The following is a 62,772-nucleotide window of genomic DNA, read 5'->3' as shown; positions in this document are numbered from 1 at the left end:
GGGTTGGAAGGGACCTTAAAGCTCATCCAATTCCACCCCAAGCCATGGGCAGGGACACCTTCCACTAGAGCAGTTTGCTCAGAGCTGGTTTCACTCACACCAACCTTTAATGCAGCCAGAAGAAAGGGCATCAAATCTCCTTAATGGCCATAGGCACCAGGGAAACTGCTCACTGGCCACTGATTTACAAAACCCTGAAGAAGCCTTTAAAGAAAATAAATGGGAGCTGTTCTGTGTCCAGACCTGAGGGGACTCTCATATAATGAAGCAAAATGAACTTTTGCAAATGGGAGTCCCAGCCTAAAACTTGCTGTTACAGAGAGGCTATAAACCAACAGCAGTGCAGTTTGAGATGGAAAGGGACATCATTTCTCTCACAGAATGGCTCTTGGTGCCTTAAAAGCTGCTGTTTCCCCAGCATGTTTGTGTCATTCATCACCGAGCTCTGGCAGAGCTGATGTTTGAGGGGCAATCTGACTCATGGGGTTGAAGAATTCCTGCTTGTGCTCCTGACTCCTCCTTGCAGCAGCAGACCTGGAATTTGCCCCTTATTAAAATCCTTTCCCAAGTTGTATAGGAAACGTGGTTCAAACTCAGGCAACCCAGTTGTAGGGAGCTGAGCTGCCAGAACCAAACAGCCTATCAAACACACCTTGGAATGTTTTTATGGAAAAATAAACATTTTGATAATTACTACAGCTGTAATGTGCACAAGCTTTACCAGCATGGAGGGAATGGTTGTTTTCCAGGAACAGCAAAATCTTCCTTCCATGGGGCATTCACATCACTTTGCAAGGTCTAGTCTTCAGAATAACACTGGTCTCCCTCTTTTGGAAGTCAGGTTTGTGGGTACCTTCTGCTTGGTTTGTGCATGCACTTTCCCAGTCACCACATCATATTCTTGACTGAATAAAATGAGGTTTAGTAACTTCTGAAACAAAAGAATCATAGAATCATTGAATGGTTAGAGTTGGAAGGGACCTTAAAGATCATCTAGTTCCAAAGCCTCTGCCATGAGCAGGGACACCTTCCACTATACCAGGTTACTTAAAGCCCCGTCCAGCCTGGCCTTGAACTCTTCCAGGGATGGGGCAGCCACAGCTTCTCTGAGTAACCTGTCCATTACACATGGACAAATTAAGCAACTCTGGAAAACACCAGTACTGGTATGCAAAGACCCATCTCCAGGTTAGCCAATGGGGAACAATATAAACGACTTGGATAACCAAGCACAGCAAAGAAGAGCTCAAAGCTTGGGTAATTCTGTCTGCATGACCCCAACATGCAGTAGGAAAGCCATCAAAGCAAGAAGCTTAGACAACAGTACAACCTTCATGCAAATAAACATCTCTCTTGTAGCATTTTTATCTGAATGTTCCACACCACCACACATACTCAGCAGTGATGGAGAAACAACACTGAAGAAACAGCTCCTGCCAAACAGACCGCTGCCAAGTGGCTATCATAGGTAAGACAGATCATTTAATAACCAAACTTACTTTCTACCTTCACACACCGAGTGCTCACATTGTGCACAGGGGTTGAGGAACAGACAATCCCGACATTCAGGGGGTTTCACCCAGAACTCCTATTGCTCAAGTATTTATTCGGCAACCATATGGATTAAAAGTGAGGCACTTTGCTGTGTAGGGATTTTAGTTCATTTAAATCTTAAGCTAAACATAATGTGGCAGTCTCTCCATTGAATAAGATAATATTTCTATCAATTTTTACTTCATAAACCCCAAAATCACTCCAAAGATATGCTGGGTCTATAAATATGCTCAGACATATTTTTCTCATTTCACTGGTATGGTAAAACTTCATTTCAGCCAGTGGAAGCCCTTCAAAACAGCCTTGATTAACTTCCTAGAAATTAGTTTGCAACAAATGTCTCTATAAAAACCTTTTCTCAGGCAGATCTTCTGTTTCTGATCACAGAAACCAGACTGGAGGCTCTGGAGGAGAGGGATCAGTGGGCTGGGGAAATCCTTGGGTTGTTCCAGCCCACTGCAGGCAGGGATTTGGTAGCAGAAACTACCACTGATGAGGAAGAATGTGAATCCTGCTGCTCCACTCACCTCTCCTTCAGAATCTAATCTCCTGTTCTCCCCTGTGGGAGCAGTGATGGGCAGCATGGCCATGGGGGCACACTGTGACCCACCAGCACCAGACTGGTTCAGTGGAGCCTCAAGCACATCTGGCTGACGAGGATCTGTTGGAAACCCAACATCTTGATTTCCTTCAGCTGCAGGGCTGGAGTCAGGCCTTGAAAGCTCTGGTTTCCTACAGAAAAAGAAATCGCAAGAAGAAAGCTGGCTCCTTGTTTCAGGAGTGCCTCTGCCATGCCTGGGACCTAGCCCCGGGGACCAGGCAGCTCCAGTGTGGGGATGGCCACCTCAGGAGGCAGGGATGCTGCAGGCAGCACCAGGATGCTGTCAAACCACTCGGGGATGGTTTTATGAGCTCTTGGTGGCTCATATCCACCACCAAGGACTAGTGAATCACTGCCACATGGCTGCTCCCTGGCTGGAGACTTGCCTGGCTTATGAACATGGCTTCTTTATGAGAATGTTTGATAATAAATCATTTCCTTTATGGCATATATCCCCCAAAATACCCAGGACCCAGCTGCTTGTGCCAACGACAGCTTGGCTTTGGGCTCCCACCAAAGTCAAAATGGGACCAAGCCTGCAAGGGAGCACTGCAACAATGGAGCTGTGGAGATGTCCTCAGATCTCCCTCAACCTCTGTAATGCTGCCTGCACTCCAGGGTTCATCTCCAGGAGAGCACTCCATGGGCACCATCTGTGTCTTCTGACTGATGAGGTATTTTAAGGAATCTTTCTGAGGAGCAAGATGACATTTCCATGAGTATAACTGTCATATATCAGCAGTGAATGAAGCTAAAAAACATCTTCAGCTTTACAGCTATTTATAATTACTTGCGAGTCATTTGCTTTCCAGTCCGTAAGAGCGTCACTGAAATAAATATCCTCCATTCAGCCGCTGTGATGAATGGCACCACATAAAACAGTCAAGAGTTTTCTGGCAGCACTAAAAGCAATACAAGTCACCAAAAAGAAGCCCAAGTCCACAGTGGATATGGTGATGCTATTGCTGAAACATAAACCTCTATTAATTACCATCAGTACAAAGCATGTGTCAGAAAAGCCCATCAGTTTCCCAGCACAGCACCCTGGTGACATTTCTGCTGGCATACTTGGGTTTCGCAACCAGCTGCTTTTAAGTCCTTCATTGTGGCCTTGGGTGCTTATGGAGTGTGGCATGGGTTAGCGTTCAGCTTCTGGCCTGTCCCTCCAGCTGCCAGCCCCTCTTCAGCTGAAGATCCTGTTTCCCTCATGGAGACAGAGCTGTCCCTGCAGAGCTGCTCAGTAACAGCTTATCTGCTGGGACAGTGTCCCAGTGTGTGCTCTCAAAACCAGCGACTCGAGTGGGTCACTGCTTCTTTATGGAAGTTCACTTCACCCAAGGAAAACAGGACAGCGTTTGAACCATAACCTAATAGTGGTATTCTTGTGTTCGCCATCTTGCTGACCTGCTTTGAATAGCTGTTATCATTCAGAGGATGATGGCCAGGAGAAGCCAAGCCAAGGACTGCACGAAGACTTGCAGGATCACCTCATGATGGAGTCTTTCACCCATCGAAGTTAGTATCCCAGAATATATTTATGATAGTGTATTTTATCTGATCATTAAATAATTGATTTAAAGCTGCCTGTACTGGAAAGTTAAGAAGTTTTCTTAGCAAATGGACTATTGTGTTACAGTGGGGTTCCCAAACAGTCTGGACAAGTAAAATGGTTAAAGAAAGTGGAAGCTGAATTAAATTCTACTTACTGCAAGGAAGACATTGGATGGATTAGTTTCATTTACACCATGCAGCTCTTGAAGGCAGGACAGAGACCCCAGCCAGGCACCCCTCACAGAGCAGGGGGGTCGGGATCTGCTTCCAACTCACCTCTTTTCCAGGACCACCAGATTCTGCTGTTTCTTCAGAAGGCAGAGCACTGTGTACTCCAAATGCTGCTGCTGCCATGCTGCTCCCAAAGAGCAGCAAAGCCAGTGCTAAACCCCTGCCAAAATCCCACCTGTGCCTGTGGAGCCCTCGCTCCCTCAGAAACTTGGCTTTTCACATGAGGGTCTGGCATGTTCGCGGGGATGGGAGGGCTGTGATTTGCACTTGGTGTTACTGGTCCCCTCAAGACTTTGCTCCTCCAGTAAAGAGAGGCTGTGTCTTCTGAATTCCTCCCTTCTACTCGTCCTCCCCAGTGCACAGCACCAGGAGTTCCTGCACCTTGCAGGAGGAAGGAGCAGAAGTGTTACACTTGACTCATCACTTAATTATGTGAAAACAGATTATGAGAACAGTAGAGCCAACACAGCCTTGAGAAGGAGCTCCTGAGCCTCCTCCTATCTCAACCTCCATGCACCATTCACAGCACAGAACACATCCCAACCCTGCTCAGCCACTGCCATGGCCCACAGTGAAGCCAATGTGACCCACAGCAGCTGAACCAAAGAGGCAGGGATTTGCTCCATCCCACATCCGTAGGTCCTCAGGGGCAATGGGCAATGCGGATGCAGTTACAGAGTTGGCACACAGCATTGTACAGCACCACAGGCACCAGCTAAACAGCCACAATGACAATGCAAGCTAGGGCAGCTGTAGATACCAAAATCAGTATTAAAACAAGAAACACTGGAGGCTTGTATTTGCAGCAAACAAAGAAGATGCACATAAGAATTCACAGAATCATACACATTTTGGTTTTTATTTTAGCTGAAAACTGCTCTTTTGGGAAAGTCACCACAGATCCAAGATAGCAGGTCACTGCAAATGGCCACAGAAAGGGTTATACTGAAAATATATGCAAAAGATTAAAGCACTGTTAGGAAGGTTCATGTCTCTGCACATTCTGCCCAGGCTGACAGGAACTTTTCATAATGCACACCAAAGAGGCACCAAGCTCTGTCTTTCTGCTTGGAGGAAGATTTGACTGAATGAATGGAAGGGAGAAAGTCATTTCCACAGCTTATGACTTTTTATACATTAAAGGCTATAGCTTCCAAGGGCAATGTTTTTTTTCTTGCGTTCCTCAAGTGTCAGGGGACACATTCTGAAGACGTGATGACAGTCAGGACTGCACTGCTGCTCGCTGCTCTGCTCCTGCAGCCCTTGCGAGCATCCTCCTGGGTGGCAGCAGCCTCTGCAGCACTAAGGCACACAGTGTGTACTTCATGTTTCATGGGTTTATTCACCCTCTATATTGATTTTTCTAAGTACTTTCTAGCTCATATTTACTTAATAAATTTGACTATTTCTCCTTATTGGGTATTGAAACACATTTCCACCTCACAGCAGTAGTTACTGTCATTAACTACAAATTTAACTCTGTGAGTGGCACCTGGTTCCAAGGCTACACAAGAAATATCTGCTCTTGATAAAACATGTTTATAGCCCATTCACAATGCCCAAAAGGAAAGCTCCCACGTGGATAAGTATCACAGGATCCTAATTTTCCCTGCCAACCCAGCATCATTAGGGACCTCATGCAGTAAATGGCACCAGACTGACCTCTAACACATTGGCCATTGAGCAATGAATCAGCTGTCAAGGGCTCCCACCCTTACAGTCCCCTGCCTAAATCTGTAACTGTACTCTAAAACCAAGCCAGCAATGCTGCTGTTTCAGATCCCACTGCTGTGGGAAGGATGATGGGCTGTGACAGGTCCCCCTGCAGCAGCCAGCGTTGCTCAGCACCACAAACTGAGCAGAACAGAATGGGCTCCTTCTCCAGCCTCCTCAGAGGTACCCTCACACTCCTCCTCAGTGTAGAGCTCACAGTATGGGCATTGATAGAGTCTGAGGCTATTTTTTGGGTATGACAGTGGATATTATTACCACATTAAAGAAAATTAGGTGCTGCTAACTCAATTATAATTAAAACACAGAATAAAGACCTCCAAGGGATGCTCAGCAGCTGATGTAAACTGGTCTACATGAATTTCATTGACCATTACGCATACAAACATTTGTATTCTTCTCTGGTGAGCTGCACAGAATTTAGATTGGTCTTGTATTAACTGCTGTGATTAAAAGGCAGACCTAAAAGGAGAGGTCAAAAAGGTTCACTTTTAGTACAAAATAACCCCACACAAACAAAACAAACGCACTCCCCCTTTTTTCCTCTGCATCCACTTACCTCAGTGGCATTATTACAGTTCACATTGGCCTCAGATTTAGCCTGCTCTGAACAAAAATACTGCTGGGAACCACGGTTTGAGGAAGAGTACTTTTGAAAGTGCAGTGTCCGGTCCCAGCTACAGCCCAAAGTGAAAAGACACACAACTCTCAGTCTTATACAGACTTTGTGCTGTCTTTGCTATGTTTCTGATGGAAGGCTATGAGCAAAACTCCAAGGCTCAGTGAGAACATCTTTGAGCATTTTGCATGGTATGTATTTTGCTTGCACGCTGTACACTCTTGTTCAGGTGTACTTTAATTCTCTTGCATTGCTGTATTCCACTACAAAGCTCTGTCATCTTCTAGGAAAGATGAGACTTTTGAATGCTAATATTTATTTTAAAGCTAGAATACTGAATGTGCAATGACCTTCCAATTCCTTTCAAATGTCATGACTTCGAACTGAAGTAGTGACACATACTAATGAGTACATATACATGGATGTATTAAAAACAATTGTATTCTTGTGGACTCGAAGTCTGCCCCATCCCTCAGCTGCCCCATGCTCCCCCCAAGCTGAGCCAAGGAACCAGAGCAAAACACTATCCGGTGACTGCTTCCAAGAGGAGAGAGCAAGCTCCTGCAGGATGGAGTGTGAGCAGGAGTGGCTGCAGTATTCAAAGCCATATCCTTCAGCAGCAAAGCTGTGTGTGGCACAAGAGCTCACTGAGGATCCAGCTGGACTCCAGCACTTCATTCCCAACAAGTTAAATGGCCCACAGTGCTGTAAAGAAAACCCATCAGCACACCAGTATGGTTATTTTAAAGCAGTCTAAATGACAACTATGTGAAAATACAGCATTTGCTAGTTACCCAGATACACTGAAAACTGGGAAAAAAGTAAGAAGTATCTCTCAGTGTTAAGTCTTCTGCGTAGTTTTAAGCTTCACGGCTCTGCAGCACTAGCTCTTCTTCCTCTTGCTCTTGGAAAGCAGTTGAACATTTTCTAGCACGGGGGGCCAACATGACTTCCTTTTGTTAACTCTTGGACCTATGAAAGTGCTTCTGGAAAAAGCAAAGAAAAAGGAAAATAGGGGTTGAAGAAGCAAATACCAACGGCTGTATTAAAGTGCTGTAAGAAGCATTTGACACTGACATGTGTATGCGTTACTGGTGATGGTGAAGAGAAATACTGCTCTGCTGTCTTGTTCGAAGAAGGTGACAGCACACACAAGCTGCGCCATCCATCCTGAGCCTGAAGGGACAGTGTGCCTCCTCCTGTCACAGAACCACTGTGGAAGAGGAAGGCGGAGCAGCAACCTCTCAAATTCCTTGTCCATAAATGAGAAGAGCCCCTGGCACTGACTAAATGATTACATTAGATCAGAAAAGGTCGACTTGAAAGGGAGTCATCTCCAGCAGCACAGCCACCAAGGAAAAGGACAAGTGATTTTGGTCATGGTTACCCAAGAAGGAAAGCGTGTGGGTCTCCCATCTTTAAACAGGCTTTTTGCCAGATGCTCTTCTCATTTATGGACAAAGAATTTTCAATTGGAAACTCAAAGAAGTGTTTTCTTTTTAGTCATAGTTAATTTTAAAGAAAATAAAAAGTTAAACTAGCCATATTTAAATTAAGCAGCTAATTTCCATCATTCAGCCTCAGAGCTTAAAATTCTGTGTAGTGTTGACATGAAGGATACTGCTCATCTGTCAATAGTTATCACTAATTAAACATGCCTTATAAATGCACTCTTTTTTTGACCATTTGCTAAGATGAATCCATCCTGCAAGGACTATTCATTTGGCTTATACTGGGAATTCACAACTGAAAACAACAATAGAAAACTCCCAAATATATACCAGAAGAGATTAACAGGAACAACCCATGTTTCAGAGTTCAGTTCAGCACCATGATGGAAACAGAGTTCACCATGTCCAGGAAGATCCCAGCACCGGTTTATCCTGTAGCTCTGGAGAGGGCAATGTCACCAAACACACATACCTGCAGACAATGCACAGGCATACCCCTTGCTAACCACTGTTTTGCATTATTTAAATTCAAAGCAAATGCTGTGCTTTGCTACATCTCCGAGCACAGTGCTGCATTGCCACTGGCAGTCCCACACCAAACTAAACCACACAGGCTAACAGATGAGAGGATTCATAAATGGATACACAGATGTTTTAAGAGTGTCATGATACAAATTATATATTTTCCTTTAAATTAAGCTTAAAGCAGCTACTTTCAAACAAACCCATGGGAGCTGCTGCTCTGTGTAACCACAACACCCAACTCTTGTACATGGACTGTTATCTTATGTTCTAGGTCAAGAATTTGCCTGCCTCCATCCAGCTCTGCAGTTTTATGGCTGAGCAGAGGATAATTAACCTCAGAGGTTAGGTCATTATCGGCCTCTGGAATGATGCTGGAGAATCATGCTTTTAGGGACAGAATAAGGTATGGAAGTGATACAGCAACCATCCTCTACAGCACATGGCTTTGGCCACTGATGGATGAAGGACCCTGAGCTGGATGAACAACTTGTCCGATGCAGCTTTATAGCCTATTAATTGTCTTTGCTTTTCCACCCAAGGGCTTTGCCAGCTCACAACACACAGCAGCCTTTCAGGTGTGTCCATTTGGTACCAAAGAGAACTACCTCCTCAGCCACACACACCAATGAATGGGGGAATGAATTAACTCCCAGTGGTCTGCAGAGCACTCCTGATGGCAAAACCAGTCAGACAAAGCAAGCTAAGGACTTCTTCCAAAAGCTAACTCCATAATATAAAGCTAAAAACACATTAAACACTGTTTCTTTCCCTACCATTAATTGCTGCACTTTCCCAGAGACATCACTTGGCTAGAAAGGCTGTGGAAAAAGGGGCGTTTCTACAAATTTTATTGGTTTATTTTAGACCTTCTTGTCAGATACAATTCCCGCAGGTTGGGAAGAACTGCACTGCTTGCTTACTAATGAATTGTTGAGGTCTAGCTTGCAGCAACCTATCTAGAGGTAAACAGTAAACTGATACAAAGCAATGCTTCAGATTCAGTAAGTTACTTCAAATATGATCACTATACAGAATGTGCTGTGAGGCAGGAAGCAGAGCACAGTGAGCACAGCAGGCAGGCCAGGCAGCAACTGTGCTGGTGCGTGCCATGACGGTGGATGGGAGCCCATCCACTAAAAACCTAAAACCCTGATGGTTTTGCACGGCACCTTCTGAAGCTGAGAAGGAAAATCAAAGTTGCATTTGTCCGCACTGCAGATATGTTTGCTTTGGCACAATACATTCTCTTAGATGAGTATTGTCCCCCTCTAGTAAAGAAAAAACTAAACTTAATTACTTATTTAAATCCAGAGGATGTTATCTCAAAGCATTTCCAAATGTCCTTGCAGCTTATGACGGCAAAATAAACTCTTGTAGCAGCCTTCATCTCATAGCAAATATCCCACTGACAAAATAATTACATTTATTGGAGTTCAAAGTGTTTGAGGACAACTGATTGTTATTTTTACTTCCATAAGTACTTTTGCAACCCTGCCTCTATTCATTGGTATTTAATTCACGTTATACATGATCCTGCAGATAAATCTCTACTGTCTTTTTATTACATGGCAATTTTGTTCTATCATGTTCTATCACACTCTGCCTCTGTTTTGATGAATTTAGGACAGGATGCAAACATTGGGGGAAAAAATAACACTGAATTAAAGTAGGAATTAGTAAGTTATTTTCCATGCAAATTAAAAAAAAAAAAGAAAAAACAAGGAAACTGAAAAAATGGGGAAGTTAATTTCAACTTTTTGTAATCTAAAGCTTTGTAACTACCGCTAAACCAGAGAAGATATTGGTCATAGAAATCTATTCCAAGAAATATCTGATTAAAATCAATCTAAAGACCCACCCTCCAAATACTATGCCCTTTGTCTTAACTGCAACTGCTCACATGATTTATAGCTGCTTATGTAAGTTTGGAAAATGCCTAAATAAGATGTTTGTGTAATACTGGAGCCTGAGAAGCAGCAACACAGCTGCACCACCTCACTTGAATACCCAAACGTCATCACTCTCACAAGAGACCATTAGGATGCCTCAATGCCACTGCCTCTACAGATTTCATTACAGTGACCATTCCTATCAAGCCTTTCAGAAATAAGTAACTATGAAATGTCACATTTCACTAGGGAGAAAGGCAATAATGTCCAAATATATGCTGGTTAACAGGGTTCCACTGTATTATGGGAAACTTGTGGAGGATGCAAGATATTCAAAAGGCTAAAAAGGATAAATATAGTTGCTAGGTGAGGGTGATGGGATACTAAGGGGCATAAACCAGACCAAACCATGTGTTTTTCATAGAATGCCCCCAGGAGGGTCAGTTCTAGCAAGGTCTCAGCTGGAACCCCAGAACAATGTGTATATGGCACACTGGTTTTCCCCTCATCATTCCCTTCTCCTCTAAAGGAGGCTAAAAAGGGAAAATAACTAGAGGGGTTAGAGGCATAGGGAACATGACAAGGGAAAAATCAGTTTATGTAGCCTTGCTTCCTCTGGAAAAAATAAGGCCAAGAAGAAATGGAAACAGTCTTCCAAAGAGTAAAATGTCCACTTCTCTCCCTACCAGGCTTATACACGTCACTCACTTTGCTGCAAAGACATAATCACCCTTTTAATGTTGACAGTAGTTAAGCAAATTAACACTAGGAGACTGCAGAATCCTCACCACTGGATGTCTGCATCGAGCCATTAAAGATCCAGAAGCCCCTTTCCCACCATCACATGTACAGGATTTGTGAAGACACCAGACAAATTATTGGAAGCCCAGTAATTTACCAAAACCCATTTGAGTTCCCAAACCCCATCTGATATTTACTATGGTTATGAGGAATACAAATGACTGCACCTACAAAATTTTAGAGAGAAAAGTATTTTCTTACTCATCTGACACTTTTGTGGGTCTGTCTTGACCTTAACTGAAGACTACCAGGTATCAGCCAACACCTTCAGACAAGATCACACATACCCTGAAAGTCTGGGGCAAAAAAAGTAGCATTGCCAATCCCAGCTACTCTAGAAATCATAATATAGACCCCCAAATGAGCTAGAAAATTATTGTCTTCTAAAATGAGTGTCCAGCTAGCTTTCTCTGGAAGTGGAGGACGATGGCTGCACACTGCAACCTGCTCACCTGTACTCATCTCACTGCCACAACTGCCTGCTCCAGCAGGCAGCCTCCTCACTGCCCATCTGGAGCAGAGAGCCCTTCCTAGGGATCAGCAATGTTCTGAACCCTGTGACATGGCTCATTCCTCCCATGAAGCATCAAGGGTACAAGAGAAAAAACAAAATTCACGATGACAAAATACATAATTGCATTCACAAAAACAAGACTTGGAGATCTGCAGACACAAAAATGTGTTCAAGAAGCAATTGTCACCAGGAGGTTTTGCTTAATAAGGCAACTTCTGAACGCAGAGTCCATGTCAGTGTAATATTAAATGTTCATCAAGCCATGAACCTGCAAAGTCTTAGGCATTTACATAATCCTATATGCCAGCAACATGCTGAAGTCAACAGAGCTATTCAGATATGTAACTGTTTCCAGGAGCATGTAATTCAAATTTTTATGCCTCACCTATTAACACTTACCTACACAAGGATGCTTGCTCAGGATCAGGAGCTTAATTTATATCTGACGGATTAAGACCTTACGCTCTGAACTTGAATGGAAAACCACTTGTCTGCCAATAAAAGTTAAGTTGCCAATAGCATAGACTAACAAATATGTGTGGTTCATGGGGAAAAATAGGCAATGATTCAGGTATACCTATTCAACTCTGGGACTGGGTGGCACAGACCATAGGAAAAAGGACTAGGTTGAGATGGCTAAAGGACTCGGCTTGTGAAACCAGACAGGGAAGAAGTAAAAGCATTCTTCTGAAAGCAGTGAAGGTGATTTTGATCGAACTAGGCATGTTCTTCACACAAAGAAAAAGGCAGTCAACTATTTTCATAATTAGCTACGGAACAGGAAAGAAGCATTTAACTCCAGACTGTCTTACAGTAGAATATTAAAAGCATGAGGAAAAAGGTTCTCTCCACTGCATGGCTGAAAAGACACACTGAACGTGTGTCTGATCTTTGGTATGCTTTCAGAAGGCCTGAAACCAGGATGCTTGTGTGCAGGGGATGGCACCAGCCTCAGAGCTGGACAGCAGTAAGTCACCACAACAAGAAGCCCTATGAGTCTGGAAACTTCTGGGAGTCCCATGGTCTCCCAGGCGCATCTCCCTGTGTAGTAAGGACATAAGACTGATTACTTCAGGGGTTTTAAAACAGATTCAACTTTGGTTCATGTTCATTTTAATTAGGGTAAGAACATTTTTGTACCCCAAGACTTTAATCCACTGGTCGCATGGCACAGTGCCACCACCATTAAGAATGCAAAGCAAATGTACTTGACCTTCTACAGAAACATGCATATGTTAGTACTTTGGTAAATCAGATCCTTTCCTGTATCTTGTGGTGCATTTTGTAATAAGGAAGGATAAAAGGATCCTGACTACATACTACATAGTCATTTATGCCCATCTGTGGTGAAGTCATACATCATAATGGTATTTCTAGCACTCTGCCTTACTTGTTCCTCAGACACCAAGGTACACTTTGAGGTGTGCAGGGAACTTGTATTGCAACAGTGCACAGTTAATGACTGAAGCTACATCTGTATTTAGGAGTGAAGCTGCGCTATGACTTAATGACAAAGTCACAATAAAAGCCTTTCATCAAATCCATATTAATTTTTAAGCATTCGGATCCAATACTGCCCAAGGAACTGACCCAAACCTGCAGCTGACTTGGCATCCTCTATGGCTACTTGACATCCATACCAGAGAATTGTGAGACTTTCAGTAAGTGTTCACCTAGAGGTTACTGAGAGCCTGAAACCTCAGATCCATCAGATACAGACCAACATGAACTTATGTCATCCCAATTATATTACTCCACAGCCATTGGATTTGTTACTTAACAGAGGAGAAAAGCAAGAAAAGAAAATGCTGTTGAAAGCTCAGAACACACTGAAATTGTGCTTAAGTAAGTTTCAGGAAAGGAACGAAGTTTCACTAAAAATATACTCCAGACTGCCACTAAAATATCCCTACACTGCTCCTTTTGTGCAACTTCTTCAAATTAATAGTGAGGATGTTGTATACAAATACTTGGGTTTATTATTTAGCACTATCTTCTAATCTCTGTCTCAAAAAGAGACAAATATAAATTGTCATTAAAAGCTCTAAAAAAAAAGCTTAAAAAAAAACCCCAAAAAACCGACCCAAAACCCAAAGACTATTTATTCTAAATACAGAATATGAATGTTTAGTGCTTCCTTAGTAGCTCTGTCATGTAAATAAAAAGGCTCAACCACCATTCCCACTGAAAAAGGCACGATATCCTCGTGCAGGACTTCACCTACTTACACTGGTCTCTCATGCCTGCTAAGAAATAACTGCAGCTGAAGAAGATGTTATGGTCGGACAAGCTTCAGCTTAAGCCCGAACAGACGAGAAGGCTGCTTCCAGAAACAAAAGCTATAGATTTCAATTGAGACCCAGCTGTTCCATCTCACTTTCATAACTTTTTCATCTGTCCAGGGAAAATAAAGGGTGAGCTTTACATGGTCTAATTAAGGCTGGTTTACATGGTCTAATTCTCTTTCAGAGACCTGCAACCTGACATTGTTTGAAACCTGTAAATCTGTTAAGAACATTGGCAAACACTAAAAACAGTCACAAAATAGGCAGTGAAAAGATTCAGCCCTGCTCATCTCACCCCAACAAACCACCACAGGGACTATCATGGGTTAAAGACAGGGATACCAAACTGAATTTTCACAGTGCAAGTCTACTGCCACATGCCTGGCATCCTGCTCTTGCTGGGGAGTGAGGAGGGGAGATAAAAAGCAGGGATCTGTCCCACTCTTCCAGGAATGCACTCCCTGAATGAAGTTAAAATTATGAAGGTATGCTTTCACTGCTGAGCCTTTGCTCAGCCTGTTCGGATTTCTTTCACTGAAGCTTTAGCTTGAATTTAACCCTTGTAGAGACACAAGACATTCCTAATCTAAACTGCGGAAAAGCATAAAATGGACAGCATATTTCAGAAGGACTGAAAATCACATTTGACAAAAATGAATCATTCACACAAAGAAAAATATTTCAGCTAACAAAATGATCCTGCTTTTAAGAATCGGACTCTGGAACAATACTGGCTTGTCCTTTGGAATGTAAAGCTAAGAGCGATAACAAGGATTTGCATCTAACATACTAAGGAAGCATAAAGAATTATATTCTCGATGCTCACACCTGTAACTAAATGAAGACCCTTCCCCTTGGTCTCGCTCTGCAGAGAGCCTCAGTGAGTTCCAGAATGAGACTTGTCACTAGCAGAGCTGGTACTTCAAAAGTGAGATTCTGTAGGGCATACAGTAATACTTTGGAATGTTAAGGTGTCGTGCCTTCCTGTCAAATAATGCCATTTAGGATTTCTAGGTATTAGAAGACATAAAAGTCTGAATACAACCTATTTAGAAGTATTCCTACCAGTACAAAATGTGCACTTGAGCCCAGACCACCACTACATCTTTCAAACTTCAGCAAGAAACACCTAATGAAAATATGATATCTAATAGAGGAATTCAAGTTGCCCATTAGCTAAGAGGTTTTGTTCTACATGCAAAAACCTTGCTCCTCATAATACTCACCCCCTGGCAAACGTTTAATGTACTCCAGAGGCAAGACAGCAATCTAACTCAAAGCCAATAGTTCAAATATCTGGAAGGCTTAACTATAACACAACATACAGCAAAGATAAACAACATTCAAACTACCAATTCTGCTACTGTGCCACTTCACAAAGAGCATCCATCAGCTGTTGCACCTTCCCTCTTCCCCCATTTCTGCTTGATTTTGAGAATTTGCAAAATACAGCTACTCTTGCAAGAAAAAATTACTTCAGACACAGAATGAAGCAGAAATCTCATTTAGTTTAAGGCTAGCTTTACTGGTTTATAATCTGCCCATTTCTAGCTCTGATGTCTGCATTTTTCCACATCAGAACAGTAATTACCTCATGTTCAAAAGTGTATTAAAACACAAAGCCAAAAACTGAAGCATTTCAGTCACTTGGTTCTCTTGCTTTGCAATATATGATTATTAGCTCTTATAAAAATAAAGTAAGAGAGATGACATCTTTCTGGCATAAATCAACTCCTATAAAATCTGGGCTGGTGATGAAATATACCATCTGCCTGTCTGTTCTTTGGTATGCTGGCCTGTGCCTTGCTGTGGTAAGTTTGCCAAAGCAGAGCCCTCATTTGACCTACCATGCCACTCAGCATCCTGCAGGATACAGTTCTGCACTGAACAGAAAGGATAACTTTGATGAAAGTTGTAGGTCTGCTTTACTTAACATTCTTCTGCACTTACCAACTTGAGCAAACTTTATTACCACTCAACTTAAAACCACCACATAACCAAGAAGTTTCCTGGATGAAAGAAATTATCAGTGGAACAACTGATTTTGTTACGGATATATAATCATAACTAACATTAACATCCATCAAGGGACAAACACTCCATTAAAGAATTCTAGTACTGTTTTCAGTATTGGCATTCCCATTTCTTCTTCCACTAAGGAACATGCTTTTCCAACTCACGCAACAAGTCACAGATGCCAAACCTGTAAGCCGTAGCGCATTCTCTCCTGTACTGCAGAAAACAATTGTGCCAACTGGCACTTCCAGTATGGAGTTCAGGGAGCACAGAAAAAAGAGCAGACAATAATTTGATTGTACCACCACCAAAATTAATTGCAAGTCACTGTCTGTCTGTGGATAAAGTCACTGTCTGTCCACCACCTGCAAGCTTGGAGCTGGCAGTCTCCAAAGATATGGAAAATATGACTGGGAAGGTGAAGACTGTTTGCTGCCTATTTGCTTTTACAACATTTCTCCAAAATGTTTTTAAATTGGATGTTTTTAACATGTTCGGTAGACTAATTACTACCTAGAAAATTAACACTAGATCATAGAATCACAGAACAGTTAGGGTTGGAAAGGACCTTCAGATCATCTAGTTCCAACCTCCCTGCCATATATTCCAAGCATTACATGAACAATTAAAATCTCATTAGAAGTATGTTAGATATCCTCCTACAGGAAGCACAGAATCATCAAAAGCTAAGATTTCCCTCAATAAAATAGGCTGCAATGGATCCTTATAGAAAACACTGAGAGAGTACACAGATCCCTATGGTAATTAATTACAGCTCTCCCATTAAGTGCGGGTTTGTCTTAAAAATATAGACCTCATTACCATCCCCTGTGCTAGTGCTGAGCAATTCACTCTGCTGCTGTTACCTGCTCCTGAGCCCTCACAAACCAGCAGAGCCCCATAACATCCACTAGGTACAGTTTCCAGCCCCCACACTCTTCCCCACACTCATTTGCAAGTCCTCCAGTTCTGGTAGCCACAGTTCCCCCATTCCTGCTTAAACATAATTCAGAGCCACAAATCCTCATAGTTTTTATTCAACTCACTGAGAAACAGCCAGCTGAGGTATAACACTTCCCAGGTAACAGAATTATGCAATGAGGTGGTTACCAAGGACTTCAGTTGATCCCTCATCTCATGATCCCTGACCCCTGCTCAGTCATGTATAATTCTCGCAGCAGATGTAAAGGTACCTGTGAGAGAGCTGTGGGTGCTTACTCTTTGATACATGGTGGCAGCAGCAGCAGATCATCACCAACAGAAGACACTAGCATCTGCAATATGTACAACCAAGTATTTTTAACTTTACTTCCCCTCTCAAGGGGTCACTTACAGGTACTACAAAATAAAAGGCACTTGTGAGTGTTCTTCCAGCAAACACCTTCTCAAAGCAATACCTTCCTGTACAAGAAAGGCTCTTTGATTACTTTCTCCAGTGAAGCACTCTACCTCTGACACCAATGTAATCAAAGCCTTACCAATGCTACTGTTAAGCTCCTTTAAAATCCATTACGTTTTCTAACCACACATTTTAAGAGAATTTCAAATGTTATCCTATCGTTCATTAGGAATTTTAGGAGCTGTCACAACATATTGACCACATATGTATGCAACAGATAACAAATTGTGTCATAAATACTTTTTAAAAAGCAGACTACAAGAATTAAACTCAATATGGTTTACATCATGCTGCTGAGATCAGCTACCAAAGTGGATGCAATATTCAAAAAGAGATCCCAGATCAAACCAGTGTCAGCTGCAAGGGTAAACTGTACTACTTTTGCAGACTCTACCAATCTTTGTTCCTGTTTCTTTGTATAACTACACAGCCTTTCAGCTGATATCACACTACACTATTCCAAATTTCACTATAACTGCACACCTTCAGCACCCACAGAGATCCCTGCATTTCCTCTCCATGTATTTCATTTGGTTACTTCAGGAATCCTTGGATGGTTTCTTAGTATTTCTTTGTACAAAACCTTGCATAGCTAGACCCAAATTTTAAATATTACCACTATATAGTAGAAATAAGATGTTAAGATTTTAAAAACAAGAAGGTGCTCTTCTCTCTTCAAAAAGAAGTAAATCAAACAGATGCTGCAATTCCAGCATGTTCAGTTTGACAGAGATGTGACAACAATGCAACTTTAAATACAGTAAGATCAGATTCTCTTTTTTTCCCCACAAAAATCAGTTCCCTCATTATTATTTTTTAAACATACATTCATATTCAAGTATACTTTAGAACAATGATTTTCAACTGGTCAACTGACCCAGATTTTCAACTTGGAGCACCCAGGTATTATATTCAGGGATCCAAAAATACTGACTAAATTGTGATGATTCTCTGGAGATTCTCCAAGAACCTGACTCTTCAGAAGCATTTGCTTCCCCTGCAGAAATGTGTGGTATTCCACAGACTGGAAACTACTACCTAAATCAGTCACTAGGACTTTACCACTCCTATTCTACTTACTCATCAGAGAATGCTGAACGTGTCTCACGTTCTTCCAGATCTCTCAAAATGTCTGAACTGGAGCTGAAAGGGAAAATAAAACAGATGTAGATTATTTCAGTCACAGAGGCTACTTAAGTCAGGGTGTTATTAAATTCAGCTATCACTACTGCAGCGACATTGGAAGAATCTGTGTGTGTAGATACATGCAGACATGTACACACACATACATATTTAACTACAAGTATGAGTTTAGCAATGTCAGTCAGACCTCTCCTCAAAGAAACCAATTCCACAGATGATTTCAGCCTGTAATTTAAATAAGAGTTTTTCACAGAATCCCAGAATCCCAAGGGTTGGAAGGGACCTCGAAAGATCATCCAGTCCAACCCCCCTGCAAGAGCAGGGAAACCTAGAGTACATCACACAGGAACTTGTCCAGGCGGGCCTTGAATATCTCCAACGTAGGAGACTCCACAACCCCTCTGGGCAACCTGTTCCAGTCCTTTCATTTAAAGTTACTGACTGAATGTTCCCAAGTGACATCCATTCAGTGTCTGTAACAATTATCTAATAAAAGAAATGTCATAAAGTACAGCAAGATAAAGCATTTTCAGAATCACATTCAGACTTTAAGATCACGACATTTGATTCATCAGATTGCAGACTTCTTAAAAATAATGGTTTTGGTTTAACTTTCTGAATACCTGATTCATAGCTAGTAAGCTTAAACAGCTTAATATTTTGACATAAGCTTTGAAACAAGATACTATTTCTCTTAAAACAAGAAAAAAATAAGTTTTGGGAAGGATAAACTGTAGGTTTGGTCACTGCAATATACATCCTCAGGTATTACACACAATTATGACAACAGAGGGTTGGAACTGGATGGCTTTAAGGGACACCTTCCACTGGAGCAGCTGCTCCAAGCCCCTGTGTCCAATCTGGCCTTGAACACTGCCAGGGGTGGGTCAGCCACAGATTCTCTGGGCACCCTGTGCCAGCGCCTCAGCACACTCACAGGGAAGAATTGTATGTGAACGATAGTGAATATAATAGAATATATGTGCAATCACAGCTGAGAGCAACCCACAAATAACAGCTACAGGCTCACACCTCAGCTGCAGATTTGGAGTGGCCTGGGAAATCTGAATTAAGTTAACATAATTCTTAGGTCAAATGTTGATAAATAACTTTTATTCCATGTTCAGGTTCCATAGCATAAACCATTGCAAAGCTCTTAAGTATATGCCAAATTGCAGGGTTGCAGAAATCAACTAACAAGTGGGAAAATGGTGTTTTCTGGAAGCTACCCTTCAAAAAGATGCCTGTCAGCTCAGTCTGTACCTCATTACAGAAATTACATCACAAAGCATTTTACACCAACAGTTGAGAGAGATTCTACTGTAAACCATGGGACAAGCAGTTAGATACCAGTTCTCTTGGATTGACTTTAAAAGGTTTTACAATCGAATGCTGTTTGTTAGAAGACAGCAGACATAAACTGTAAAAATACATTCCCCAAGTCATAATGTTATACACAGATTATATGTTTGTTCAAAACACATATTAAGGAAAACAGCCCAAAATACTCATTCTCACAGAACAGATTCCAGAGCGGCAAAGTGGAATCTTCATAATATGGATGATTGCTGAGGTTTATAAATGGCATTTCTGCCAAAAAAATAAGTATAAACAAACAACATGTCTCATACTAGAGAGGCTGTCTTTGTGTAGAAGACCCATGCAGTGATTTAGTGGGCACTTCTCAAAGGCAAAGCCACATTTCCAGTCCCTGGAAGGATGGAAGGTGAAAGCATCTCACTGCCCACTTTGGCCCCCGAACCCCTCAAAGGGTGGGCGCTATGGTTTGCTGCCCTCTTGTACCATTTCAGTACTGTCTTTGCTTTGCACTGTCCCTGTTGGAGTTACAAATCGAAAAGCAAGAACCCTTTTGTACACCACTTCCATTCCCCAGGTGCAGGACAGCAGTCCAACATCGTGGCTCTTTATCTGGTTCACAGAGTTTTGAGAACAGGAGTTCACCAAAACGCTGAATATTCATAACACACTGCATCATTAGAGAAAAGACAATAATTCCAATAGGATAAGGAATTTAAACCCCAGTGATGCTGTCAGGCAGCCGACAATGCTCAGGGTGCATTAAGAATGGTTTGGGTGCACCCTGATCATTCATGGAGAGCCCTCCGGGTACAAGAGCTCTTGCAGGCAGTCAGGTTGGCTGCTCCCTCTCAGGCAGTTTGTCGCTGTCACCCTGGGCTCTCCCAGTCACACAGACATGGTCAGTGGCTCCCAGTTCCCCAGCCTGCTGGCCAGCACATCCTGCACAGCATGTTCTCCATGCACAGGGCACTGTCCCCAGTGCCTCTCACCAGCCTGGACCTCTCCCAAAGACACAGCCAGCATGTTCTCACAGAGCATCACTTCCAGCATCTGAGGATGTCCTGTGCTGAGCTAGGATTCAGCTGTAGAGATCTCCACACCTTCAGTGTGTGGCATTACAAAACACCAGCTCCTAGGACATACCTGGAGACTGAGAATCACATGCAGACATAGTTGTTTGCTTTTCTTAAACAAGCTTTTCTTAACAAATGGCATGTAACTCTTACAGGGTGACAGGATTGTCTCATCCATTACCATTTTGTCTCCTCCTGCTGCCTGTCCATCCCCCTTGAAGAGAGATTCATCAGATGTGACTGTGGTGATAATCACAGAAACACCAACGGATTTGAAGGGTGAACAACACCAACAGATTACATTAGAAAAACCTTTCAACACATGCACATTTAGTCATAAAAATAAAAAGCAAAAAGATACCAAAAATGGACATAAGGAACTGGTGCCATATGGCGAAAATTATTTTGAACAAAACGGAATTAGAAGTTTCATGTACAATTTTAGAAACTCTGATGATTTCCTGTGAATTTTCATGAACGGCTGCACAAATCTACCAAATTGCAAGCACTGCCCAACAGAGCAGTTTTAATCTGGAAACAAAGTCACCTGAAATTAAAAGCAATGCCTGCACTTATAGGGGAAAAATGTTTCATCCTGCACCAATTACCAATACTACTGCTTCCAACAACCCGCAGAGCAGCAGGCACTGCCCAGAACCCAGCCCCACACGTGACTGCCTGCACAGAGGCGAAGAAGTTCTGGGATGCAGTCAAGGGGAAGGAAGAGGATCGCTGTATCTTCCTGAAAGCATTGGTTCAGTATGGCTACAACCTGGTAATACAATTGACTGCTAACCTGTTTTTTTTCTCTCTAAAGTCCATCAAAACCTCATTTTGGATACACAAACTGGATGCCAAGGAATGAGTTATTATATTTCTGGATCCTATTCCAATGTTCCAGTCACATTTTTTAAAAAAAAAAGAGGGGGACAACACAAGGGCCAATGTGCATGCTTTTAGTCCCCTAAAATAGAAAAGGAACAGGTCTGATGCCCGAACATGATGTACTTGCTTGTGTTATTATCATTTATTACCAACTGCGTTTGTCACAAGCAAAACAATAGAAGTGAAAAAATCTGGCTAACACTCAGAACAATAATGCGAGTTCATAATTCACGAGTGCAATTCACAGTCTATGCCTACCAAATTATTTTAAAACAGAGCACAAAATGTCCTGGAGTGAGTTACCACCTTGGCCTATATGTGTAGATGTGAATGGGCTATCGACTCATGAGCGATCAGTCCCCCAGCAAACCAAATTAACTCCTACGCTGTAATTGCCTTCAGAGATGAAGGATGTATGAACGTAACTGTGCAAAACCAAGCTGCAGGGTTATGAACTTTCCAGCTGTAGCTTGAAAGCCCTTTGTTTTGGAATTTCTTCAAACAATCCATTGTTTCAAGCCAACTACACTATGAAATAGTTTCCTGCATCTAGTCTCTCTAAATCAATTTCTTTCACAAAGACTGAGCAATTGTTTGATTTTGAGTTGAAGTGATTATATACCTGTCTTCCACATGCAGGGGAAAACAAACTGTTTGCAAATTAAAAACCAACCAACAACCAAACCTCCTTAAATATGCCAGATAGTTAAACAATTACAAAAATCATTTTCAACTAAGCAAAAGGAATTTTGACCACCAACTGAATTCACACTTTAAAAGAAAACTCCTAAGCTCTTCTTATCATTGAATGAGTAGCCCTTAAACTGAAGAAAAGTAATTAAATAAAGAAGGAACAGCTACCTCATTACAGATGTTGTTTCTATACATTTTAGCCTCCGGGGACCAAAGAGATCACAGAATTTAGAATAGTTTCATTCATTTTCTGCCCAATTCAATATCCCATAGATATTTACCTATACTGAGGCCAGACAAAGCAAAACACAACTTCAGACTTTATTCAGCCTCCAAATCAGAAACAATTTCCCACAAGAGATTTTCTGTTCTGTTCTTTACTAAAGGTCATTGTTCTATCCTAAGATTTTACTTATCAGTTCCAGATGAGTACATTTTTATAGCAAAACCATTAAAGTTCTGAAACTTAACTGCTCAGGATGCAACAGGCTGACAGAGCAGGTGACAGGGTGTGAAGAGATTTCTTTTCCTGGACTTGTTCCTGTCTCCATGTTGAGAAAGTGCAGTAACCTCCAGTGACTTGGGCAACTCCCCAACTCTGCCTCAGTTTTCTGCAGAATTAGTTTCTTCTGAGAGCTTATAGACAACCAAGAGTAATCTGTTCCTTTCCTGACCATCATTTGGATTGGACTTCCAATCCCAGCCCTTTCTTTTCATTAAGATAAAGACCACCTTAAAATAGAGAGAAAAAGGCTGACGTAAGTGTGAATAACATGTCTCGTTCTAAAAATGAAAGGAGCAAATGTCTCTTTGAATTTGTTTATTTTAAAGGCAGATTAAGTTCCTTCACGGTGACCAGACAGGGTCCTTTAATCAGCCCATGCTGCTGTGCGTTATGTATTGAGCTCTGGCACGTGCATTGTGCATTTTTTCCCTCAATGCTGACACTAGAAATGAGTTACAGTCTGTCTCATTTTATCAATGTCATTTGAAGGTGAATGCCCAGCCACAAGGAGTGAGGGAAAATGGTTTTCTCTACCTTGCAATCCTGCTTCCCCTTTGACCTGCCTGTGATAAAGAGTATGAGCTTGTTGCTGGAGTGGCTGTAAGTCCTGTCTAACATCCAAGATTAACTGTTTACTACAAAGGCTTCCCTGGCTTCCTACTACCTCTTCTTCAAACCATGCACCCCCAGTACCATTGAGCTTCATCCTCCTCTCTTTGGAAGACAGCAGGTTTACCAGCCTTGGATCTTCTCCACAATTCCCCATGGATAGCTCTTGTCTACACTGAACCCTTACAAAAGCTCCACTGTTTTTCTTGACTCTTTCTAGGCTTTCCTGGCTTCCAGTGGCCTCTGCAGCTTGAGAGTGTGCCCTTGAGGCTCTGCTTTTAGAAAAGGAAAAGATCTGCTAGATCCATCTTACCGGCTTTCCTTAGCAGTATGGCAAGTGATGTCCAAACCCCATGCCTCTAGACTAAGGACCAATGCCCGTCTGAGTACATGCCACAATATAATCACTTTTCCCCTTATGTGTCTGAGGTCATCAGCTGTTGCTGCTTGAAATGCCTTCTCCAGGACACTCTTTACCATGCCTCACAGTTCCTGGCCATTTGTTACAGCTCACATTTTTTGGAAGAAAGGTATGAATCAACAACACAGCAGATAAATATCATCATCCTTCCAGAATGGACCCATATTTGAGGCCAAAAATCAAAGATAAAACACTCTTATCTAACATCAGAATATACATCATCTCTGAGCCACAGTAATTTAAGATTTATTAAGTCAAAAACGTACTGAAAAAGGCAGTTATTCCCCTGATCAACACATTTTCATATACTTTGCTCATTTGACAGTGATGGCCAGCCTAGGGATCAGCACACTTTCTTTAGTCTCAGACTAAAGCCACTGCCAAGGAAAAGCTTGCACAGCTTTCCACCATTCCGTTCTGTCAATGGACAAACTGATGTCTACCAAGAGGTTTTCAGAGGATTGCTGCCATCCAGTGAACTGCAAACTAACTGAAGCACAGCTGCCTATTTCTACCTGTCCCTCTGCTCATGAGCTAAACCCCAAACTCTGCAAAGCACATAAATCCAATAAGTGACTAGCTAGATCCAGATCTTAGATCGTGATCAACAGCTCTTAAACTTAATGCCAAGAAGCCCCATTTACTGCAAACGAGGCCCCTTACTCAGGCATCAATCTAACCTGGCAGAGGCTGCAGGCACTCTGTGCATTCCAATGGCAGAAAAATTTATGCAAGCTGTAGATATAGCACTTCTCCACCAGGATTTCAAACTTAAATCACTGTGTTTCAGTGTACACCTCAGTATCTCAACCAAGGCCAACAGTATAGATTGTCTGCTGTTGCAAGTCCTCCACTCTAGTCATCAAGAACAAACATTTTCTTCTAACCTGAAGTTTTAAAGGAAAATAATTTAAATACCTGACTATTATCCCTATTACATAAAATGCTTTTAATAGAATATTTCCTCTACACAGTTCATTAACCAGCTTATCATTGTCCCTCTTAGCTTCTTTTCTAAGTTTCCTATTGTTTAAATAGTTGCATAAAATTTGGCTTCTGTCCCAGAAAGTAAAAGGACACAACAGGACTATTTATATGGAGCACTAAAGCTCTGTGAAAGCTTTATGTATGACATCATAGCTTTGAAAAATTATCCTTTAAAAGTCATGGTTTTGTTTTGGTGTTTATCTGTTGTGCACATTTTGCTCCCTTGGTGGGATCATCAATTTATGAAAAGACCAAACACATTTGGGTCAATACTATAATCTCTGTGCATGGCCCATATCTTTTTGCCAGCAGGTGTAAAACCTTTCACTTTCTCAATTAAAGTATCAAACCTTGAATAATAACAGTACAACAGTGATTACTGTACAATGTATGAATTTAGAACATTGACCAACTGCTCCTTAGAAAATACTGACACAAAACTGACAAAAGACAGAAGGCCTTGAGAAGAAGAGTCCCTAATTTGCTTGCAGCATTGTTTTACAGAGCAAACATTTCCAGATTTCGTTATATTCCATATACTGCCCCAAATCATTTTTTAATCCATCATAGCATCAGCCCCCCATTTAGAAATGCTCTCTTCATAAAAACACAGCAGATCTGGACTTCCAAATATAATTCACGTTTTGACATTTCAATGTGAAAAACCTTTACCCTTGTCGAAGGATATCCTCCTATTATCAGAAATAAAATACAAGCCTCAGAAAATCATTACTTGGTACAATAGCGCAATGCTACTTAAACCTTCAAAATCTAGATCATTCTTTTTTGATCTGTGCTATATTTATTTTGCTACAATTAACAAAACATTAGCCCCATGGTAACCACAGAGTGACAAAATACATCTCTTACTTGCACGCAGCTTATATGACTAAACCTACTTTCTCCAATCCCTGCAAATCCTGCCATAATTCAGGTCCATTTTGGCTGCACCAGGAATGTGCAAGCAGCACACCTGAGTACAAGCCATCATTCACCACCCAGAGGTCTGCAGTCCAGAGTCAGTCCACAGATATGGCAGAACTTGACACATCCCAAAGGGCCAAGCAAAGAGCTGGATATCGCCCAGGACATCAGATTTTTGCAGAGTAGCTATCAGGAACAGAAACAGTAAAGACGAAAACCACATTTAATTCTTTCTCCTAAGTGTCCCCCCACATCATCCCTCTCTTTTTGGAGCGGGGGTGATCCCTGTAACGTATTTCCCAGAAAACACAGGAAAACCTGGGAGTGCTCTTCAGAAAGGTACAGTGTGGAACAAGGAACAGTTGTCAGCCAAGAGGGGCCTCCCATGCATCATCTCAAGGCATCATTTGTCACTTTAACTAAGCTTTCACTGTATTATTGCTGGTTTGACCTCTTCTTGAGAAGAGTATAAAAACAGGGAGCTGGATGTAAAAGATGAGAATCTACAGTGCCTACTACCCCAAGGCACACTACAGAGCCCAACTGCCACTCAATTGAGTCTAATGCACAACTGGAAGGGTGTGGGGGGGCACATCCAACAAAAACCAATCAGCCACACACAGCACAAAGCCAAAAAACCCACCACTTCATTTAACTTCTTGAGCAGTGCAGCAGCTCTGTTTTAAGGTTAAGCAAACTGCCTTGTATGTAAAGAAAAATAAACAGAAAGCACACCACACAAAGCAGGGATGTGCATAGAGGAGGAAAGTGAAGATCCCAGAGAGATTCTGAAAACACATTTCTGTGCAGACTCTAGGCATCCTGTTCCTGTTGCACAGGAGCTGAATTTAAGAGAAAACCACAGGGAGCTACTAAGCATGTGTTTATCTTATAGAAGGCCCAAATGTCTGTGATACCTACCCACTGGTCTGTACAACTGGGGGACTCTGTATTGGATTCAAGAAGTTTATGGAAATATTTCATTTGGAGAGAGTGAATGCACAAAGAGTAGGAACAAACAACCGCCTTGAGCCAGGTGTAGCGTAAACAAATGCACACTTCCCAACAAAATCTGTCAACTCGGTTCATGAAAGCACGTTCAGATCATTAGTAACTGCCACATGCTAATACCCTCTAGCAAACTTCTTTACAGTCGCTTAGATACACTTTCATCCAGACTTTAGGTTCACATACACTGCTGTCTGCAGAAAGGAAAAGGTAAGGAATAAAAGTTTAATGTCAAAGGCCACTGGAAGAATCATAATGTCATCCACACACCACATTGGCAGTGAAACAGAGATTTAATGATACCTTGGATGAATCACAGACTGGTTTGGGTTGGAAGGGACCTTAAAGCTCATTCAGTTCCAACCCCCTGCCATGGGCAGGGACACCTTCCACCAGACCAGGTTGCTCCAAGCCCCATTCAACCTGGCCTTGAGCACTGCCAGGGATGGGGCAGCCACAGCTTCTCTGGGCACCCTGTGTGAGCGCCTCAGCACCCTCACAGAGAAGAACTTCCTTATATCTAATCTAAATCTCCCCTCTTTCAGTTCCCCCTTGTCAAAAGCCCCTGTCCAGGTTTCTTGTCAGCCTGTTTAGACGTTGGAAGCTGCTCTAAAGCCTCCCTGGAGCCTTCCCCAGGTTGAAGAAGCCCAGCTCTCTCAGTCTGTCTCCATAGCAGAGATGCTCGAGCCCTCAGCATCTTTGTGGCCTCTCTGGACTTGCTCCAACAGTTCCACATCCTTCTTCTGTTGGGGGGCACAGTGCTCCAGATGGGGTCTCACCAGAATGGAGTAGAAGGGGAGAATCATCTCCTTAGACCTGCTGATCATGCTGCTTGTGATGTGGCCCAAAACATGGTTGGTTTCTGGGGTGCAAGCACACATTGCCACATCATGTTGAGCTGCTAATCAACCAACACTCCTGAGTCTTTCTCCTGTGTGCTGCTCTCAATGAGCTAATACAATGATGAGCTAATACAAGCTGTTTCTACCACCCAGGAACTCACACTTTAAGAGTAAAACCCAAATTTTCCAAGACCCTTAGTACCAAAAGGTTAATTTGCAATTGAAAACGAAAATAAAAATTCAGTAAAATAAAGGAAGAACAGGAATACTTGCTTAAATTCAGGATGAAGAGCCAAGCTGAAGGTGTTTATTTTGTGGAACTAAAATAACAATCAGAGCTCTAGGGCAACTGCAACAGCAGGCACAGGGAGGATGAAGCAGCCCCATCTATCATCCCTGCACCTGTCAAACATGACATCTTGCACAGATCTGCACGAGCTGGGCCTGTATTAGCCCCAGGTTAGAGCTTCTGCCTGGGCTCCTGCCCACCAGCACTACACAAACCAAATGTCAAGATTCCTCAGAACTGCCTGTCAGCACCAGGCCAGCCATGACCCAAGCTGCAAACTGGAAAACTAAGGCTTCATGCATATAAAACAGATCACAGGGCCAACTTCTTCCCTTTTAAGTGAGCACTGAAGAGTTGTTTTCCCTGGCCCATTTAATTCTTCAATTGAGATCCTGAGCAGCTTCAAGTCACAGCCCAGAACAGTGCAAGCCTGCAAGCACCTTTTAAGGGGTGCATCTACCTCCCCATTCAGTTTAGGGCTTTGTTCTTGGTCCACTTTTAAAAGGGCTTCAGTATTTAAAATCAGGACGCAAGTCTCTTCAAGAGTCCAGAGCACTGGACCCTATTTTAAAAGTCATTACAGAAATAACAGTTACCTGCATCAAAGGGAAGCAAAAACTATCATTTACATGACATCCTGAGGAACCTAGATAAAGCCAGTGCATCAGTAATCTTAATATGTTTGTTATATATTAGGTAGCAAATACAATGATACAGTACGTTTCTCAATTTTACAGTAACAATTCAGGCAGAAAGACACACACAGGAAAGAGGGGAAAGGCCATGAGGAGGGGAATGACTTTATTGTTATAATGCAAGTGTGAAGCTAAGCAAAAATATAATGATACTTTGAAACTGTCACAAAGACCCTTTCTGTCTTCACATAAGTGATCTGCCCAGCCACCATACTGCTGTTTACAGACAGATGTTTAATATATGCTCTCATTTAGTTCAAGGAACTGGAAACAGGCAGCAAAACCTGATCATGTAAAGCAAAGACATTTAACATTTGGTGCTCTATAATCCCCCTGAGCTCATCTCCTCCTCCCTCTGTCTTCCTAAGCTTTCATTCACTGCTTAATATCTGCCTCTGAAATGCAGTATCTTTAATCCCCATGCTGACTGTGAGCCAAAATGAATTGAAGAAAATTTGTTTCTGTTAAACTTTGACAACTAAATTGTTCTTTTAATAAACAATGATGAAGGCAAGCACTATATTAATATTTCCAGAAAAGGGAAGAGGCACATACTACTGGTGTAATGGATGGGAAATGAAGTAATGTTACTACTAGCCCCACAGCTGTCCTTCAGTTACTTCCACTGATTATCTCCCACTTTTAAACATAGGAAATTATTTTCCTCCTAGTACTGCAGGCCTGCAAAAGGTGCCTTCTCCACTCATTGCTGTTATCAACAAGATAGCAAAATTATTTTCAAGATCAGCTTTTTTGCTTTTAGACACACATCAAAAGTCAGTTATTCTGTATTTGTTTTCAATTGCTTTTCACTTTTCCTCCAGCAGCTGGGGCCGCAGCAGCCACTACTGCAATAGGATGTTTACCTCACTCATCATTGCCATCTCTGACAATCAAGTTGATAGCAAATTATGATCCATGAAGTAAATATCTTAAACAAATACTACCTTCAAAAACTAGATAGACCTTATCAGCAGTAGCAGCTGAGTCTCCTTCCAAGAAAATTCTCTTTGAACTATCAAAAGGATACATTACTTATAAAGCCTTCCTTGATCCTTCATTCTCTGAAACCAAGTAAGGCAATTTCAGGAGGCAAATCTAAATGTATGAAGGAAGAGAAGTGAATGGCTGTCAGGACTTCAAGTTTCAGTGGCATTCTACCACAGACTGCAAACAATGGGGCATTTAAACTCTATTTCTTACAGCAATACTCCACTTAAAAAGCTATTAAAATACTTTAGGCTAGATCAATTTTTGGACCTCTCTAAATAAAACTTCAAACAGAAGGGAAGATGATGCAGTGGAAGAAAAACACCAAATGGCCTCATCATTCCACAGACATTCCACTCGGTGTTACACTATCACTCCTCTATCAAGACATGACAAAACTATTAAGTGAACTCTGAATGTATTTCAGCTCCATCCCTCAAGCAACTGAACAGCCAGAAACATAGATGAGAATGAATCAGCAACCACAGCTTAGAACCCATCCTATGAAGTAGGATACATCTATTGCTTGAGGTTACTGGCAAAGCTTTTCCATGTTTGGTCAAATCTGGTACAAACCAGGGAGAAGAGACTCTTCTTCACTAACCTGCTTGTGGATTCAGATGACAGTGAGAATGTAGGAGAGTCTGATCTCTGGCCTTCCTCCAAGGAAGGAAATTCACTTCTTTTGTCATCAGGAGTATCTGGTTTGAGTACCTGGTCTTTTCCAAGGGCAAAACCTGTGTGATGCTCTTCCCTATGTTCTACCAAGAAAAAAAGGCAGAGATTAGCAAGAATGACAAAGCAAAATGCTATTGTTTAAATTTCAGCAGCGTTTAGACAGATGTTAATAAAAAATACTTTATTATGTATGTAAATACCAACGTTCCATTCCCACCTACTTGCTTCCCAAAACTCTCAGTTTCAGAGGTTTAATTTCTTCTCCTGCATAGTAAAAAAAACCCAAATCAACAAAACCAAACCCTACCCTCTAAGAACCAGAGACTGAAACAGAAACTTTTCATTGTTATGAGCTTCAAACACAAACAAGGAGAGAAATAAAGAGTAAGGATATTTGTCACATTTCCTAAGATCAAACTGTATTTCAGAAATTAGCAAACACTTAACAAGACAGCACTGTTCGCTGCTTCTTGCTACCAGTTCACTTCATCCACTGCATGAGGGAGCTTGTTCACTTCAAAGTTTTACATGCCAAGTCAATAGTCTTGTTTTCAATACAAGAAACATTATGACTTATTTCCTTATGCACCTAAGACAGTGTCAACCTAGATTAATTGGTGTTTCCATTTTTTAATAGGAAAAGTAATTTCTAAACAACGCATCAAGCAAAACATAAAACCATTCCACTGTGCCAAGTGTTTTTACCTATAAAAAGACAGACAGTGCTCTCAAGTACCTTCTACCTCTCCAAGGAGAAAACAAACATAGACTAGGAATTATGGGATGTAAAGATAAACTGTCCTCACACCACATACACAAGTGTTTTCAAATGAGTTATTTAACTAGAAAGTTGCACCGGCCATTATAACCATACTGAGACTCCTCTCATTAATAATCCTTATTATAGCCATCCACTGAAGTGTTCTGTCCACCTTCATGAACCAAGCTATATTCCTGCTCAAGCCACTTTGACTTTTCTGCCCCTCCAGAAATTACTTTGACAGAAATGGCCAAACAGAACTGCAATTAGAGTCCAGAGGAGCTATACAATCTTTGAATCCAGCCACAGCTTGCCCTTTCCCTTCCGCTGAAATGCATAATTAAATACCAGGAGCGTATTTTCGTCTGTTGAAAACAACTGGCAGATTACAGCAAGTCAGTTGTCCACCTAATAAAACATCTCTGAAATTAACAGGTTAAAAATAGCACAGGCCCTGTGCAATAATGCAAGCCAGAAGAGCACCACTTTGTATCACAAATATTTATCAAACCCTGATGGTGCTTCCCTTAGGCAAAGCAAATCCCTATGTTAACAGTTAGAAAGACTGGAAATGAAACACTTTAAGATGATGCAAATCAGGAACTGATGATTAAAACATCACTAAAAACAGAACAAGATTTACAGAGAAGCTTAAGTTACATCATTCAATACTACAGTAGAGGGTAATGGAATCACAGAATCATAGAATCCCAAGGGTTGGAAGGGACTTTGAAAGATCATCCAGTCCAACCCCCCTGCAAGAGCAGGGTAACCTAGAGTACATCACACAGGAACTTGTCCAGGCGGGCCTTGAATATCTCCAATGTAGGAGACTCCACAACCCCCCTGGGCAACCTGTAATGGAAGATATGCATGTGTTAAAAAGAAGCACAAAACAAAACATGTATGCTTTAATTCTGTATAATTCCACTGCTTCCATGAGAACCCAAATCAAGTGGGGAAGGAATGCATGCAAAGCCTTTGCTCTTCTCAGCAGTTATGTTTCAAATGGCAAGTCATCACACTGCTGCTGGTTTTCTTCCTTTCATGTATTTTTAATTTCCCGTTTGATAAAAAGGCAATTGCTGTTAATAAGGAACATGGGGGAACAGGCTTTAGGCAGCTGCTCCTTTATGCAAAAGCCTTCTTTTATTTTGTTTTGTTTAAATGGTTTACAAACAGTCAAACCGATGCAGATATTTGGGATAAAACTAAAAACTGAAACTTCAAAGACTATTGAAAGCTCAGTGCATAAAAAACAGTGAAAGCTTTGCACATTTGTCACAACCAGAAGAGGTGGGATCACGTACGTAAGTCAACACAGTACAGGATGATACATCTGAAAAGGTTTTTTCTACCTGAGCACTCTTTTGGAAAAACTATATGGCTTTAATTCAGCTTCTCAAAGTCTGCGGTTCAGTGCATGAAGAAAAAGCTTACACAGAAGACACAAACCCTGTAACTCTTAGCAGCCAATCACTCCACAGAGCACAGCTAGAAATCATTATCTAATAATATATTGCTTCTCTCTTTGCTATAGAAGAGGAACATCATCGTAAATTATGTTAAATGAGATAAACTTCATCCTTGAGATTCTTTATTTTACCCTTCACATGGAAAGGATTATGTGTCACATCAAGGTCTGCATGAAAGGATAAAATTCATACTACCACATTGGTATTTTCACCTCTTTTTATTCCTGAGGGCTCTGCTAGAGGAGACAGCGAAGGGACAGCCAAAGATTAGTTCAGCTCAACTCAGGAGAGCAGGGATTTGTGAGAGCTGATGCAAACTAAATACCAGATTTTCCCAAGGATACAGACAACAGCTCGTACAATTCTAGGCAGCGGAATTCTCTCCAAAATCCAGTATCTTGAATAGATTAAAACTCACACGTTAGGTTGAGAAATGCTCTTCTAAATCACACATTCACAGATATATGTACACTGCCAAAGCAACCAGTACCATAAACCAAACAAGACTGAAGATGCCTATAGGGAACAAGTTAATAGCACAAGTGGATATTTATTTGATGCTGTGGGTAGCGAGTATGACAAACACACAGTGGATGTTGTCCCTGACTCATAAAGAACTGAGTAACTGCAGTTGCGCATTCCCACTTTTCACTATGTTGAAGTATAGAAACAAAAAATGAGGTGAGTTAAAGAGAGACAACATATTGTATGAACAGTCTCAAAGAGGCCAAAGTATTTTTTTCCTTGGACCTCAGCACAAATGAATACTTGTTCCAAATATCTCTGCAGCTCCCAATTACCAGCTCCCCATTATATTAGTGACACAGAAAAGCTGAAACCCAGCAAGCAAGTCCTATGATTACCTGCATTTCAAAGATGCAGATCACCACCTGCCCACTCTCAGCAACTTCAACAGTTTTGGACTGGAACCTAAGGTCCCATTTCAACCAGGTAATTAAAATAAGCACCTAAATAAAGGCCATCTATACAGATTCCACTAAAATCAAACAAATCACATATTTATTATGGGTTGTGTTTATGTACCACATTAACATCAACAGCAGTCAATTTTTTATGCCTATGATTTTTATGCATTTTTTTTCCCCCTTAAGGAGTATAGAAGAAGAATAATGGGAGGAATGAACATTCCTCTTTGGGAAAGCCCTACTCCTTAGTGTGGAACAAAGAGAGGGACTATATTAAACAACGTTACTAACCTGTGGCTGCTGGCAAGTCTTCGGCAGCAGTGACTTCTTTGTTTTGAGCACTTTCTGTTTTCCTTTTACCACTTTGCTTCCACCGATTATTTATTTGATCCACCAAAAACTTAAATTCACTTCTGTGTTTCTTTCCTGAAATGGACAAGCGAATTACTGATCATTGCCACGGCACTCTTAAGGTATGCCATAAAAGGTGAAAAGGATGTGAACAGAAATAAACACAAAACACTGAATTAAAAATGTTTTTGTTACAGCAAAGGAAAGCCAACTCATCACTCCAATATGCCCCATAGTCTATTAATGATCAAAATCTGTGTCTGTGCTTTTACAAAGTTACCCAGTCAAGAACACTTACACAGATAAAAGCTTAATTTTTGCTCAGAAGAACTCTGCTTGGTAGTCCTGTGAGGAGCCCTCTGCTAGAGAGAAAGAGCACGATCTAACTCACAACTGCTCTGTGAATGGCTTTAAAGTTGCTCTGGGGTTTTTTCCCCATTTCTGCAGTAAAACAATGTCAAAAGCTTTTGTGTCATGCTTATTACACTGTTTTGATTCAGATCCTCTAAATCACAGTTAACACTGCAAATACCCTGCACTTCTCAACCACTTCATATGTTTTAAGCAATCCTCTGGTATTCAGCCAAAGCAATGTTGTTTTTTAATCTAGATACTTCAAATTCTTTACTCAGGCTGGGAAAACACCCGGTCTCCTTAGCCAGACAATGTGGATTACCTAACCCTGGGCACCAAGGGAACATGTTGTTTTCCCTACAGAATGCCGCAACTTGTATTGAAGAAGCATATTAGACTGTTGCTACCCACTGCTAGTACAGCATGGAAGCCCACCAGTCCATACACATGGCTTTATACTGATATGTTATGGTGAAAGCAGCAAACGTGAATTTCCTTTCTTTGGGAGGACTTTCAACCAAAGCCACTCTGGCAGATTTGTCCTTTTGAGACAAATAAAATATTACAGCTAAAACCTTTAGCTTAATTTTTTGCCTACCAAAAAAGCATTCATAATGTTTTCCATGTCAGAGGCAGGTAGGCACAATGGACATCCAAAATGTCCTTGGGGCAAAGCAACAGTCAGTAGCATGAGAAGTAAGGCATGAATGGCCCTCCACACCACCTCTCACAACAGTACCCAGTAAACCAGCTCACAGAGACATCAGAGCTCCCAGTCAGAGCATTTTCCAATCCATCCTTGCAGGAAGCAGGACTCAAATGCTCCCTCCTCTGCCACCAGGCAAGGAAAGCTTCCTGGCAGCTGCAACACAGTGATGGACTAAGCAAAGAGCTCCTGAGATGAGTACACCTCATACTGTACAACCCACTGGGCACACACAGCCCGTTTTCTTTCTTTGCATACACATAACTGAAAGTCTCTGCTCTGCAGAAGCCACATGCATGCTGCCCAAGTTACACTTACAGGAAAGACTAAGGTAAACCACAGCAGAGAGGACAGGCAGAAAAGTGAACGGGAATGCTCAGGACAAATGAGAGCCAAGGGCTAGTGATGGGCAAACTGGGCCACTCCCCCCTGTCCTGCAACACTGCAGCCCATTGTACTGGGAGGGCACACACCAGCTTCATCCCCATCCCACAGGTGCCGAGAGAAAAAGTCAGCAAAGCAAATCAGCATCCCACTTGGCACGGCCAGCATTAGAAGGAGTGGACACCCCTCACTGAGCACTGCATGGAGTATGGCACATCTAACCCTGATCTATGTCCTGCTGCACTGATGGGTGGGGAGGAAAGCCAAGACAAAAATCATATCAAGTTCTGCCCCACAGAAGGAAACAGATCTAAAACTGACTCCCTTGCCCTGAGCAGCTTAAAATGACACATAAGGTCAACAAGTTCTTTAATATAAGGACAGTTCTTGTCCCAGATGCTCGTGTTTGAACTGCTGCACATTCATTACTGAATTCCTTCGGCACTTCAGTTTTTCCAGTATCACTTTTTTGTTGTTGTTTTGTGTTCTGGTGTAACTACCAAGTAAAAATGAAATGTCCTGGCAAAACAAGGCACTATTCAGATACACTGTAAATCACTGCTGTGCTGAGATGACACATCATGCACATTTCGTAAAACTACAGGCATTTCAATAATAAACCAACCACAGATATAATTACAAATATTTAAAATGCAAGATGTAAGTCAATAAGCCTCTGAATCACATGGAAAAATGAAAGATTTATAAGCAGAAAAAGCAACTTTTTTATCAAATGTAGTTCTTTTTCTGTAGATTTTTAGCTCCTTAAATAGAGGTCTGACCATGAAAAAAGCAGAATGAGGTTGACACCAAACAGGGTGGCACTGAGCTCCCATGGAGCAGAAGGAAGCTACTGCAGGGGCCAGTGAACTTAATTGTACCTTCCAGGCACGGACTCTGGCAATCATTCCAGCAGAGCTTCCCACGGGCACGTAAACCATTCCCAGGTTCATCAAGCCAAAATATTAATTGGTATTTCAGGAACACTTCACATACCAAAATGGAAAATAAAACCCCCAAAATCAGACAAACAACATAAACCACCTCAACAGTGCAATCTGCAATTTTCCAAGAGTCTGGAAAACTCTATAAAGTTTTGCAAAACTGTAAAGAAGGCAAAAATAAATAAGTTTTACCATCACAGCTTCTGTTATCACAAATTTCAACTAGGCTGTTACGTACCTTCCAGTGTGTGGTGTGTTTCAGATGGAAATAGAGAACAAAACGTATATGGTTGGGTTTATATCTTTTAATTCAGAACTTATGCTAGTATTAATTCATTCATGAATTCAGCTGTGAACTGGGGACCTAGGGTGCAACTGTAGTAAATTAAAAGGAAAAAACCCTGTATTGTTTAATAAAGCTTTTAAAGTCCATCTACACTGAAAAAAGGGTATTTGATAGGAGTTCTTTTAATCTCTTCTTGTCCTCTAATTTCAATATCCAGTTCTTTCTTCATGCTTATGATTTCTTTCCTATTGCTTTTATTAGAAGTAATTTGCTGACAGTAGTTAACACTGACCTCTTTGGTCATCACTTTTTATTAATTTTAAAACCATATGTTCCAACTAAAACATTTTTCTATCTTCTTTTTCCTCTTTTTTTCTCTTTTACTTTTAAGTGCTCGATTAAGCTGCCTGAGGCTAATTTATTCACATCAAGATCTCACTGCTTTTGAAGCTATATCCTTTTAATAATATAAACTAAATAAAATACTGGTTTTGAAAAATTAAGATGGCATTTAATACCTTCTTGTTTCCAAATGTGTATAACAGGACAAGAAAACAAAAGCAACAACCTAACTGATGGGCTCCCGTTTCCACACACACACACACACACACACACACACACACCCTGGCATCCGGCATATAATGCAATTGTTTGCAAGGTTCCAACAAGAATGCAACCAGGGATCCAGCTTTAGGAGGAATTTATGCACATCTAATATGTGAAAACAATGGATTTAAGAGGGTCTCTTGTGTAGGATGTCTGGTGACAGTGCTGCCCTATAAAAAGCTGTGCAGGCACTGTACCGAGCAGCACATCCCCATGGCCGCTCCTTCACCCTCCTGCTCCCAAACATTCCTCATCAGTGGGAAGAAGGATGAGAAGTCTGATCATAGCTGACTGTGATTTCAGGTACCTTCCTCCACCAGCTTTTGTTCAGACTCACCTTCTACATTTACAGTACGCTAAGGAGCAGAGCAGTAACAGATAGGTATGTGATCAGCTGTAGAGCATCCTGCAGGCACCGAGCTTCAGATTTGTGCTTTACAGAGCTATGAAAGCCTTGCATGGAAACATATCCAACTTGGGATTAATACTTTCAAATTTATCTTACTTTTTGAGTTATTTAATTTTACTGCTAGAAATTTCTGCATGGCAAGAGAATAATTATTAACCAGTTACTTGGAATTAGAGGTGAATGCTTAAGATGAAAAACCACAAACAACACACGTACACTTAAAAATATCTATATTCTCAGCAACAGCAACAAAAAGCAAGGGAAAAATTTTCTAAAGATTTAGGCCCTTATTTAGCCCTCACAGAAATACAACTAAAATCAACAAGGCTAAATCTAGCTGCATTATGGAATAATTTATATGCCTGAAGCAACACAAGGAAACACAGGAAATATGAGTGCATTGCAGATTTAAAAACCCTTAAGTATAATCAGAACAAGTTGTCCCTTCATTGCTTTGCTTCTCTGTGGCTGAAAGCAAAGAAGTTTAATATCTACTGAATACTGGTTTAACATTACATGGCTAACTACCATGTTTGAGAGTGCAAGCAGAGCGCAGGTGAAGCGAAATGAGTGGAAAACGACAGGAAAGAAATTGTGACTAATAAAACACCACTAGAGAGATAAGTACAAAGTAATTCTGTTTAAACCCCAATGTACAAACACACAAAGAAGGGTCAGGAAATCATCTGTAAAAATCAGTTTCCATTAGCTGTTTCTGTACTAAATTACTACAACAGGATACAAGTCCTGCAATCTTTAACTCTCACAAGGATGTTTGCTTCTAAACAAACCATGAAGATGGTCAGACAGCTCCACGGAGAGAGAAAACACTATTCTCAAGTTTAAGCACACAGTAAGGAGAAAGACAGTTTAAAATACTGTACTTTCCCTGGGTCAAGTTAAACTGGAATCAGTTCTCTGCTGGAAACTAAAAATGAAAAACAGCAGTAACAAAAACCCACACCACAAATCACAACACACACCCCCAAAACCCACAAAAAAAAACCCAAGCAAAATTGTATCACTCCCTGTGATATTTTTCTTATTTTTAATTCATTTTTCTGCTTTAAATAGTCTCTTCTTTCCTTTACATATTTATTCCAGTTATACTTTCCAGAACAAATCTGTTACTCTGTCAGAGGAGAAGCAAATTTAATAGCCAACACAGGCCCTGGTCTCTTGCAAAAACATAGAGGACTCTGTGAAAAATGAAACAAACAGCAACAACAAAACAAACAAACAAAATCACCCAGTTTGCACTGAATCCCAGTCACTGGAACAGAATGGAGGGGAAGAGGTCAACCAAATGAGCAGAGTGTTCTTCCTAAGAGATCGCTTCAAAATCACAGGGATGGATGGGAGGGGAAAGTAGAAAAGCAGACAGGGAGGAGGCAGAAACGTGTTTGTGGAGAGGAGTAGAAGGAAGGGAGAGAATGTGAGGAGCACTGTGAAACCCTGTATGATTTGAGAATCACAATATACAAATACAATATGGAAAAAAACATATTTGCTCAGTTAAAACACACTTTTTAGCAGGATGGATGGGCTAGAGAACTTGGGATGACCAACCACAACCCAGAATACAGGTGCATTTTAAATAAAGCCAGTGTCCTATCATTAAGAGTGTAGGGTTAGTGTATCCTAAGTAATGGGGAAACCCACTATCTGTGTTACTGTGGTGAGTGCAGAGCCAAGACAACGAGCCAATGCCCCGTCTTGCCAGCTCAGCACACTTCACATCAGCAGAGCCACCTCCCCCTGCAGTGGCCCAGCTACACCTGAGCCAGGCTGGTACTCCTGGAGGGCTCACAGCCTCAGCACTGCCTGCAAAGCAAATGCTACAGAGTGCCCAGAACCCCAGAAAAGGGAGAGAAGTGTCAAACCTGAAGGTGAGAAAATGACCAGGAATGCATGCCATTGTTCACAGGGTAACAAGGGATTTTTTTGTTTATTTTTGTTTGTTCGGGGCTTTTTTTGGTTGTTGGTTTGTTGGGTTTTGTGTTTGGTTTGGTTTTGTTTTGGATTTTTTACTTGTGATTTAATACACACAGATTTATCTGCTGCAAGCCCAAGTTTAACAAAACCTAGAACCAGCTAAATGATAACCCAGTTTGCATGAACTGAACTCAATTGCCTCCAAGTACAAACGAAAAGGAGGTGAATTTGAAAGCAAAATGCTATTACTTACGATAGTCAGAGTGGATCTCATCTATTTCTTTCTCTGTCTTGTCCTTTGTGAAGGTCAAGCTCTATAGAAATTACACAGGTGTTTATTTACAGAAACAAAAAGATGATGCTGCATAGTTTGAAACTAGAATCTTAAAACTGCATGACAGATCAGCTGTTTTACCCCCACCAGCTCCTACCATCTCATCTGCAGACAGTAATCTATAAAGTACGTACACATGCTGCCTTGATTTGCTTTCACAAAGTCAACAGGCCTGCGCCCAGCTATCCCACATAACACCCAGCATGTGTGGACCATAAAAATTTTCCTAATGCTACGCAATAAACATACTCCAAAAGTCACAAAAGTATCATATGTCATGGGAAAAGAACAGGCGCTATTGCCGACAAGGAAGCAAGGAATTTACTATCTAAATCCTAGAGAATTCTAGGAAGCAAAATATTCCCCACACTGCCATGGAGGGTCAAAATCCTCCAATATCTCCAAGGGGAACATTTCTCAAGAATTTTTTTTTGCCATCAAAAAATGCTCCTACTTAAATGGTTTGGGCATAGAAACATCAGCAGTACACAAAGAACTGCCCAGGATAAATGAGTGGTATGAGAAAATCATGTTGATTATAATATGGTATATGTGAATTATAACACACAATCTGGGAATTGGGAAATTCCCATAATAAAGTGATGAGCAAATGTTCTGTACCCACTGTGCAATATCTCCTAATCATCCCCCTCTCTGAAAACAAAGATAATTAGCTTACACTTTCACCAGGTTTATTCAATTCAAGCTGAAGCCGGATCTTCTCATTGTTTTCCAGCTCTTTAACAACTTCCGCAACTGTTTGGAAATACAAGAAAAGGATCAGTAAAACAGAAGCTCTTAGATAAAAAGATGTAACAGCACTGAATGAAACTACCATGAATTTTAGCCATAAAGAGACAAACCAGCATTAGCTCTTCAACTGTGAACTCAGACTCCGATCCCAAGCAAATCCACTCAGCATGGGCTCAGCAGACGTTTGCTCATGCAGAGAAACCACTTCCACCCATAGCAGCTAAGCACTGGAGGCAGTGCTGGAGAGTCGGGACTGGGAGGCACAGTCAGGAGCCGTGGCCTTGGCTGCGGTGCCTTGCAGCAGCCCCGCTGTGCTTCCCAGTGCCTGGCACTCAGTCACCTCCCAAGCAACTGCTCCATTTCCTTTGCATTAAGTTAATAGGAAAAGGTAGTCTTTTCAAATCACACCTGAATCTTACTCTAGTGCATCTTTTAGGAAAAAACAGTTTCCATTTTGCTATGTATCTTTCAATGGAAGATAAACCAATGACATCTGCTGTTTATCTTACTTCTACCTCCATGGACTGCCTTCCAAGGCAACACGAAACTGTCTGCAGGCTTATGTCCAAGTTCGAAGATGAATTTCAACCTACACTAATGATTATGTTGGACACATCAAAAGCATATAAACAGACACAACTGTGTATTAACATTTTAACTAAAACTGCAGCTATACAGGAGCCCGCATAGCTTATTTTCGCATTTCCTTTTACAAATCTGTTTCTAAACTTAATCATTTTCACCTAACTACTAGGTAGCAGTGGGTATTTATTAAAACAAACTCTTTCACTAGGCAGCAAAGTAGCCAGAGAACAAATGCTTATTTAGCTGTGGAGGTATAAAACCTGTTCAAAACTGGTTTAAAAATCCAGGAATTTGGCACCTATGCTTCCTCAGAAGCTCAGCTATTCATATTATATAGTGACCTCAAGTTCACTGCTACCACTGAAAATGCATGGCTGCATCTTAAGTGCAAGTTTAATAATTCACCCTTTACAAGAAGGTGCTGAGCCAGAACTCAGTAGAAAGTTTGCATTATTTATGTCACTACCTTGTCACACACAGTGAAACTTCATTTAGCAGGCCTGGATGAACAACACAAAGAAACTTGGTGCTACTTCACCACCAGCATCAAGTGAAGAACTCCCTTCCAACACATTCAAGGACTAACAGAGAGCAGCCAGCTCTGCACAAAGCCAACCCTTGCACACCCTGAGCAGACATGAGGCTTCAGTTGTACCAGCATCCATTCCTCACGCTGACATTGCTGCAGCATACCAGCAGCAGTACAGCCTCAGCTACATGGCTTCTCCTTTCCCCTCTCCTGAAGCTGCAGTGGCTCCTGACCAGCGCACTACACCCTACTTCAAAACTGCTCCACTCGTGTTCAGCCATCGGACAACAGAGCACCTCCATGACCTGCTCTACATTGATTCCTGCTGCTGGAGGAACCTGGACAGACCCTTTGAGAGCATTTAACTACATTTCCAAGTTTGACATGAACCTTAGCGTGACTGAGATTCTGATGCAAGTGCTGTTCTTGCAGACTTAAAGCACAAACTCCCTAAACTTCTCTTCCTGCTGAAGTCAAACACAATGTTAACTCTGTGTGCTGGTTATCATCCCAGACACTTTCTGAAGTCCTAGGAAATCATTTTTGAAAGCATGTTTATTTTTGGAAGCACTTCAGCACAAGCTAAGCAGTAACACTTGGCACCTAAATCACTGCGGCACTCAACCTCCTTAGTCAAGTTCTTAAAATGGTTAAAGAAGCAAAACAAAAAAAGCAAGTAGTGTTGGTTGCAAACTTGCTTTTCTCATACGCTTGCTCCCACATTCCAGACCAAGAGCTGGCAAGTGAAATCAAGGTTTCAAAAAAGCAGGAGCCTACAGCTTGGCTGCTAAATTCATATTTAGAATCCTCAGTGACTGCCTATTTTCCAAAAAGCACAGCATCTGGTGGTTCTGCTGGTTTAGTAAAGGAGTTGAACTCCAAAAATCTACTTTACTTTCTAAATGCCACAGTAGAAGTTGTGGATATCCAGCATTTCCAACTGTCTGATCACATACAAAACCACTTATGCATGAAGTTAACAGATGAGCTTTTAATATTCACTTGAAATAAATACTCCCCTATACTGTCATATTTGTTAAATAACTGATGAATTAAGTGGAGTTTAATGTGTTTAAATCTGGCAGCCTTCTCCAAGGGTGCTGGCCCCCAATTATTCCTATTGCAGATAATCAAACAACAGATGTGAAGTTGAGCTGTGCACCTGCAGTGGTGTCTGTCTGCTGCTGAGCCCAGCTGTGCAGAAGCAGCTCCTTGGCCCCCAGCTCACTCTGCTGTCCTGCTTGTTCATTCAAGCTCCTGACAATCCCACTGCCACAAAAATTTAGCTGGTGCCAGTGGTTTCTGAGCCCTTCAACACACACAGAAACATTCAGAATTGTTTAGGGCTTCTGGAAGAAGCAGTGAACTGGTGCTGCAGAATTTTATTCTCCATAAACATGAAAATAAAAGAGATCAAACAGAGAGTGAGGAGCCTATTTCTCATCTCTCTACTTCTGAAGCAGCCAAGAGCAGCTCTTGCTAGCAGGAGGCCTGACCTACGCTACATACCTAGCAGACAACAAGCAACATCCTGAAACCAGTGCAGAACATGCAATACCATCTATATGAGAATCTCCAGGACACTGACGGGTGTGCAGCTCCCCGGAGAGACATATCAGAACATGATCCTACTAGAAATTCCTTTAAAAGGATTGTTTGCCAAAAGCTTCTAATCAAATAAAAAATAATACAGCTAAATCTGGTGTCTGTCTCTCACCCACACGCGCCAGTGTATTTGTGGTATCAGTTGTATCGCCTGGAGAACTGAACTGAGATGACAAATGCAAGACCTTTAAAGAAGATGCATGTATTCATCTTGTACAAAACAATATAACAAGAGGAGCTGGGACAGCTCTCTCTAGCTCATATACGCTATTCTGAATCTAAAATATGGCCACACTGCCTACAAAGCCAGGCAGCACAAATACCTTACTCAGATCTCATCCTCCCTGTTCCAGCCCTGGCATTTTTCAAGCATTGAGCCTAAGCACATGCAAACAATAAATGGTTGCTTAAAGGAAGTTTATATTGCACTCACATTAGCAACTAAAACACATTCTCCTTATCCCATATAGCTATTTATATATAGTCTGAGTTTAATTGTATAAAAATACTGCCAAGCACCCAAACTGATATAAACTACAGCAAAACATTTCATGCTTTCCTGTTAATTCTCTCTACCCTTACCTGTCATCTCCAAAAAGATACCTGATTTTGAAATTAAATCCAACAAAAAAAAAGAAAGTATAATAATAATAATATGAACATACAAACAAAAAATATGAAAGTCTCAGTGCATATGAAGAAGAGAACAACTTCAGAACAAAAGATAAACTACTAATCCATTCACTCACTAAGAACTTCAGGTACTTCCCATTTTTTGACTAAAAAGCTCCAAGTCTAATTTGGAGGCACTCATTAAAGTCAATAAAAACACAGAAAATTTTTCAGAACAGGGTTAATAAACCAGGAAGTATCAAAAGAACTTCAATACAAATGTAAATCCTGGCTGGATACTTCCAGAGTACAGCCACACATTTCTGGTTCTCATTACATTTCCTTTTATTGCATAAACCAAGATTAATACCAGATAAATTCTTCCAGCTCCGGTTTTCCCCAGATACAGGAACCAGCCTTACTCCTACCCTGAGAACAGAAGAATCAATGCATACAAACAGCTTGCAGTGGTAACAACTTTCCTAGGCTTTCTAACTTACCTGATTTGGGATTTAGAGAATCACACTGAGCATTGTACATGTGCACAAATTCTTGGTGTCTTTTAATCAGCTGTTGCCGGGTCCCACGGGTAGACAGACCATGTTCCTTTAGCTTCTTCTTTAAATCACGATCAGAGAGCAAGTTGTAAACAACTTTAGACATAGGCTTCCTTTTGTGACCAGAACTGCAAAAGGAAAAGGAAACAAACTATGAAAATAAAAACACTGATTTACATGTTTACAGGGTATTTCATCTACTCTGGGCAAGAAATACCTGGAAGAATCACTTCAGTCATGACAGACACAGCACATCACAGATGCAATGGCAGCAGCTCTAGAAACCAGAACACCTTTTCCATCTGCCACAAAGAACATTTCAAACGTGCAGAAAGCAATAGGTCTCATCTGATTTTCTGTAGGAAATGATGCAAAACTACTCAGGTAACTAGCCCTGAGGCTCAGTTTTTAATATCTACAGCAAAGGTTTCAGAATCACATCAGCAAACACAGTATTGTCCACCTTCATTAGGATGAAGCCTTATATTTTCTCTGAGTTCAAGAGGAGGTGTACTTAATTCAGATAGCTACAACACAGGTTTTCCACCCAAATACTGGCCATGTCTCAGCTGAATCAGCTGGTGAAGTTTTACAGCATTAAAACTGCAAGCCAATACTTGAATTAGGAGATTTTTCAGTTTTCTGGGAAAATGACTTCAAGGAAGATAGTCATGTACCTGAACACAAATCTATAGTTCTCATCTAACAGAAGGTAATCTGATAATGCAGCAAGTGACATTAAAAAGAACTAATAGTGCTCTCAGATGAGTAACATCAAAAACCAAAATTTACTCCTCCACACTGCCTTATGTCAGAACTCAACGTTCTTGGCACAGCTAGGGAAAACATCTCAATTACAGGAAACTGCCACAGAAAACTCAAGTCCTACTACAACTTTTGTCATCTAACATTAGCAGAACAGTTTCCTTCTGCACAAATAAGCTCAGTCTTCCCTACACCTCGTGGAGAAATACACTTAAACTAGGTACAAAGGTGCCCAAATCCATCTACTGCCTCACTCATCTTCAATTTACGTGATTTGTTATAGAAGAACAGCATTTAGACATGTACACACTTACAATTCACCAGCGGAATGACCCAGAAGAGTGACAACAGCTTTGCTAGCAGAGAGCTTCACGAGAACAGTTCACAACAGTTTTGAAGCTTAATGTTGGTGGGTTTTTTCCCAATTCTTAAGAAACACAGTGTGTCCTTTGTGAACATGCACTTACCTGTTGTAATTACTCTCACACAGGTTTTGGGGACTAAATGATCAGTTTCATTGAAACGCTGCTCAACTGTTAAAATAGCATGCCATGTGCTCCTAATTTGAGAATAAACAGAGCTAAAATTCCTCAGAGAAGAGCTAGAGATATTCGGGGTTTCGGTAACAGCACAACACAGACATAAAACAAATACATTGCCAAAAGCCAGCATTGAACACACAACAGCATGTCCCTAAGGAGAAGCATCTTGCATAACACGTTCTTAATATCCAAGCAGAGTAGATAAAATAAGCAAAATTTAAATTTCTGTTAGGGACATGGCCTTGACACCAAAGAAACACCTGGCTTTTATTTCCATTCATTAAGAATACAGAAAAAAACCACTAAAACATCCCAATGAAAATCAGGATGTAACATCAGATTTCAGTATTAATTTACCACTTATTCACCTATAAAGACCTTAAGCCTATAGACTGCATTCTAAGCACTGGGCAAAACGAGCTTTAACATAAAACTACTTTCTAAGTCAAGGAAGGTTCAGAAAAACTGGAAATACAAGTGTGCATTAAGTCCCTCACAGTTCTTAAGTCTGATCAGTTAGAAATATTAAGAGCCTAAATTTATGCTCATAAGTAAAACAAACTGAAATCTCCACTTCTGTTGAGACTGTGGCAGCCATGAGAAATTCTAGGGTGAAGGCATAAAGCTAAAGGCATGCATTAATCTTGTGGACATCGAGATCTTAAAGAAACCACCTTGATTGGGGCAGCTTGAAAAGAACCACAGTAAGCAGAGTAAGGCGCAATTTTTGTTTTAACTGGACAGCTAGTGAAGCAATTGTCTTCTGCAATATCTGAATTGAGGGAAGCAATCCATTCACCAAGTGAAAAATGGGAACAACTCATGGAATAGAATTTTAATGTCAGTGACAGAAACCTGACAAGAACAACATACAGGCTAAGTTTTCTCCATGTTGAATACTTTAAAATGCTGTCCAGTGTTTTCCTGCCACTAAAAGCCAAAAAGTAATTCTGCTGGCAATCCACATACTTTCTTGAGAGGGAAAAAAATCACCATGATCATATTTATACAATGATTTCAGAATGACCTATACAGCAGGTAATGAAGAAACATGATACTATAATCCATCAACTAATATTCTTTATTTCAAGCAATACAGGAAAATATCTGCACGCATATACAAGTTCTTAAAGTTGCTTCTTACCTTCTAAGGCAGTCCTTCTTCTCTTCTCTTGTCAAGCAGGTATCCAGATGTTTGTTTATGTATTCCTCTGCAATAGCAACCTCACAAACAGGACAATCCACTGAAAGCAAAGGGGAAGGAATTTACTATTGTGGATGTTACAGCAAAGAGCAAATGTTTTCATCTGGAAAAGCTTATTGTTAATAGAAGAAAATGAAAATTCCAGATTTCTTAAAGATATGGCATGTCTATTCAGAATCTTCATTTTTAGCTCTCATTTTTATTCCAGAACACTTACTTCCCTCTCTGTGTAATTATCAGAATGACTCTTATCTTCCCTGCAGTCAGATGGAATGAAATCACTAATCAAAATCTAGAATAACATACATACTACATGGAAACCTAGAGGCATATATAGACATCAGCATATTTCCGTGCTAATGGGTTTCATTTTTGTGGTATTTCACTCCTAAATAAAGGAAGCTGCTTCATTTTGATAAAAGACTATAGCACAAACTTTATCCACATTAACATTACGTTCCCAATCTATGGTTCTGAAGAGAACTGTCAAGACACAAGTTAACTCAGCCTCACAGGAATCCTACCATCCAACCATGCCTCATACTCATTTCTTAGAATAGATAACTAGATTCTGTGACAGGTTCAGAAGCTCAGGTGCCCTATGGCATAGTCCCACTCAACTCTGAATTCCTCCTGCATCTTATTTTCAAGAAGCAGCTATAAACATTACCTGTAAAAACAGTCAAAAACCACAGACTTAAAATATTCATCTTTAGTAATCACATCATGTCAAAACCAAAAGGCTGACTTTAAATGAACAGCATGAGAAAGAGATTCTTTAACTGCCAGCCTCTGTATCTATCAGTACGAAGGAAGTCAGTTTTGATTTAAAAGACAAAGCAAAACACAAGCTATGAAAAACACTGAAATCCTGTGGGAATTGAGGAGTTATCTGGTAACACTGCTTCACAATTCCTGGCTCCCATGACATCATATTCTAGCCAAAGGTTAAAAAAAAACAGAAAGAAAGAAGTGGGGACAGTAACAACACAATAGTTCTGAGCCATCTATTCTCGTATTTGATGTAACATTTGAATTCTTAACACGGGGAAAAAAAAACACTTCAGCACTGCCTCAATTTCAAGCCTTTCAGTGATATTTGACCAACTACTCTGCATTTGTGGAAATAATTTCAATGTAATGCATGCTCGAAGATTTAATAAGGCCATAAAACAGTAAGCAAGTGAAAAATTCAATTGCTCAAGAATAAATGAGCAGTAAAATTTCATATGAGTTTTAAATTACTAACGCAAGTCTGATGCATAAAACTTGGAAACATAACTTCTGAGTAATTTGATGCCATTTTCACATGGCTACTTCTCTGGCTGTAAGACATCTTTAAGCAGTATTTACCCAGCTAATGAATAAATATGAACTTCAGAGTTCCAGCTGAATAAATTGTTAAACAAAAGAATAGATAAATATGAGCTAGCAAGTACCAGTGCTATACTCCTACACAGCCTTTTATTTTAGTGTAGGCTTTTAATTGTGTCAATGGGGCGGCTGCCATCATGTCAAAACTAAGAGGATTCTGTCATTTCATTGTAGTTTATTAGTACAAATAGGCATTTTCATGCTTCAAAATAAATGCATTTTAACACTGTAGAATTACAGAAGAATAAAGCAGAGTACTTTCTTCTGGAAAGTGCTTGAATAGGAATACTAACGAAACTGAAGCCATGATCATTTTGATTTTGAGTGCACCTCTCAGATAACAAACACACTATAAAATACCTTGCTTCTGGTTACTTAAGAATACAAGAGCAGAATAAATGTCTATCTGGTCATTAAGGGGAAGGAGAAAAGAAAATTACTTCAGTTTTATCAAGTCTCTTGTGCAACTATTTTTTTTTAGAGTTGTTACTCAAAGCAAAGGAATCTGTAAGCACTCAACTCCATTTAATTACTTGGCATCAACCCAAGCTTCCTCGTCAAGATATGCTTGTAACAGAGCTGTGCCACATAAGCAGTAAACTGAATGAAGCATAGTCCAGTTATATGGGAAGCATCTGATCATGCCAATGCAAGGGAAAACAATGCAGAGAAAGGAGATTAATGCCAAGTACCAAAGATCCTCTAAAGCATGCAGCCAACTACAGCCATGGACCTGGGGGAAAGAACTGGGCAAAAACAAAAATTAAGCATCTCACCTTTCCTTACTACTTTTACCACAGATGTAGAAGGCTCTTCCTGACTTTTTGTGCACTCAGGGCTCTCCTGTGATCCCACTTCATTGTCTTTACCATCAGCCTCTGCAGAACTGTTGTAAAGGTCACGGTGTTCCTCAGTTTCCAAACTCTTCTCATCTGTTTGTGCCAGGCCCTCTGCTGAGGTGCAAACTTCTTCCTTTCTCAAGGAACTGCCAATCACTGGCACCTCTTTTACAACTGGCCAAGATGCAGAACTCTTAACTTGGCTTTTGCCAGCTGAATGCCTGCTACAGGCCAATGGAGATGAAATCAGTGGAGTATCCAAGACCAACTGGAACAGCTGTTGTCTAGAAGCATCCAGAAGACAATATGCAGTTAGCCACACTGGACAGTATTAGCTTTTTCTTTGAGAAGAAACCAGAACAAAACCAGATGGAGCTTTTTCTCCCTTCCTCCCTCTCTCCCTCACACGCACACAGCACTGGGGAATTGCTAGCCCACACAAACCAGGAGCATGCCAGCTGAGCCTCACCACGCTCTACAGAGCCTAAAAATCAGCTTCCCAATTTTCAAACAAAATGTATTGCACTTTGCAACTATAACAAAACACCTCTCAAAACACTACACGGAACACAGCATTGCCATTGCTTTGGGCAGCCTGTTCCAGTGCCTCACCACCCTCACAGTAAAGAGCTTCTTCCTTATATTTCTTACTCCCACCCCTGCCCAGGATTCTTTGCAGAATCCTGTTTATTTTACCATGTATTTTGTACAACTTGATCAAAGACAAATTAAGCCAGAACAGTGTCCTTGGCAGGCATGCATTAAGAGCACAGGACAATACAGATGATGTTCACTTCTCCCAAGAGACTGTCCCTGTGCACTAGTAACTACAACTGCACAAGACACTTGGGGTCCCTCAAACATGGATGCATAGCCTCTAAAGACCACAAACAAGTGTGTAACATCGAAGTCTCCTCCTCCTTCCCATCTGTAGCACATTGACTTTTTCAAGCACTAGGATTTTTAGTACTGCCATTGCTCAGCAAGTGCATGCTCTTTATTTAAATGCCACAGCTTTACAGCTCTGACTGAGACACAATCCACCACACCAGGGGTGACAAAGCCTCTGAAAGTAGAACATCTGTAGGTCCTCAACTTGAGCAGAGGACTGTGGGTGATGTACCTACAGAATAGACACTGCCATAAAATTCTCTCTTACAGCACCTTCATGACAACACAAGGTCCATAAGTCTGAAATGCATCTATGTGCTCAGACTTCACAGTTGAATACATTTCAGTATTGTGTAAGTAGTCAGAAAACTTCTCAGTCTTAAGGTAAAGATTTTTTGTATCTAAGAAGAACAACTAATTAAGAACTGTCTGTACATATATCTCTTAAAGAGAAGTTCACATAAGTCATCAGGTAACCCCACAATAATGCCAGCTTAAGAGGGTGAACCACCACAACAACTGCAATAGTTATGGTCAAGCCAGATCCAGAAGGCTGATTTGGAGTTTAAGTTTCCTGGCTTACTGGATGCAGTGACCACATCTATCAGTGGCAATTCACATCTGTCCCAGGACTCCCTGACTTTCTGCAGTGCAAACAAGTGCAGTTAAGTGTGGCAGCAAAACTATGTTTTTTCTGTCTGCTCATGCCTAGATATGGACTGGAAGGTTTTAAGGAGGTCAATCCCCCGGCTGCCATGGACACAGGGTGGTCTAGCTCCTGTTGACATAGGATCAGCTGCATGGGGACCTCAGGAGCTAGTTAATGCGAACATAAAGAGAGTGCCTTCACACAGCCCTGTCTCACTCCCACCTCACATTTGCTGTTTATAAGGGGTGTATTTCATCCAGAAGTACTAGAAACGTCTGACAGGGTATCATTGCTCAACACAGCTTTAGCAGCAATAACCGGCAGACAAAATATCTCATTTTACTGCAGATAAATGCACGGTTTTCTTCTACTTAAGGGTAACAAACTATAGCCTCCAAAGACTTGTCACATCACAGATGGTTATATTCTGCGATCAGGTTCAAAATCAAACAAATTTTGTTGCCTTGTATTCCTAACGCACTCAGGCAAAGTTTAATCCTCAAAAGGAAGCAGCTGGGTAGTCTACCAAAGACCAAAGACATTATTCCCCTCTTTATACAAGGAGTTCATCTTATGGTTACATAAAAAGTATCTGTTTCTTGTGACTCCCTCACATTTTCATACAATCAGCCTATCATTAAAGTAGCTAATCAAAGTCAACACATAACCTTATCGTATTATTCTTTATGGCTGTTAAGCAACCATTTTTTGCACAAAAGCCCAGAATCCTATGCTAATGCTATAGCAAGCTAAATTCTGCATGGCTCAGATAACATAGAACAGATCCATAAATGCAATCACTGGCATCATATCAGTTTAGTCTTCCCACAAAAAAAAAGAATACAGCCACCAAAGGCAAAAATAACTGAACAACTAGGCCATTGCTTAAATTCACCATCTTAATCTAGAGAATACAACTGATCATCTTCATCTTTTCAATGTATTTCCATTGTTTTTAAGAGCTCCTCCTCTTGTCAAAGTAACACATTCTATTTGTAACTACCAATTAAGTCAGTTTATTTTCCACAACATGAATTCACAAGCCAAAATGTATTTCCCAGTGTGTTCCCACTAGCTGACAACACTCCTAAAATTCAAACTTCACATCAGTTTATCTTTTCACCAGACTTCAAACTGACTCATGTACCTTTTTCTCAACATTTCTTTCTCAAGAAGTATCACAACAGCACAGCTTATAGTCCTTTGAATTTTCCAAAGCAGAGCCTTTAGTAGTCTGCTATGTCCCTCAGGAAGGCTATCAGCCCAGTACACATGCTTGGACGTGAGCCTGGACCCAAGTGGACTGCAAACCCAAGCAAGGGGCAGCTGATCAACTACAAGGGCTGGAGGGAGGCCAGCAGCTCAGTGGCCAGAAGCAGGCAGCAGACACACAGCAAAAGGCTCAGAGTGGAAAGCTCAGCATTTTTACAGTGTGTCCTATACAAAAGTATAAACTTTTGATCTCAAAAGAGGTGCTCCAGAGCTGACAGGATGGATTACCCAAAGGGGATCATCTCACTTCAAATGTACGTTGTTAACATTTGCATGAAGACAGCCAGAACAGAGAAATCTTCTGAACAGAGATTTCAGATTCTGTAGTAACAGTTGTCTCAATAAAATATGATCTGGCATAAAACGGAGAAACTGGACACGCAATATAAAACCCCAAATTTATCCTAACAATAATTTGATAATAAAAGTTGCTTTAATTACATCATTGGTCTGCAAATAATCATACAGAGTTTTTCTTCATATTGAAGAACAAGGGCTTAGGAATAGACTTCCTGAAAGGATCTGATCTTGACACAGAATCAATGAAAAGAACACTAGGACAAGAATATGAAAATCTGTTTGCCAAAACACACATGAAATCTCTGTATGCCTTTTTTCTTTTTTTGGTGGGAAAATGCATAAAATGCTAATACTAAATTCAAAAAAGAAGAAAGCTCCAGACTGGCTTTTCCCAGAGGGTGGTATTTTGGACCCACTCAAGAGCTTCACTGGCTGAGCAATGACATCTAGTGGTCCCCCTGGACTGGCACCCCACACCCAAGCACCCCTTGGCCCAGGGATGGAAGAGCTAGAAGACTACAGGCACCCCTCATGCAGCCAAACGCTCTCTGACAATACCTTTATCAACTGCCACTCCACTCCACTGCCATCAGAGTGAGTTACTCACACTGCTCATTATCCACAGAGATTCTGACAGTTGTCATTGGTGCAACTGGGACAAGTGTGACTAGACTGGAAGACTCACCCCTCATTCAGAGACAGAGCAATCAAGAAAAAGCATGCACTTGATGGAGAATCCCAGCCTCTACCTTCAGCAGACTGTCCAGCTCACCTGGAAATTGATTCTGCCAGTTAACCACAGGACAACACAATTTTCAAAGCTCTGTGTTTTACATGCAGTTTTCAACACTACCTGTTATACTTGGGAATTTAACAGGTTACTATCACTTCTAAGAGGTTTTAACTGATACAGTTTTACCTTCCTGGCACAAAAGCAATGAATGTGTCACAGGTGACAAACCTCCACTTACGAGCAGGACCAGCACCCTTTAAAGGCTGAAGATGCATAAACCAGATGTCAGTAAGTCCTAACACAGTGTTACAAGCACTACTCATATCCTCCTCTGATACCCATGCTCTTTAAACATTTTGTTAAAAATGATCTCTTCCTTAGAGGACAATGAAATTAATTTCAAAACAATCCCAAAACTTTACATTTATTATTTTTGAAGACACTGGCCTCATTGAAACTGAAAATATTGTTCATAAAGGAAAGATGGCACAAACAGTACTCCGTCTTGTTCTCCTGACCTGGTCAGAGTGATGAATGACGCCTGCAAAGTGCAGCACACGCAGCACAGAGAACACTGAGCAAAGGTTGCTCTCACCCTGACAGCAGCCTGTGGTAATAATCGATCAGAGTGATGAACACCCTTAACTCCTTCACTGCTCAGCATCTTTGTGTGTACCCAAACACAAGGGCACGGCAATGTGAATTCAAACCTATTAAATCCTATTCAGGACTGCTCCTCTACCCTTCCATACAGAATACAATATTAATGGGTCATAACAAACAACACAACATCTTCACTTCTACTGGGAAACATCAGAGCACACCACTTCTGCAGGGAGAGAACACTTACCAAGCACAGATGATCACAAACGCTCTAATTCTGCAAACACTTGTGCATAAGCTAAACATGGAGCTAAAGTATAAGTGGGATCAACACTCAGGTCTGTTTAGAATGATTTCCATTCCATGTACGTGCTGATCTTAGAACACAGCTTCTACTCTGCTGAGTACTACCAACATTAACATTTTCTTTCCCTACAGGCCTGACTTGAGAATTGCGTTTGCATTTTGTGAAGTACTGAAAAGATTTAATGCTTAATTTTTATAAAAGCTAAAATACCTGAGGCTCAAAGTCAAGTCAGGATGGACTTGAAGAGCTTAGCACATTTCAAAAAATCCATCTCTAGACTCTGGATTTGTTTTGGGAGAGGCCAAAAGGAAAGAAAGCAGATGGGGAAGGTGAGGAGGAGACAGAAGATATGAGCTGTACCACCATGACCAGGGCAGAAACTCACAATGCTCTTATGATTTAATGATACTTATATCACATAACCCTCTCCAGGCAAGCAGTGTCCCCCTCAAACTCAAGACCGCTTGCAGAGTAAATGCAATCCCAAGCTGAGAGAGGCACAAACACAGGTTGCCCAGCATCTGAAGCAACATGAGATTTACTGGTTATCTATAATCCTCTTCTGAGTTTGTCTCATTAAAGCAGTTCTCTTATTAAGCCATCTGTTGTTGGGCCTTTCTTACCAAGATCCAGAAAGAACCTTGCACTGACTCCCACTACCCCAGCCGGCACAGAACAGGACACTATGATTTGTGTCTGACTGATCTAACTCTATGTTGAGAAATTGATTGAACTCCAAGTCACAAAAGGAAGGGTTATTAAACTACGCTGACTGGTAAGATTTATACTGATCCATTAAAGCAGTCGTTTAAGATTCAATATCATAATGCATCCAAGTCAGCACTACTTGTTCCCTACAAAATTAGACATTACCAAAAAAAACAAATTTAGTAATCCATTTATCACTAGGAAACACCAAAGATAGAGTTCAAGCTAAAATAATGGAACTATAGAATTTAAATTCATCAAATAAAATCAATTCAATCTAATAGTGGTCATATAGAAGATTAGATCTTCATGACAGGGAAACTCTCTCAAGAAACAAAGCCATAAACTGAACTACACTTCCTATCACATATGAAGCCAAGAATCGTATTGACTTCAAGCTCCAAGTTAATTTCAGTGAAAAACCTGAGAGTGTATTTCTCTCCTACAGACGTAGGAATACTTACAAAATACCCAGCAAATCACTGAGCTGCTTCTAATCGAAAGCTAACAAATATAACAGAAGAAATCCCATATATTTACTGTCGTGTTTGCCAAGTCATTCTTACTCTCTTTGCAAGGGATGAGGAGATCAAAGATTAATTAAAAACTACCAGAAAGGTAGGTAAGAAATGAAGGTGAAAGCACAATACTCCGTATTATTTCCCTTATCCAGTAAAGCTCACTCAATACCTACATTTTTCTGATCTAGTGATGGGAATTCACCAAGAGGCTTCTCTTGCAAGTTGACCATTATCATTGGACAAAACCTTTCTGTTCAGAAGTCCCCCTACACACATAAGAAGGAGCTTTGTAGAATCCTGACACATCTGTTCAACTTCTTATGTATGGGAGACGGCAACTTTACATAGCAGCTAACCAGAAGTAAAATCAAAATGAGTTCACACACACACAACCTCCACACATCACCTGAATGGACAGTAACCTGAAGTCAGAAAACTGCAGGATTTTCCCAAAAGCACAAACATTAGTCTTTGACATCAGTTCTGTGACACCACGATGTTTTCACTCAATTCTCCCACTGCTCCTTGCTCTGCTCCCATACAAGGACTCTGAGCCTGGCCACACAAAGCAAGTCACACCTATCCAGCTGCCAAATCAGAGGGAGAATACATAAAATTACAGATTACCTTGCAGAATTATAGCTCTTTACTAGTTCATCCAGTGTCCGGTTATTTTTCAGGTCAGATTCTGAGACTGCCTATTAAAAAGAGAAAGAAAAGGTGTGTGTGGGGGGGGAACAAACAAGCCTTCAGATGCAGTGAATATACCAAGTACCCAGCAGAAAATGTTCAGGTGATCAATAGTCTGTTTCTTGGATCAATGCCTCAGCTATCTCTGCTAAACTGCTGTGTGAATAAAGATGCAGAAAGAACAAACATTTTTCCTGAAAAAAAACCTAAAATAACTTCCTGAGAATTGCAAGTCTGGGAGATGATAGGCAATAGATAAAAATGAAGCATAAAGCTAAAGCAAACAAAAATCCAGCGTACCCAGTCTCCAACAGTTCTTTATCATGGCCCAGCCTAATTGTGTCGAATACCAAACCAAGGATCCCACAAATGTCATAATCACCTTAATCAATGAGGCCTGAAAACTGATGAAGGGAAATTTTAATCTTCTGATTATTGAATGAAAATATGAATTATGAGATGGCTTTGGGCCTTCAATTAATTCTTTTTATACAATTTCTGACTTTTATCATTCTGCTCCCTTTTGTTTCAAAGCTTTTATGAGTCCTGCTCATATCAATACCTGTGATTTTTAAGAAGACAGCAGTAAAATGTCCTCTGTACTTATTTGAATGTTTGGAAACTGGCAAAGCCACAAACAGATCTGCTTTCCAGTCTTGAAAAATCTAGCCTGGTTCATTCTTTAGAAACACAGAATAAAATTACTTATATTTTGCCAATATTCCTGAAGTGCTGTGCATTAGTTTTAGGTAGCCTACCATTTTTAGAAGTTCAATAAAGCCCAACTGGCTTAAGATGAAAAGTTAGATTAAAGCCTAGAGAATTGCATTCTCTGTTCTTTAATCAAAACCGGGCCTCCAAGTCTGATTGCAATAATCACCCACCTGCAGCAGAGGCTGAACCTGCCTCTAGTGCTTTCCACATTTAACCTAACTCTCCTGGCAAACACCTCCTCTCCCTGGTGTGTAACACAGTCCCCTCATCCCCAGAAAGACTACACAGTCCAGTCCATGAGTTTTAGGACTAAGTGGTCTATGGACACTTCCAAAAACTCCTGGAAAGATGAAGTGAGGCCATGGAAAATTTAAGTGCTTAAGTTTCAGCACTCATGTTTTAAACAGTGATGTATTTTAATAAACTAGGAGGCAGTGTTAAATGTTTTGTGAGAGACTGTGTACACAGCTCTGAGTCAAAACCCAGGTTTGATGCTCCATCTACTTCTGACTATGCTGACATAAGAGTAGCTGAAACAGGAGAATTCCAGCTGCAAGAGCACCACACTTTGCCCAAAGGGCTGCTCACCAAAAGAAAAGGTGGTAATATACAACCAGAATTCATTATTTAGCATAGTCCAAAGGAAAAAGCTCCTGAAATTGACCAAAAACTAAACAGAAAACAAGCCGAGGAAAAGAAAACCAAACACTCACCACACAGCATGTTGGGCACTGAGTTTTGTAGGACAAAAACTTGCGTATACAAAGGGAACAATCTGGAAAAAGGAAATAAAAAATTTATTACGAGGCATTCTTCCAAATGTTCAGTTCAACATCCTTACTAGTAGATTTTCTTTTCTGCACAATATACGCGAACTATACCACAACACACCAATACTGAAAATAACACAATTTTTCCATCAAATTAAGACTGCAGCAAATAAAAGCCAATCTGTATTTTATGCAAGGATCTTTCCACATTTAATCTCAGTCTCTCTGTCAAGAGCAGATGTTTTCTTTCATTTCTTTAACACTTAAATGTTTCCCTGGAACAGCAAGTTGTATCATCATCACATGATGCTTCAATAGACTCTGGTGAATTATGACATAAGCTTCATTTTGTCAGAGTAAATTCTTGAAATTAGTCTACTTTCTCTACTTATCCATAAGCTTTCCTGCCACTTCAAGATATAAAAAGTCTCATCACACTCTAGCAAAACAGGCATTCATTTACTATATCATTACTGGACAGTCTTAGCACTTAACACACTTAGCAACAGCTACCTAAGCAGATACAGTTCAAAGACGCTCTGTGAAGGAGTCAGAGAAGCAGCAGGAGCATAAACGCACCAATTTAGCACTTAAAACCACAAATCCATCTAAATACTCAAAAATTACATTACATATAAGCTGCAACATGAAGGGAGAGATCCACTAAAAAAAAAAGAGAAAGCTCTAACTGTATGAAGATGAATCAAATTACAGATTTGCCTGCCAGCATCTGACACCCAGTCACCTTGGGCAAGCAGTGGGACTGACCTCTGTTTGCAACCACCGCTGCTCATAGCCAAGGGCAGCTGAAACATGTTTGAGGATAATAAATCACATAAGCTCTTAGCCTTAACTTTGTACTTAGGGCCAGCTCTGGGCCCATGCAAAGAAGACAACAGGCATACAATTCTCTGCCCTCTGTCCCTTTTCTCCTCCTCATCCTAGGGGAGGAATGGCCCTACCATGGCACAGGACCTGCCATTCCTGGGGTAACAAAACAGGTCTCTGTCTACTGTAGGTGGCACATACACTGAAAATGAAATGGTGCCACAAAGTTCACTTTCATCTGCTCCAACAGACCAAACCCACCTCTAAACCTGCTTCTACCAAAATAGTTACTCAGACTCAGCCACAGCACCATGTTTCAGTACACAAAAGAGAATCCCAAAGTACCAGTTTAAGGTGAGCATCACTGGGTCTCAATGACAGAATGAAAGTATACAAGTTGCTGCCAGGAAGTTACAATCTCTCTGGAGTTTAAACTGGAAGTAACAAGGTTGTGAGAAGAAAGACGAATAAAACAAGCTTGGCACAAGAAAAGTCGGTAATGCCACAATTTATAAACCACACACTGAATACCATATTTTTTTTAAGTGAGCAAGCAATTCTGAAACCTGCTTAGCTGGAAGCACAGTAGTAATTTCAATAGATTTAAAGAAAGGAAAATCATGGGTGACAAAAGGAGCTCGCTCCAGCAGCTATAGCCACTTCTTTATGAGCAAGTCAAACATATCCAGGTTCCCCTGCCTGCCTGCCAAGCTACACTGGCCCCAGGTCAGGGCTGCACTCACCCAGAGCTGTGCTGGGGATAAAGGCCCCGACTTCAGCACATTCCCTGGGGGTGGTGGCTGCTCCCAGAATCAGCATCATCCCTTGCTGGAGGGCAGTGCCCTGATGGCAGAGACAACAGAATGCAGAGCTCAACCACCACCAGCCACCAGTCCCTGGCTGGTTCCAGCTGCCTCGGCTCTGCATGGGAGGAACACACTTCCACATCCCCAGGCCAGCAGTCATGCCCACAAGAAGCAGCCAGGCAGGAATAACCTCCTGCACCAGCTCAGCATGTGCTGACCAAGCTTGTCCTCCCAGACTGAAAGTACAAGAAATCTCAGGGTCACAATTCATTCTACCCTGGGGAGATGTCCATATTAGAGAAGATAGTAATTTTCAGGTGCTTTTTATGTGTGAAAGAAATATGAACGACACACCTATTCTGTCACTAAAGATACAATCCAAAGCACTGTGGAAGTTAAACAACCACCATTAAGAGAGCTACTGAACGATCCCTGCCACCTGAATGAGCAGAGGAAGAATTCCAAGTGGCTGTAGGTACAAACAAATTATAGATGCGCCTGGAAGCCCTGTGATGAAGCCATTAAGAGAAACACAAAGATTTTGCAAGCAAATGTATTTCATTTTTATCTATTGACAAATAATTACTCATTAATGGCAGAGGGCTTTTTGCACCAACTGTACCATGTCAGTGGATAGAAGAGATTACACAGAGACAATAGAGTAGAAAATACTTGAAGAAATCTTGATTTACTGTGGAAAATTTAGGCTTTCTGCAATTTTCAGGGTGGAATTAAATGTGTCTTTTCAAAGTCAAGGCCTTCTGAACTCAGCTGTGTCATAGGCAGGCTCTACTGCCAGCTACAGTAGAGAATTATCAGTGCTCCCCACCATAGATACACTGTTTTCAAAGTGATAGTTTTGCCAAGCTAAACTAAATCTCACTGCCCAACTACAATGCCCTCCTTCATGTAAGGAAGAGGAAGTGCTATGGTTTCTGAACAAAACAATTATAACATTTATTTTAACATGTGAAAAGGCAATGAACTTCCCCCTAATCTGACTTGCAGAAAACTGCTTTGCTACCACATTCCAGCAGTTATCAGCCTGAGGCAGACAGAGCAGCACAGAAAATTTTAGTCATAACACTTAATGCTGTCTGCCATACAGCTTCACATTTTGTTCCACCCTCAAGATGTTATGAAAGATATTTAAATGAAGAATTGTAGGAATAAGTGGCGCTTATGAGCATTAATCCAGACGACAAGGGTTTGTACTGTCAGGAGGCTGTAACTGCACAAGGAAAGGTTGCTGGCTGCTTTATAACTTTCACTCAGTGGCAAATGTCTGTGCTGGCTAAGCCACAAGAAGAGTGACATGTTTTATAAAGGAAATAAAGGATGGGTAATCTGTGCTCTACACGCCAGTAAACAATAAATGATCAAACGATGACTTGTCTCTGAAATTCTAAAGGAGAAAACTCTTTTTTGAGACATTGTTCAATAGTTTTCTGTCACTTAGCTAAGGTACAAGAGTATTTTGCTGGCCCACAGGGCCCATAAGGCCATTCTCCAGTCTTGTGTTTCCTGGGAAAGACGTGTGAAGACAAAAACATTCCCTCAAAACTTCTCTGAGTACACCTTCTTCTGCCCTACCTGACTGCCTTCACCTGTTAAGTAAATGACAAGTTAGACTCACCTGGAGTCACAAGGCCAAGACACTCCCTGGAACATAAGGCAACATGCATTTGTATGAAATACGTTGATTCAAAGTGCCATAAAGTCAGAGGATAAAGGGAAGAACAACCTCACCACCCCTGTATTGACTTGCCACAAATGCCCCATTGCCTTGGCTCCCACTCATGCAATTTTTATTAGAACTGTTTCTGTGCAATGTTTTATAAAACTCAAGTAAATGTAAACCAGAACCATCAAGTCAATAGTGACGTAGTAACTCTCCTTCCATAAAACACATTAATCAAGGAGCAGGAGGCACAGATTTACAGTGGAAAAGAAGTAGCACTTCTGTGATGACTTCTATGAACGCAGTACTCCTGAAGTTAGTACAGGAGGCAGTAGGATAGAGTGAGTCCTGCGAGCAAGAAACTTAAACCCTTTCCAGTGCAGTAAGTAACGGTGTTCTTCACGTTGTACTTACAGTTGTGTGAACACTGTGGGATGATCATGGCTGTGCTGAAATAGTCGAAGCAAATCCCACAGCGCAGCAAGTTATCCACTGCCTGCAAAAGGAAGCGCAGGTCACCGAAGGGCTCGCACCAGGCAGGGTTCCGCTGCCCGCCCTCACACCGAGGACAGCGCAAACCGCCCGCAGCGGGCGAGCCGGGCTCCACGGCGGCTCAGGGCCAGGAGCGGCGGCGGCCCCGCTGCCGGCCCGACGGGGCCCGGAGGAGAGGAGCGGCCAGAGCCTCCATCCCCGGGCCTCCTCCGCCCCGCGTGCCCGCCGTGCCGCTGACACCCCGGCCGCCATCTCTCCCCCCCGTCCTCCCTCCCGCCGTGCCCGCAGCAGGCCCCACCGCTCCTCACGCACCTTCAGCGGGGACAGGCTGGCCGGCCACGGCGGCTCGGGCACCGGCATTGCCAGGGGCATGGCGGCCCGGCCCTAACGCACCTCACACTGCCCGCGGCCCCACCGCCGGCCAGTACAAATCCCCCGCGCTGAGCCTGGCGACCTGCACCTGGGCCGCGCTTCCGGCGCGCTGAGGCTGCCGGGAGCTGTAGTCCGGGGCCCGCAGCCGCAGCACGGGCACGGGCAGAGCTCGCTGGGCCGCCGCGGGGCCCGCAGCATCCTCTGCCCCTGTAAACGGCGCAGAGGAGACGTGTCCGCCCGCAGCCCTGGAGCGCACTGCTAAAGGCTTGGGTAGCCCGTGGGAACTGCAGCTTCCCGTGTCGCAGCTAGGATACATCCCGCTTTATAATGACTCGTAACTAAATACCCACTTAACTGGTTTGAGGTGAAGGGACCTTACCGGTCATCCGGTTCCAACCCCTGGCACAGGGAGGGACACCTTCCACTAGAGCAGGTTGCTCCAAGCTCTGTCCAACCTGTCCTTGAGCACTGCCAGGGATGGGGCAGCCACAGCTTCTCTGGAGAACCTGTGCCAGTGGATCATAGCTACAGTAATTTTTCAGCACAAAATGCATCATCTATTAGGCATTTTTAATACTTTCCCTTTTTTAATTCCCTTTTTTAATGTGGAAGCTAGAACATCCCCAAAGGAGCTAAACTGGTGGCACTGATTTCTACACATTCATCCTGTTCTTGAACTCCCACGGATGGCTTATGGATGCAATACAATTCTCAGGCACAGTGATAAGTTGTTTACTCAGGTGACAGATGAGATGTGGCACGAAGTGATCCCATGAGCTAGACAGGAGTGTTTTCATAGGAGATGTTAATTTAAACACCATCCAAGGCACTGTGTCAATGAGGTGTGAACAGTCCCCTACCTCACTTCCATTCTGCAATTAACCTGCGCCACCAGCTCACCATCAGTCCTGATGTCTTGCTTGTGCTTCTTCATGCAGGTGTGCGTCAGCCCTTTGCTATGGGAACGACCTTCTCAGTAGATGTGTACAGGGCTGTGCTGGGTTGCCATGGAAACGGGAATCATTACTGTCACCTCTGTCCTGGGGATGGCCAGGCTCTTTTGAATTCAGCAGAGGGGACATCACAAAACCTGTGCTAAAAATACATGGCCTTATGGGTGAAAAACAGCAAAATAGCAGATGACTGTGGCTGAGTACTGCCAATGGGCTTTCAGAAGGTTTAATAACTGCCTGAGAGTTGGAGAAACTTAGCACATTGCCAGAGTCGTGTAGGATAAAACTGCAAAACTAGTTGCCCTGTCTTGGTGCGATTCAAATATCAGAAACTGTTTACCAAGGCTGGCACCAAGGCTCTGCCACCGGTGCTCACATTGTCCCCATCACATGTGGTGCCTGCCAAAGGGGAGCAACA

At 41.5% G+C, this 62,772-nt stretch overlaps 1 protein-coding gene across 1 annotated transcript; it reads right to left on the bottom strand.

Annotated features, from left to right (window-relative positions):
- Positions 1–4,777: 4,777 nt before the first annotated feature.
- Positions 4,778–61,498, bottom strand: RAD18 (RAD18 E3 ubiquitin protein ligase). The gene is made up of 13 exons (XM_034066495.1): positions 61,342–61,498; positions 60,952–61,033; positions 57,166–57,227; positions 55,676–55,746; positions 49,002–49,348; positions 46,792–46,891; positions 44,284–44,468; positions 40,379–40,455; positions 39,619–39,679; positions 33,682–33,816; positions 30,156–30,312; positions 18,248–18,310; positions 4,778–7,273 (listed from the first exon to the last, which is right to left on the bottom strand). The coding sequence occupies exons 1-13, from the start codon at positions 61,399–61,401 to the stop codon at positions 7,171–7,173; spliced, it is 1,503 nt and encodes a 500-aa protein (XP_033922386.1). The 5' UTR covers positions 61,402–61,498; the 3' UTR covers positions 4,778–7,170.
- Between the last annotated feature and the right edge of the window lie 1,274 nt (positions 61,499–62,772).

This window comes from Melopsittacus undulatus, chromosome 9 (genome assembly GCF_012275295.1).
Source record: "Melopsittacus undulatus isolate bMelUnd1 chromosome 9, bMelUnd1.mat.Z, whole genome shotgun sequence".
Classification (NCBI taxonomy): Eukaryota; Metazoa; Chordata; class Aves; order Psittaciformes; family Psittaculidae; genus Melopsittacus; species Melopsittacus undulatus.
The sequence above is the reverse complement of the archived record's forward strand: the minus strand, read 5'-3'. Positions and strand labels throughout refer to the sequence as shown.

Excerpts from the sequence above, each read along its gene's own strand:
- RAD18 (XM_034066495.1), bottom strand. The coding sequence starts at position 61,401 with ATGCCCCTGGCAATGCCGGTGCCCGAGCCGCCGTGGCCGGCCAGCCTG. Across the intron at positions 44,469-46,791 it reads AAGAAGGACTGCCTTAGAAG|TTCTGGTCACAAAAGGAAGC; the intron begins GTAAGAAGCAAC and ends TTCCTTTTGCAG. Across the intron at positions 30,313-33,681 it reads AGACTTGCCAGCAGCCACAG|AACATAGGGAAGAGCATCAC; the intron begins GTTAGTAACGTT and ends TTTTCTTGGTAG.